Source organism: Nerophis ophidion, linkage group LG21, assembly GCF_033978795.1.
Source record: "Nerophis ophidion isolate RoL-2023_Sa linkage group LG21, RoL_Noph_v1.0, whole genome shotgun sequence".
NCBI lineage: Eukaryota > Metazoa > Chordata > Actinopteri > Syngnathiformes > Syngnathidae > Nerophis > Nerophis ophidion.
The window spans coordinates 5,004,709-5,076,797 of NC_084631.1; the positions used below are offsets into that span (position 1 = coordinate 5,004,709).

General features: G+C 40.5%; 2 protein-coding genes across 3 annotated transcripts in view; both read right to left on the minus strand.

Moving 5' to 3' along the window:
* Nucleotides 1-4,478: 4,478 nt before the first annotated feature.
* On the minus strand, nt 4,479-38,840 carry prpf3 (PRP3 pre-mRNA processing factor 3 homolog (yeast)). Its single transcript, XM_061881653.1, has 17 exons — nt 38,626-38,840; nt 33,153-33,299; nt 27,573-27,703; nt 24,374-24,541; nt 24,214-24,291; nt 23,886-24,136; nt 23,690-23,808; nt 20,446-20,633; nt 20,187-20,353; nt 20,027-20,109; nt 19,772-19,915; nt 17,774-17,873; nt 17,586-17,699; nt 11,777-11,895; nt 8,468-8,545; nt 8,345-8,400; nt 4,479-4,877 (listed from the first exon to the last, which is right to left on the minus strand). The coding sequence occupies exons 2-17, from the start codon at nt 33,289-33,291 to the stop codon at nt 4,728-4,730; spliced, it is 2,085 nt and encodes a 694-aa protein (XP_061737637.1). The 5' UTR covers nt 33,292-33,299; nt 38,626-38,840; the 3' UTR covers nt 4,479-4,727.
* Nucleotides 38,841-64,131: 25,291 nt separating this feature from the next.
* The window catches only part of ciarta (circadian associated repressor of transcription a), a 243,471-nt gene continuing 235,513 nt past the window's right edge, over nt 64,132-72,089 (minus strand). For both annotated transcript variants that reach the window (XM_061881662.1, XM_061881661.1), the window contains 3 exons: nt 69,288-69,366; nt 68,956-69,163; nt 64,132-66,356 (listed from right to left, as the gene is read on the minus strand). In XM_061881662.1, coding sequence (XP_061737646.1) covers nt 65,811-66,356; nt 68,956-69,163; nt 69,288-69,366 — 833 coding nt within the window. In that variant the 3' untranslated portion in view covers nt 64,132-65,810. The remainder of the gene's footprint in view (nt 66,357-68,955; nt 69,164-69,287; nt 69,367-72,089) is intronic.

Here is a 72,089-nt window from a genome sequence, read left to right on the forward strand (position 1 = left end):
GGCTGCAAAGTAAACAAAAACAGAATGCTGGACGACAGCAAAGACTTACAGCGTGCGGAGCAGACGGCGTCCACAAAGTACATCCGTACATGGCATGACAATCAACAATGTCCACACAAAGAAGGAGTGCATCCGCACAAGTTAAATAGTCTTGATTGCGAAAACAAAGCAGGTGCGGGGAATAGCATTCAAGGAGGACATGAAACTGCTACAGGAAAATACCAACAAAAGAGGAAAAAAGCCACCAAAATAGGAGCGCAAGTCACGCAGGAAAATACAGAAAAAACTCAAAATAAGTTACGGCTTGACAGTACACCTACATAGAGACAAGAGCTATTGCGAGAACAATTTTTTTTTGTCAATATCGGCTACTGAGTTTCATTTTTTTTAATGTTTTCTGCAGGTGGTGCGCCTCAGAATTTTTTCAATGAAAAAAATGTGTTTTGGCTCAAAAAAAGGTTGAAAAACACTGACTTATCGTGTTAAGCAATGCCAGCTAAGATGTATCTGAGAGCCAGATGCAGTCATCAAAAGAGCCACATCTGGCTCTAGAGCAGGGGTCGGGAACCTTTTTGGCTGAGAGAGCCATGAAAGCCAAATATTTTACTATGTATTTCCGTAAGAGCCGTAAAACATTTTTCAACACTGAATACAACTAAATGTGTGCATTTTTAAGTATGACCAACATTTGTAGAGTATAATAAGTCTCTTATTCTTTTTAACAATATTGTTATTCTAAAAGTTAACCAATAATAAGTATAATACTTCTTACCATTAATGCGACATCGTGAACAGGTGCGGTAGAAAACGGATGGATGGATTAAAATGCCTGAGAATGTTTTATAATTTGAACGTTATTTTCGAAACTGTGATTACCAGCGGAATTATTAATTACTTATCATGTTAAGCAATGTCAGCTAAGATTTATCTGAGAGCCATAGGTTCCATACCCCTGGTTTAAGCATTAGACCTCTTTTTACCTGCACTCTGCCTCCCGCTGTTTCCCACATCTACAAAGCAATTAGCTACCAACTGCCACCTACTGATATGGAAGAGTATTACACGGTTACTCGGCATAGGTCGGTTAGGAGAGTGGCCGTGCTAGCAACCTGAGGGTTCCAGGTTCGATTCCCGCTTCCGCCATCCTAGTCACTGCCGTTGTGTCCTCGGGCAAGACACTTTACACACCTTCCCCCAGTCCACCCACAATGGTTTAAATGTAACTTAGATATTGGGTGTCACTTTGTAAAGCGCTTTGAGTCACTAGAGAAAACCGCTATATAAATGTAATTATCTGAGAGCCATATGTAGTCATCAAAAGAGCCACATCTGGCTCTAGATCAGGGGTGCCCACACTTTTTCTGCAGGCGAGCTACTTTCAATTGACCAACTCGAGGAGATCTACCTCATTTATATATATCATTTATATTTATTTATTTATGAAAGAGACATTTTTGTAAACAAGTTAAATGTGTTTAATGATAATACAAGCATGTGTAACACATATAGATGTCTTTCTTTCACAAAGACAAGAATATAAGTTGGTGTATTACCTGATTCTGATGACTTGCATTGATTGGAATCAGACAGTAACGATGATAACGCCCACATTTTCAAATGGAGGAGAAAAAAAGTTGTCCTTTCTGTACAATACCACATGAAAGTGGTTGGTTTTTGGCATCTAATTCATCCAGCTTCCATACACTTTACAAGAAAAACATTGGCGGCAAATTCCGTAGCTTGCTTGATTGACATTCACGGCACCCGAGGGTCTTGTGAGATGACGCTGGCTGCTGCCAGTTCATTATTATGAAAAAATGACAGAGAGGAAGGCGAGAAACACTTTTTATTTCAACAGACTTTCGTCAAAACTCTAAAGGCCGACTGCACATTTCCTATCTTCACAATAAAAGCCCTGCTTCATGCTGCCTGCGCTAACAAAATAAGAGTCTCAGAAAGCTGGCGTGCACAAGTGATGTGCACGCCAGCTTTCTGAGGGATCGCTTGTGCACGCCAGTTTTCCGAGACTCTGTATTTAGTTAGCGCAGGCAGCATGAAGCAGGGCTTTTATTGTGAAGATAGGAAATGTGCAGTCGGCCTTTAGAGTTTTGACGGAAGGTACGGCGCGAGAGTCTGTTGAAATAAAAAGTGTTTCTCGCCTTCCTCTCGGTCATATTTTCATAATAATGATCTTGCAGCAGCCAGCGTCATCTCACAAGACCCTCCGGTACCGTGAATGTCATTTAAGTGACGTCTTGGTGAAGATTGATGATCACTCATTTTTAGGTCTATTTTTTTTAAAAGCCTGGCTGGAGATCGACTGACACACCACCCGCGGTCAACTGGTAGCTCGCGATCGACGTAATGGGCACCCCTGCTCTAGAGGAAAATCTAACTTAAAACATTTGTATGCCCGTACAACACTTAAAACTTTTAGCACATCAGTATGTGGAATTAAATGATGGAATGGATTAAGTAAAGAAGTTAAACATTGTACTGATATGAGCCAGTTTAAGAGGATGTTTAAGTTAATAGTGTTTACAAAGTACAAAGAAGTATTATGAGAAACACTTTCAAACTTATTGAAAAGAAGATATTCTTCATCTTAGTATGTTAATAATTACTGAAATATTTAAGTACATGTTAGAAAACTACTGTGTTACTCACTCATAGATGTCATTTTGATATTTTGCTGTAAAGAAGGTCAGTGAACGAATGAATGTATTTGTAAAAGCTCTGAAGTGGGAAAGGGGGAGGATTAAATAAGCTTTGCTTCTTCCTACTCCTTTTCGGACATGATGTATTGTGTATTGCGAAATGATGAAATTAACTGATGTATAATGTTGTATGTATGTCATGTTCCAAATAAACTAAGAAAAGAAAAGAAAAGGTAGCATCTTGAACTGTTACCGGGAGGGCATTCCAGAGTACTGGAGCCCGAACGGAAAACGCTCTATAGCCCGCAGACTTTTTTGGGGCTCTAGGAATCACTAATAAGCCGTAGTTCTTAGAACGTAGATTTCTTGCCGGGACATATGGTACAATACAATCGGCAAGATAGGATGGAGCTAGACTGTGTAGTATTTTATACGTAAGTAGTAAAACCTTAAAGTCACATCTTAAGTGCACAGGAAGCCAGTGCAGATGTCAAAATAACATATTTTGGATTACACTTCATGGTCCGATCTACAAAATATGTATCGATTTAGCAGAATACAAGTGTACTGGAGAGGAGGCTACGCCGGATAGTCGAACCTCGGATTCAGGAGGAACAGTGTGGTTTTCGTCCTGGTCGTGGAACTGTGGACCAGCTCTATACTCTCGGCAGGGTTCTTGAGGGTGCATGGGAGTTTGCCCAACCAGTCTACATGTGCTTTGTAACCGTGTCCCTCGGGAAGTCCTGTGGGGAGTGCTCAGAGAGTATGGGGTATCGGACTGTCTTATTGTGGCGGTCCACTCCCTGTATGATCAGTGTCAGAACTTGGTCCGCATTGCCAGCAGTAAGTCGGACACATTTCCAGTGAGGGTTGGACTCCGCCAAGGCTGTCCTTTGTCACCGATTCTGTTCATAACTTTTATGGACAGAATTTCTAGGCGGAGTCAAGGCGTTGAGGGGTTCCGGTTTGGTGACCGCAGGATTAGGTCTCTGCTTTTTGCAGATGATGTGGTCCTGATGGCTTCATCTGACCGGGATCTTCAGCTCTCACTGGATCGGTTCGCAGCCGAGTGTGAAGCGACCGGAATGAAAATCAGCACCTCCAAGTCCGAGTCCATGGTTCTCGCCCGGAAAAGGGTGGAGTGCCATCACCGGGTTGGGGAGGAGACCCTGCCCCAAGTGGAGGAGTTCAAGTACCTAGGAGTCTTGTTCACGAGTGAGGGAAGAGTGGATCGTGAGATCGACAGGCGGATCGGTGCGGCGTCTTCAGTAATGCGGACGTTGTACCGATCCGTCGTGGTGAAGAAGGAGCTGAGCCGGAAGGCAAAGCTCTCAATTTACCGGTCGATCTACATTCCCATCCTCACCTATGGTCATGAGCTTTGGGTCATGACCGAAAGGATAAGATCACGGGTACAAGCGGCCCAAATGAGTTTGGGTCTCTCCCTTAGAGATAGGGTGAGAAGCTCTGCCATCCGGGAGGAACTCAAACTAAAGCTGCTGCTCCTCCACATGGAGAGGAGCCAGATGAGGTGGTTCGGGCATCTGGTCAGGATGCCACCCGAACGCCTCCCGAGGGAGGCGTTTAGGGCACGTCCAACCGGTAGGAGGCCACGGGGAAGACCCAGGACACGTTGGGAAGACTATGTCTCCCGGCTGGCCTGGGAACGCCTCGGGATCCCCCGGGAAGAGCTAGACGAAGTGGCTGGGGAGAGGGAAGTCTGGGCTTCCCTGCTTAGGCTGTTGCCCCCGCGACCCGACCTCAGATAAGCGGAAGAAGATGGATGGATGGATGGATGGATGGACAAGTCTAGTCACTGGCTGGTTGTGTAGGTGTTTATTGACAGCTTTACTCAGAATACATTTCAGGCATCCTATCATAAAGCAAACTAAGTGATTTCTGTCACAATCTAAAAAGGCAGACTTACACTCACATTCATACCCACAGAAGATCTGTCACCTGTTCTTGCAGGCTTTGTTGATCCCGTTAGTCCAAGTTCAAATGTGACGCCGATCAGTCCTGGTCTGAAGGGGGGGGGGGGGGGGGGGGGGGATCTGTGATGTGAAGGCTTCAATCGTCTGTGCTGTCCAACACGCTCTTACTGAGGGCCAGGTCCCAGTAGTGTTCTGTGCCGTGCTTCTTGAAGTGTTCTCTGGCCATGCTCTCTGTGGGACACTGCTTGAACTTCATGTCCCCGTAGCTGCGGTCTTTGGCTGTGCCCTGGAACACTTATTATTAGCTTCTTTCGACTCCAAAGTCCTAAACTTATACGGTGGAACTTCCATTTACAGACCCAGTCGATTTTTCAAACGTTTCAATTTACGAACTTTGGATACACTATATTGCCCAACTAAATGATCAGAATCAGGTGTCCTAATCCTGCGATGAGGTGGCGACTTGTCCAGGGTGTACCCCGACTTCCGCCCAATTGTAGCAGAGATAGGCACCAGCGCCCCCAAAGGGAATAAGAGGTAGAAAATGTATGGATGGAAGGTGTCCTAATCACTTGGCCCAGACACAGGTGTATACAATCAAGCACTCAGGCATGGAGACTGTTTCTACAAACATTTGTGAAAGAATGGGCCGCTGTCAGTGATTTCCAGCGTGGAACTGTCACAGGATGCCACCTGTTCAACAAATCCAGTCGTGAAATTTCCTCGCTCCTCAATATTTCAAAGTAAACTTTCAGCTTTATTATATGAAATTTGAAGAGTTTGGGAACAACAGCAACTCAGCCACCAAGTGGTAGGCCACATAAACTGACAGAGAGGGGTCAGCGGATGCTGAAGCGCATAGTGCAAAGACTTTCTGTTGCAGAACTCTAACCTTCCAATTAACCCACGTACAGTACGCAGAGAGCTTCATGGAATGGGATTTCATGGCCGATCAGCTGAATCTAAGCCCTAAATCACCAAATCCGATGCAATGCATGGGATGCAGTGGTGTAAAGCACGTCGCCACTGGACTCTAGAGCAGTGGAGAAACATTACCTTGAGTGATGAATCGCGCTTTTCCATCTGGCAATCTGATGCACAAATGTAGGTTTGGAGGTTGCCAGGAGAAATGCATTGTGCAGAGTGTGAAATTTAAGGAGGAGGAGGAGGAATTATGGGATTGTTTTTCAGGAGTCGGGCTTGACCCCTTATTTCCAGTGAAATGAACGTTCAATGCTCCAGGATACCAAAACATTTTGGACAATTCTATGCTCTCAACCTTGTGGGAACAGTTTGGAGCGGGCCCCTTTCTCTTCCAACATGACTGTGCACCAGTGCACAAAGCAAAGTCCATAAAAACATGGATGACAGAGTCTGGTGTGGATGAACTTGACTGGCCTGTGTAGAGTCCTGACCTGAACCTGATAGAATACCTTTGGGATGAATTAGAACAGAGACTGAAAGCCAGGCCTTCTTAGTGTGACCTCACCAATGCGCTTTTGGAAAAATGGCCAAAACCTTGTGGACAGCCTTCCAGAAGAGTTGAAGCTGTAATAGCTGCAAAATGTGGACCCACATCATATTGAACCCTATGGGTTAGGAATGAGATGGCACTTCAAGTTCATATGTGAGTCAAGACAGGTGGCCAAATACTTTTGGCAATATAATGGAGAGCCAAATATGTCTGTGTACGACCACCTCACTTTGTGTCACGCCTGCAGACAAAAAGCAGGTCGCAGGATTGTTGCAAAGGCGCAGCCCGACAGTTTACTTGCTGCCAGTACACTACTTGTCACTTCTCAGCGCTTCAGCGTCTGTGCCTTGTGACAGGTTTTGTCCATTTTGTTAACTCAATATGAGTCCCAAACAGACCAGAATCGTTGAAGGGTTTAAAAATTTAAAAAATACTTTGTGATGGTGTTCACAAGTATGGAAGATCTGAAAAAGCAGGTTTCATACCACAGCAAGTTTTAATTGTGATGTGACCAGATCTTTCTGGAAAAACCTGCTAAAGCAGACTTTCTCGGCGGACAGAAGAGCTATCTCTTGTTGAGTGGCACCTCTTCCATGGCACACACGACCCTTCCACCCACCCCCCGTTATCCCTCTGTCAGTCTTCTGCTTTCTTGTCGATGCAAATTTACAGTAAGTGGATTTTACTTTTAAAATGTTTATTATTGGAGCAATACGGTTCTGTGTTGGCCCAGCGACTTGTCCAGGGTGTACCCCGCCTTCCGCCCGATTGTAGCTGAGATAGGCGCCAGCGCTCCCCGTGACCCCAAAAGGGAATAAGCGGTACAAAATGGATGGATGGATGGATGGGTTCTTCAAGATATTTGTGATTTCTGATTGTTTGTGAGGGCACCTAAGGAACTTCTGTGTGTGTGCATGTGTTGGCAGAGCAGCACATACAGGACAGTTCAGCTTGTCATTAAAGGCCTACTGAAAGCCACTACTAGCGACCACACAGTCTGATAGTTTATATATCAATGATGAAATATTAACATTGCAACACATGCAAATACAGCCTTTTTAGTTTACTAAATTACAATTTCTAATTTCCCGTGGAGTTTCCTGTTGAAAACGTCGCGGAATGATGACGCGTGTTTGTGACGTTATTGTTTGGAGGGGACATATTAGCCAAGTACCACTTGCGGCTAAAAGTCGTCTCTTTTCATCGCATAATTACACAGTATTTTGGACATCTGTGTTGCTGAATCTTTTGCAATTTGTTCAATTAATAATGAAGAAGTCAAAGTAGAAAGATGGAGGTGGGAAGCTTTTAGCCACACAAACACACGGTGTTTCCTTGTTTAAAATTCCCGCAGGTGAAGCTTTACTATGGATCAGAGCGGTCAAGCGAACATGGTTCCCGAGCAGTTGTCAACCGGCAGGTTTCGGTGAGAAAATTGTGGTAAAAAGTCGCCTCTTACCGGAGATCAGCGGAGCTTCTGTTCTGCTGCAGCTTTGTGACTTCCCTCAGAGACTGGCGTCAACACACCCATGGACACACCCCTCCGACTATCAGGTACTATTTAATTCACTAAAACACTAGCAACACAATAGAAAGATAAGGGATTTCCCAGAATTATCCTAGTAAATGTGTCTAAAAACATCTGAATCGCTCCCAATGCAACCGCTCTTTTGTTTTTTTTACTTAGTTTCTAGTCCTTCACTCTAAATTTCCTCATCCACAAATCTTTCACCCTCGCTCAAATTAATGGGGAAATTGTCGCTTTTTCGGTGCGAATAGCCCTTGCTGCTGGAGGCTCACATTATAAACAATGTGAGGATGAGAGGAGCCCTCACACCGGTGACGTCATCGTCTGCTACTTCCGGTAAAGGCAAGGCTTTTTTATTAGCGACCAAAAGTTGCGAACTTTATCGTGGATGTTCTCTACTAAATCCGTTCAGCAAAAATATGGCAATATCGCGAACTGATCAAGTATGACACATAGAATGGACCTGCTATCCCTGTTTAAATAAGAACATCTTATTTCAGTAGGCCTTTAAAGATATAGTCGAATGTTTGTTTGATATACAGTACTGCATATAACTTTATATTGTGTTCAAAGTCTACAAACCTTCACTAAAATATTGACTTTTGTCAAGGCTGCAACCTATCATCCATATTTACATTGTTTCTTATGGAGACATTTTCATTCACTATACAAACTTTTCGATTTACGAACCCTGCCGAAGCACCAATTCAGTTTGTAAATGGAGGTTCCACTGCAGCGGTGACTGACTCACCTCCCAAATTAAATAGCACTTGTTGTTCCTCCTCGTGTCGTCATCGCCGTCCAGATCTACACGGGAGTCACACGTGCCAGCTTTAGATATCTTCACAAACACACATCCAGACTTTGCTTTTACCGTCTCTTTTGGAGTTATGCTCCTCCCACTTGATTCTGTGCATCATGAGCCTCTTGAACTTCTTCTGAGATTTGGGGCCTGAGGAACCAAGAAAAAAAGGGTCAGAAATGAAATTGGACCGAGTCCAAGAACTGCATATAGCAGAGCACAGTGTTCCTTAACCCAGAGGGCCATTGTTAGGCAGCGAGCTCCCACAAGGGGGCCTCCAAAAAATATGTTTCTCCGCTGTGGTCCATATGGGCAACAGCGGTACTCAGTTGTAGTACACTTTTCAACCACTTGTGGCAGTAATGAAAATCTCAAACAAAAAAAATGTCTGCAGCTAAAGTTATAGAAGTGTTTTAATTGCAAAAACTATGACTAATTAGTTTTTTTCAGGACAAAAAAATTGTATATTAAACAAAAAGATCCTTAAGAGCAAAAGGGGTGAAGTTGTATTTTCATTAAAACTTTAATTTTATTGACAGTTTATTCAGGAAACATTTTATCATTATTTGGTATTCATTTAGTTAGAATGTACTTATTTTAGCACTTCAGATTTTTATGTAGATTTATTTTGTATCACTTTCTTCTTTTACAGTATATTTGATAAATAATTTAGTAATCAGCTTAACCTAAGCCTTGATAATACAATTTGATTAACACATGCTTTCATATCTTTTGACAAGGTTTATCCTGTTAAACTGTAAGTAGGTTGGATATAATTATTGAATATAATTAAAATCAAGAGTAAGATTACTAATTCATAATATTTAAGTGCACACTGCTCCACCTCGCTCCAGCACTACTTTTCTGTGCTAATACAGTAGAAACATTGCCTTCTTCGTTGAATTTGGCTGCTGGCTACAGTAAAGGCCTGATTTACTAAGATCAAAATCCCACGCGCTAAACAGCGTGAGAAATGTATAAAATAGCATGTACCATTAGTGGCCGCATGATTTAATGAGACTGTGTGTACACCGAGGATGTCAGGGAATATAGATTATTGTGTTGTGGTTTGTGCAGCCCTTTGAGACACTAGTGATTTAGGGCTATATAAATGAACATTGATTGATTGAATTGTAAAGTGCTGCGTGTACCATACGGGGTACACTGCACATTCATTAAAACATGCAGGAGACATTTACCACTTTTTATAGGCATTTTAGAAGTAGTGGTGCAGTGCATCTACATTGAGACTATTTTTTGTTTGTTTATCGGTGAAGGTGCCTTGAAGAGGTGGCACTTACTCTGCTCAATACGCAAAAAAGCATATTTCACGAAAAAAAATGTTCATAAGAAATATTTTTAATGACAGGTTTTATGTGGCAAAAAAAAACATTAAAGAAATACTAAAGGACACCAAAATACATTAACTGAATTTGTTGTAATCAGCCCTTAAGTCTTCTATCAGCTGCAATATGTTGCTGAATGGACAATATATGAATTGATTACCATGAATTGATTAACGTGGACCCCGACTTAAACAAGTTGAAAAACTTATTGGGGTGTTACCATTTAGTGGTCAATTGTACGGAATATGTACTGTACTGTGCAATCTACTAATAAAAGTATCAATCAATCAATCAATATCTAATATTTTTATTCCTGACCATCCAAAAATTTTGACACACACGTATGACAGAGGATTCTGGTCAGTCCATTGTGTGTCTGTGCAGCGCAAGCACTGATCTGTTGTAAATAATCACGTGCTAAATAATTATATTTGAATCTTCTCCTTCTAGGGTTTTGATAATTAGCATATATTTTGCATACTAATGGAGACAGACACAAAATGGATTGCACGCCTTATTCTGCTCACCTAAGAAAAGCAATCCACTTTGCACATGTTAAGCAGATCAGCTTTGCGTGTGCTATCAAGTTTGCACATGTTTTAGTACACGCAAACCTAAAGTAAATCAGGACCTATGTGTCTGACTCCAACCTGGAGATGAGGATTGCACTTTGTACAACTAAGGTGTCCCGCCTGAAGACTGAGCTCCTGCTGGTAGCTCTTAACCACAATAAGGTAGCAATCTCTCCGGGGGGGAACATATTAAATATGTTAAAGTTTTTGTGGGAACCCAAAACAGAATAATTTAATTTAAATTCATTCCAACGGGGCACACTGATTTGAAATTCTAGTATTTTGCGGTATGAGCTCAGTCATGGATTAAACTACAAAGCCGTAGTATCTCCGTAGTGTTACAGTCTAATTGCTTTGGGGTCAATTGGTACAGTGAGCGACCAAATGGAGCTGGACTGAAACATTGGGTTCCGACCACTTACGCCAGGGGTGTCAAAGTCAAATACAGAGTGGGCCAAAATTTAAAACTGAACGAAGCCGCGGGCCCAGGTTGAACAAATTAACCTTTTAATAGGGACCCACACAAGTTTTGCATTGAATATTGAACAAGCAAGGCTTATATAACTTTATAGTGACATGCAAAATCGAGTTTTAAATAATAATAATTAAAAAATATCAATGGCATATCAAATAAAATAAAAATACAGATTGAATGCCTCTTTTCGGCGGCGGGTTTGAGTTGGGGCAGGGTTTGGTGGCAGCGGGGGTTTATATTGTAGCGTCCCTGAAGAGTTAGTGATGCAAGGGGTTCTGGGTATTTGTTCGGTTGTGTTTATGTTGTGTTTATGTCGTGTTACGGTGCGGATGTTCTTCCGAAATGTGTTTTTCTCTCTTATTTGCTGTGGGTTCACAGTGTGGCGCATATTTGTAACAGTGTTGATTATACAGCCACCCTCAGTGTGACCTGTATGGCTGTTGACCAAGTATACTTTGCATACACTTGTGTGTGTGTCTGAGCCGCATATATTATGTGAGTGGGCCGGCAAGCGGACGTGGCAACATGTAGAGAACACCAAAGGCAGTGCTTTTACGGCCCGGCCCCAATATTATTGTCCGGGTGGAAGTCGGGAGAAATTCGGGAGGGGCACAGAACTTCGGGAGTCTCCCGGGAAAATCAGGAGGGTTGACGAGTATGAGTATTAGTGGTGAATGCGGTGTTCTAATGTTAATTTGATATTGCCTCAAGGGCCAAGTGAAATTACACGGCGAGCCAAATTTGGCCCGCGGGCCAGAGTTTGACACCCATGACTTACGCAGTCGGCTCATACTTCAGCATGTAGATGTGCCATCACTTCATTATAATACTCTCCATTACCTGACTTTATGGTATATTCCAAGACTTCCTGTTTGGAGTACTTAACTGTAATGTTGTGTCCATCATTATAGGCAACACTGTGGAGCTAAACTGGCAAGAATGCTGTGGTGCACCTGAAAATCATGTGACATCATTTGCAACTTCTCACCTCCTTCCACCACGACTAGGTTGACGTCTCTATGGAGAACTACGGTGCCTGTCAGGTACAGCTGATTGGCATTGGCTTCCACTTTAAACTTCTTAGCAGGGTTTTGTAGGTTGCGGATTCTGCATGTCAAGACAAGAAACAGTAACATTTGTTCATAGCTATGTCCAACACCAGCACAGATATTTAAAAAATGCATGAGGTTTTTGTATTTGTCCTTAGAAACAGAGCTTTTGAAAACTCTGGCTATATCATAGGGCTGGGCGATAAAACAATATCTTATTTTTGCACCGTTATTTTAAGGGGTTATAGTTAAAGGCCTACTGAAATTAGATTTTCTTATTTAAAACGGGGATAGCAGGTCCATTCTATGTGTCATACTTGATCATTTCGCGATATTGCCATATTTTTGCTGAAAGGATTTAGTAGAGAATATCAACGATAAAGTTTGCAACTTTTAGTCACTAATAAAAAAGCTCACATCCTCACATTGTTTATAATGAGAGCCTCCAGCAGCAAGAACTATTCGGACCGAAAAAAACGACAATTTCCCCATTAATTTGAGCGAGGATGAAAGATTCGTGGATGAGGAAAGTGAGAGTGAAGGCCTAGAAAAAAAAAAAAAAAAAAATATATATATATATATATATATATATATATATGTATATAAAGTATTAAAAAAAAAAAAGGCAATTGCATTGGGAGCGATTCAGATGTTTTTAGACACATTTACTATGAGAATTCTGGGAAATCCCTTATCCTTCTATTGTGTTACTAGTGTTTTAGTGAGTTAAGTAGTGCCTGATAGTCGGAGGGGTGTGTCCATGGGTGTGTTGACGCCAGTCTCTGAGGGAAGTCACGGCAGTTGCATGGACGGCGCAAGCTCTGCATATCTCCGGTAAGAGGCGACTTTTTACCACAATTTTCTCACCGAAACCTTCCGGTTGACAAGTGGTCGGGAACCGTGTTCGCCTGACCAATCAGATCCATAGTAAAGCTTCACCTCCGTGAATTTTAAACAAGGAAACACCGTGTGTTTGTGTGGCTAAAGGCTAAAAGCTTCCCAACTCCATCTTTCTACTTTGACTTCTCCATTATTAATTGAACAAATTGCAAAAGATTCAGCAACATATATGTCCAAAATACTGTGTAATTGCGCGCTAATATGTCCCCTCCAACCCGAGACGTCACGCGTCATCATTATGCAACGTTTTCAACAAGAAACTCCGCGGGAAATTTTTAATTGTAAACTAAAGCGGCCGTATTGGCATGTGTTGCAATGTTAATATTTCATCATTGATATATAAACTATCAGACTGCGTGGTCGCTAGTAGTGGCTTTCAGTAGGTCTTTAAGTGTTCAATGTGATTTTACAATTGTGTCTACATTGAGTGTTTTACATGCTTGTGTTGACATTTCCTTTCCTTCATGCTTGATAGCTGAAGAGAGTATAACCAGAGGAAGGCTACATTTGAAATAAAAATGTTAACTTTTAATACATTGTCTCGTGGTCCTTATTTTCCATAGCTCATAAAAAATATGAATCATTATCGATAGACCGATACGAGACACTTATATCGTGATGTGGTTTAACGCCACACATCATTTGTGTACGGGCAGTTTCTTGGCCTGTATTATAAGAAATAACTCACATTAGCTCATGCATGTAAGCCTTTTTAGTAGGGATCTAACAGTACTGCCTGTAGAAATGGTTCCGACAGATATTTTGTGGCTTTAAAACTGTATTTTTATGATTTTTTTTTACTTGTCTTAGTCTCCATGCTGTTATAGATGAGCAGTGGTCTTTAGGAAACATCCACATGCAGGTCCAACATTTTCTTTTATGGCTTAATGCTTAATTTGTGAACGCATCCGAATGGCAGCATTAATAACTGAACAATAAGAAAGTCGGTTGTATTTAAATACAGAGTAAATGCACGATGCAAAAAAACGCCTCCAATTTTTTAGATTAGCGCTGTCTTGTGTGCTAAACTCCAATTAAGTATGGGACTAAAGGTTCCAAAATGAAAAATATGAATACATGCACAGCCTTACCCCTTTTATTTAACAACAGCCCATGAAAAAATAAAGGAGAACTTCACTTTTTTGGGAATTGTTCACAATCAATATGAGACAGGCACAAACATCTATTTTTTTCCTTAGGATTTTAAAGATAATAAAACACGCTTGAAAGATGTGTCTAATGGGAGTGATTGTTGTGGCCTTCAAAACCCTCCATCAATGTTTTATATAGACACTGCAAGTTTATACATCACATAGTAACAGACACATTCATAACAATATGTAACATGTTCAATATGTACTGTATTTTGATCATTTTAGTTCTTCAGCGCATAGATTTCTGTTTCAATAGCAGCACACGTCCGACTTCTAGCAAAAACCTTGTGTTCCTACTTCCGGAAACAAACAAGAGTGTGCGTTGTAATCATGGCAGAATTGATAAAAGATAACGAAGAAGAATATTTGTAGACTAATGAGGATTCGCTACCTTATAGTGTTGAAGCTGACTGAGGATGAACTGAACAGCACGAAGGGAGAGCGAGACGTTGGCGCGGACAAAAGCCAAGAGAATGAGGTGAAAGTGACTTTGATGCTATACATATGGAACTTTGAGGCAAGCCATTTCAGTGGGGCAAAAAAGTATTTAGTCAGCTACCGATTGTGCAAGTTCTCCCACTTAAAATGATGACAGAGGTCTGTAATTTTCATCATAGGTACACTTCAACTGTGAGAGACAGAATGTGAAAAAAAAATCCAGGAATTTTAAAGAATTAATTTGTAAAATATGGTGGAAAATAAGTATTTGGTCAACCGTTCAAAGCTCTCACTGATGGAAGGAGGTTTTGGCTCAAAATCTCACGATACATGGCCCCATTCATTCTTTCCTTAACACGGATCAATCGTCCTGTCCCCTTAGCAGAAAAACAGCCCCAAAGCATGATGTTTCCACCCCCATATTTCACAGTAGGTATGGTGTTCTTGGGACGCAACTCAGTATTCTTCTTCCTCCAAACACGACAAGTTGAGTTTATACCAAAAAGTTCTATTTTGGTTTCATCTGACCACATGACATTCTCCCAATCCTCTGCTGTATCATCCATGTATCCATTTTGGTATCAACTCAACTCGTCGTGTTTGGAGGAAGAAGAATACTGAGTTGCATCCCAAGAACACCATACCTACTTGTGTAAAATCTAATTTAATAAATTTTTTTCCACATAAATGCAAAAATCCTCACATTTATTGGTACAATACATCTTTGGACAATTTTGACCAGTATTTAAGGTCAAATCATAATGATTGTGTAAATGTATCAATAAGTGCTTTACGTACATTAAGCTCGTGTAAATAATAAATAAATAAATGGGTTGTACTTGTATAGCGCTTTTCTACCTTCAAGGTACTCAAAGCGCTTTGAGACCACTTCCACATTTACCCATTCACACACACATTCACACACTGATGGAGGGAGCTGCCATGCAAGGCGCTAACCAGCACCCGTCAGGAGCAAGGGTGAAGTGTCTTGCTCAGGACACAACGGACGTGACGAGGTTGGTACTAGGTGGGATTTGAACCAGGGACCCTCGGGTTGCGCACGGCCACTCTCCCACTGCGCCACGCCGTCCCGTAAGGTACTTTTTTGACCAGATATGGCGCACCCATTATTGTGAAGGGGGGAAAGTGTGCTGTGCTGTCCACAGCTTGAAAAGTAGAGGTGAGGCTGTTTTAAAAGAAAAAAAAAAGGACGCGCCTCTCTATTTGCGGCAACTGTTTGTACGTTGATGTTACATTGATGATGTCGTTCACCACAACACAAGCAGATGAGATGAGTTGTGGGTGTCTGGATTACTCTTGTTAGCTTTAGCTTCATGGTTCAGTCACTGTTTCAATCGGCTGTCTCGACATTGTCTAGTTCAGGAAGGGGCGGCTGAGTGTGTCGGGGATTAATGAGCACTACTGGAAACATTATTTTCCCAAACAAATGATTATTCTACTCACAATGACAACATTTCACTTGTATTTATGTCAATTTCTTTAATATTACCTATTACTTACTTATGTGACACTGTCCGCGGTTACATGAACGCAGGAATAACATGCCTTATTTTTTTGTTGAATCTGGTGATTAGGCATACTAGCGTTGTGTCAAATAAAAAGTAGCAACCGTGATGACCTCCTAAACTTCCAGTCAACGGTCTTTTTTCCACTTAAACCCCGGAATTTGCATGCACATTGCGCAATCCATTGTTTTTTTATGATTACTACATTTCAATAATCCGTGAGGAGAAGCCATAATCGAAATCAAAAGTAAAATTGTATTATTTGTCCAGGCTAGAACGTTGCTTCATATGCGACTGCAATATATCGATGTTTGAGTGTGTACCGCATAGGGCTGGGCGACATTGGCTTTTATTAATATCGCAATATTTTTATGCCATATTGCGATATACAATATATATTACGATATTTTGCTTTGGCCTTGAATGAACACTTGATGCATATAATCACAGCAGTATGATGATTCTATGTGTCTACATTAAAACATTCTTCTTCATACTGCATTAATATATGCTCATTTTAAACTTTCATGCAGAGAGGGAAATCACAACTAAGTCAATTGACCAAAAGTGCATTTATTAAATACTCTTCATTCTCTCGCGGGTGACTTTTTAAATGAAAGAACAAACTAGTAGTGCTGCTAGCTTTTTGTAGTAACACTTCTGCTGCATACTTTGCATATTGCTATTGTCTGCTGAATATCTTCCCACTTGAGGCCAAACCACCACCAGATGATGGACCCCCTGCTCTTTATTTTGGGCATTTATTTGTGATCAGTTTCACACCATCTCTCTCTTGTATTGTCCCAAGCTCCGCTCCGCTAGACCTGCCTCAGCTAACGTTAGCCATGCTTCTACCTCTCTGGTCAGCGAGAGTGTATGACGCTACACTCGCGAGACTATGTGACGTATGTAAGAAGGCAGGCTTGTTTTACGTCTCTGTGAGAAGGAGACGAGAAGGAGTGAGAAACACCAGTAATGTTATGCACGCAGCTAAAAGCAACTCGACCTCCGTTAGCCATGCTAACGTTAGCTCTCGGCGAGAGCGTATGAGGCTACATGCGCAACAGTATGTGACGTATGTTAGAAGGCGGGCTTGTTTTATGTCTCCGTGAGAAGGAGACAAGAAGAAGTGAGAAACACCAGTAATGTAATGCACGCAGCCAAAAGCAACTGTGGGAGAACATATAATCGAATATTACGATATAGTCATTTTCTATATCGCACAGAGACAAACCTGCGATATATCGTTTATATCGATATATCGCCCAGCCCTAGCACCGCCATATGTAAAGGAGATCACCATATTCAGTAATGATAACTCGGTAGACTTTGGGATACGCCATCAAATTTTGTAAGCCTGAAAGAAATCAGTATAAATATGTACTACATTTGGGAAGCCACTCTTTGGGGGGCCAGATTTGGGCCCCCCTGATTTAATATATCACTATATTGAGCAAAAAAGTGTTTTAATGAGCAACTGTGGCTAAGTTTTCAAGTTTTTGATTGGCCAAAATGAGCATGAAAGCCGGTGAATGTTTTTTTAGTAACCAGAGAATATTTTAAACTCTTTTCGCATTAATGAAGAGTTTCTAACACGGGAATGGGAATCATGTTTTTTTTTAGTGGACAGAGAATAGTATAATAACACCGGGATGGGGAACATGTGTTTTTGAAAATGTATGTTTATGCGCATATGGCCTGAGAGTATGCACTCCCTGTTAAAAACAAACCTGTAGACCGCAATGTGAACGCCATTGGTGAGATCTTCCTTCAACTTCTTCACCTTCTTTTCTTTCCTTTGCTCGCTCGTGAGCTTTCGCGCTGCGTTGGCTTCCTCGTGAGCCCTGCAAAAAGAAGCATGAGAGAGTCGTACAGAGTGTGACAACAATGGAGACGAGCGAAGAAGCATCTGACTAACTTCTGCCTCTTGGCCATCTGCGCTCGAACGTGGGCTTCCACCTTGGTGGGGTCCTGAACTGCCTCCGTCCCCAACACCCGCATCAGGTTGGAGATGCGAACTGACAAGATGACAGCATATGTTAGTTATGTTTCATTGCACAAACTTTTCGCATGGTTTGATTTTGGGCAAACATCTTAAAATACTGTTTTTTCATTACATGTAACAAACTAGTCAGTTTGTCCATGCATCATTCTGTAGGATCAAGTGCCCAAGCAAAGAATCACCAAATTGGCGACTTAGTCCATGTGCTTTTTTTTTTTTTTTACTGGGTACAGTTGCAAGTAGCCCAATTAAGTTGTGAGTGTCAGCACTTGGCTCAAGAAGGTGATTTATTCTAAAAAGTTATTGGCTATTAAGTGTTGGCCATAGGGAAAAAAAACGTACACATTAACCTGATTTTTTTTTTTAAGGTCTTACTTTGTATCTTATTTTCACAGTGCGATATTTCAGTATATTGATTGATTCTATCGTGTATTAAAGGCCTACTGAAATGAGATTTTGTTATTCAAACGGGGATAGCAGGTCCATTCTATGTATTATACTTGATAATTTTACGATATTGCCATATTTTTGCTGAAAGGATTTAGTAGAGAACATCCACGATAAAGTTCCCAACTTTTGATCGCTAATAAAAAAGCCTTGCCTTTACCGGAAGTAGCAGACGATATGCGCGTGACGTCACTGGTTGTGGAGCACCTCACATCTGAACATTGTTTACAATCATGGCCACCGAGAAAGCGACGATTTCCCTATTAATTTGAGCGAGGATGAAAGATTCGTGGATGAGGAAAGTGAGAGTGAAGGACTAGAAAAAAAATAAATAAAATAATATTAATAATAAAAAACAAAGGACAAGGGGACAGCAAGGGAGCGATTCAGATAGGGAAGATGCTGTGAAAGGCGCCGTGGCAGCCGTGAGGGTGGCAGGACCACTCGGCCAGGCCCAACAGCAACAAGGGATAGAGCCATACCGCTTTGAACCCGACGCTGACGGTCAGGAGGACACATATTGATGCTGAACAAGCACACGACAGAGATCGCCTTCAGAATACAACTCTGATCTCAACTCTGGGGCTTCACGGTGGCAACGGGGTTAGTGCGTCTGCCTCACAATACGAAGCTCCTGCAGTCCTAGGTTCAAATCCAGGTTCGGGATTTTTCCGTGTGGAGTTTGAATGTTCTCCCCGTGAATGCGTGGGTTCCCTCCGGGTACTCCGGCTTCCTCCCACTTCCAAAGACATGCACCTGGGGATAGGTTGATTGGCAACACTAAATTGGCCCTAGTGTGTGAATGTGAGTGTGAATGTTGTCTGTCTATCTGTGTTGGCCCTGCGATGAGGTGGCGACTTGTCCAGGGTGTACCCCGCCTTCCGCACGATTGTAGCTGAGATAGGCGCCAGCGCCCCCCGCGACCCCAAAAGGGAATAAGCGGTAGAAAATGGATGGATGGATGGATTTTGTGAAACGAGTTTGACCCGGCGTTAATCCTGAGCTGGCGGTAATGCTAAGCATGCGCTAATTATTTTGCGAAACGAGTTTGACCCGGCAGTAATTCTAGGCAGGCGCATACTATATACCCAGTGGCAATACAAGGAAATACGGTAATCGTGATTTAAATACTAATAGACATTCATATTTTTATTTTTGGCTGTAATAATGCAGCCCCTAATGTTAAATGATTATTTAACCACTTCAAACATTATTTGCATGCACTTTGCATTGTTTTCTGCAATTAAAACAGTAGTTATTTGCCATTAAATGGGTTTTGTGTTAACACATGTTGGTGTCCAGAACCAGTTTACATTGGTTTTACATTATTTCTTATGGGCGAAATTGCTGCAGTTTTCATATGAATCAGTCTTCATCTGGCCTTTTGGAACGGATTACTAATGAAAACAGAGGTACCACTGTTGCTTGGACTGACTAGTTATTGTTGTTATAAGAATGCACATGTACCTTTGGGCTCCGGCGGAGGCATCAGTCCCAGTCGGACCTTTTCCTGCACTTCTTTAAGGCCCTCCCTGCGCGTCTGCCGTCTCAGTTTCTTCTGTTCTTTCTTTGTCAGGTATAAGCCCAGCGCGATTGGCTTGTCGGTGTCAACTGAGGGGACAGAAACACAAACCCTGTAACCCGTTTAGTCTATTATGAATATGACTGTGGTGCAGCAATAGCATAGGAGAGTGGTGTCAGACTTGTACGCTTCACACTTACTTGGAGGGCTAATTTGTGCAGGATGTTCCACTAAGTTTGTCACGCCAAAAAGCACCACCTCATCCAATTTGGTTTTTGGAGTTCTTCATGGGAAAAGAGCATATTTGAGATGACTAACCAAGGGCCGCAGTAAGAGCATTCATGTGAGGTAATTGCTTACATCTCCATGTTGGTGGGCAAAATGAAGGAGTCCCACCATTCGATGTTGGGGACTTCGCTGTCTCCAATGTCCTTTCTGGGGGCGATCAGAGCCAGCTTGGTGGACGCGTGGATTCCAGTCTTCTTAGCCGCCTGGGATATCTCATTCTGCAACCTCTCTAACTGAGCCTGTCACAGCAAAAAAGTGCAAAATGTTTCTTTTCCAAATATTTAATTGGAGCATTCTAAAAACAATCGGACAATGTTGAGTTCAAACAAACCTTAGTTCGGATTCTTTGGGCGATCTTCTCAAAGCGCCCCGGCTCGTGGAATTTGAAGCTCTTGCGAGCCCTCTGTGCCGCTAAGAGGTTTACGCGATTGTCAAAGTAGGACGTGGACTCCAACTCTTCCCCGGGCTTTTCTTTCAGCTGCTGACGGAACTGCTCCCTCTTGACCGCTCGAATGTTGGCTGGGAACAAAAAAGGAAATTGTGAGTGAGGGTAACCAAAAAAAAACCCCAAAAACTATGAATCAATGAATTATTGAAAGCAAAGTAGTGAAGTGAAGTGAAGTGTATTATATTTATATAGCGCTTTTCTCTAGTGACTCAAAGCGCTTTACATAGTGAAACCCAATATCTAAGTTAGACAGGTTTTAGTTCCTACAGGGTCTGGTGTGAGCCAGACCTGTTAAAAATGCCATATCTGAAATTTCAAATTATTTTTAGCTGAAATTTGAATTGAGTTGGCTCCATCCCACAGAATATTAAACTGGAATTAGAGGAAGTTGAATTAAATTCATTGCAATTCAGATAAATTGCTTGTAACAGAGTAACAAGAAACATTTGTCACTTTTAACAAAGGTTTTGTCTACAAAAACAAAAATTAAACACTTATCAGAGAGTTCAGTTAATTTATCGATTTTTTTTTCCGTTGACGGCCATAGTAAAAAGTTCTCCCAAAAACAAAAATAGTCCTTCCTTTTACTGGTAATCCTTTCAACAGGAAGTAGAGTGAAGTTCAGTCAACTGTTTGACGATGTAATATTAATACAAACTACGCACTAAATTATTTTTAAATCCTGACCCCTAAAGGGACAAGTGGTAGAAAAAGAATGGATGCTTGGTTTACAAGTCAAAAACATTGTCTAAACTGTTGTATTTGGACATTTAATTCTTACATCATTAAATAAAGTATGAGTAATGATGTTGTAGGATGTAATCTGATTGAATGAGATGTCTTTAAGTCATGTGATCCACAACTATTTGTTGTCTACTGACAAACGAAACACACACATTATGTTTTCCTCTGTATTAAATTCCATTGTGTGTATAAAAAAGTTTTAATATGTGTTATGAGGTTGCTGTCCACTTACAAACAGCCAGGATTTGCTGGCATCATGTCACATAATTAAAGAGTCTTCATAAGAAACATTCTTACAATTATCAAACAAGTAGTTTTCTATTTTATCATATACTTTAAAAATACTGAATTTGTTTTAGCTTTAGTATCTGTACTTTGTGCTTGTTTGACGTGGTCCCATTAATGGTTTATTTAAATATAACCATATATATATATATATATATATATATATAGTTATATTTTAATACAGGCACCTTCTTAGTTGGTTGTTTATGCGTCATATAACGTACACTTGTTCAGCCTGTTGTTCACTATTCTTTATTTTGGTGTTAGGTTTTATCATATAAATTTCCCCCAAAAATGTGACTTATATGTTTTTTTCCTTCTTTATTATGCATTTTCAGCAGGTGCGACTTATACTCCGGAGCGACTTATACTCTGAAAAATACGGTATATATAATTTTTATTCATTAATCACAATGAATGTACTTATTCCAGCATTGTGTAACTGTATGTAAATATATTTATCAGTTTTTATGAGTCCTTTCTACTGCAGTTTGATATGTTTTTATTTTTGTAATCAGCCTTACCGAAGCCTAGATACTAAACTTTGTGATGAACACATGCAGGTGCGGCTCTTACTGAATACTATGGAAGGGGAACATTATCACCAGACCTATGTAAGCGTCAATATATACCTTGATGGTGCAGAAAAAAGACCATATATTTTTTTAACCGATTTCCGAACTCTAAATGGGTGAATTTTGGCGAATTAAACGCCTTTCTGTTTATCGCGCTGGAGGCGATGACGTCAGAATGTGACGTCGCCGAGGTAACACACCCGCCATTTTCATTTTCTACACATTACAAACACCGGGTCTCAGCACTGTTATTTTCCGTTTTTTTGACTATTTTTTGGAACCTTGGAGACATCATGCCTCGACGGTGTGTTGTCGGAGGGTGTAACAACACTAACAGGGAGGGATTCAAGTTGCACCACTGGCCCGAAGATGCCAAAGTGTCTGCCGCCAGACCCCCATTGAATGTGCCGGAGAGTCTCCACATTTGACCGGCGATGCTAAGACAGACATGGCATAGAGATGTATGGATAACCTGCAGATGCATTTGCAACGATAAAGTCAACGAAATCACAAAGGTGAGTTTTGTTGATTTTGACTGCCAGCTAATCGATGCTAACATGTTACGTTAATCAATGCTAACATGCTATTTACCGGCGATGCTAAGGCAACCATGGCACAGAGATGTATGGATAACCTGTAGATGCATTTGCAACAATAGTCAACGAAATCACAAAGGTGAGTTTTGTTGATGTTGACTGCCAGCTAATCGATGCTAACATGCTACGCTAATCGATGCTAACATGCTATTTACCGGCGGTGCTAAAGCAGACATGGCACAGAGATGTATAGATAACCTGCAGATGCATTTGCAACTATATTACGTTTCCTCCCACCCACATTTAATGGGAAAAAAACACTTACCAATCGACGGATTTAAGTTGCTCCAGTGTCAAAAGATGCGAAAGTCCTGATCGTTTGGTCCGCACATTTTACCGGCGATGCTAACGCAGCTATTCGGCCATGCTATGGCTATGAATAGCGTCAAAAGCTATTTGCTCAATAGCTTCAGTTTCTTATTCAATACTTCCATACTCCAACCATCTGTTTCAATACATGCGTAATCTGTTGAATCGCTTAAATTGCTGAAATCCGAGTTTGAATCCGAGCTAATGTCACTATATCTTCCAGTGGTATTCCCATTGTTTGTTTACATTGGCAGCACTGTGTGACGTCACAGGGAAATGGATAGTGGTTTCAAAGATAGTGAAAATAAGGCACTTTAAAGCTTTATTTAGGGATATTCCGAGACCGGTAAAATTTTGAAAAAAAATTCAAAAAATATAACAAGCCACTGGGAACTGATTTTTATTGTTTTTAACCCTTTTGAAATTGTGATAATGTTCCCCTTTAAAATCAGGAATAAGATTACTAATCCAGTGTTATTATTTGTGTGCGACCAGGATCCCCCTGTAGTGGAAGTTGGGCCCAGAGGTCCAAAAGGTTAAGAACCACTGTTCTACTTAATTTTTCCGATTTCCGACTAATAATGAACGTTTAATTTTCTATTGTGACAGCATACATACCTTTCAGGGTGGGCATGCGATGTGTGAGCTCGATCTCTTTACCGGTGGCATCCACTGTCCTACCCTTGTCATCCAGAATGAGTGGGGTTGGCTTATTCAATTCTTTCAGTTCTACTTTTCTACAATAGCACAAGGGTTGAACATTCTCAATCAACAAAATTGTTGGTCTGTATTGATACTTTGTGGTAATACTCACGGCGGGGCGATTCCCATGGCGTGAAGGTTAGCCAGAGCGACAAAGTTGTGAGCGATGGTGTTTCCCAAACCTCCGAGAACATTAGGTTGAATGGTTAACTGGGACTGGATGCGCGCCTTTTGCTCAGCGGCCTTGCGAGCCTTCTCGATGGCGTCGTTCATGAAGCTGGCGGCCTGCGAGGGTACGATGGAGCCGCCACTGGCGGCAGCGTTGCCAAGAAGTCGGGACATTGCAGAAGGTTCCATGCGTGCCTGTAAAAAGGAAGCCATTGTTTTCTTTCCCCTATGACCATCCAAGTGATGTGCAGAACACAGAAAGAAGCAATTACTGCAGTAGGAGCTGGTATGTTCAGTTGTTTCCTTCGCTGTTCTATCTGTTTTGTGGCTTCCTCCATCATTTGTTTGATCTGGAAAAAAAAGTCAGAAAAAAATCAAAAATAACTGCACTTATGTGACCCTGCAGCAGATGTGTTCGTGGTGATGTTCTACCTGCATTTTGCTGAGCATTACAGGGCTCTCGGCGGGCGGAGCTGCAGTGACCTCAGGCTCTTCCACCTCCTGAAAACGAGGGACCCGCTTACGTTTGGGAACTGTACCTTCTGCAGACTCCACTACGGCTTGCTTGCTTCCTTTTTTAGTCTCTTCACTGAAGACTTCCTAGGAACACAAGTAGAAGAAAGACAGCTCATAATGTCGAATTTTTAAAAAGAACCATCAACTGAAGAGTATTAGTTGATACATGCAATACAGGGTTTTCCCTTAATGTAAATGAATGTGGTGGACCACCACAGCATTTTTATTACCGCCACACCTTGAAAATAGGGTTGTTTTTTTTCTACTTAAATAGGAAATGAAGTAAAATAATATAGTGTAAGCCCCAGAAGAAATCACACAACGTCCGTCGCAATTTTTAACATTTATTACAAATCTTATGATAAACAAAGGCACAAGTCAAACAGGTTTTACCTCCCAGGTACACACTGTCATCTCTGTGAGTCTGCGCTTCCCCGTCAGGCGCACACAACACTTCCTCATTTTCCGCCAATTATTTTTCAGGCACGGACGGTGCGTTTGTAAGCATGGGACAAACTGACATTCAATCCAAACCACACAAATATTAAACATTACCACCAACAGGTTGTTACATTTTAAATGGATATAGAATAGAATATAAAGTACTTTATTGATCCCTGGGGGAAATTCAGCACCACAGTTCGCTCACAATAAGCAATAATAATAATAAATAATATATGACATATATATAATATAAATATAGTCTACATATATTCTACATTTAACTGCACTCAAGAAGAAACCTATGCATTATACAGTCTGATGGCTGTTGGTATGAAATACCTCCTGTGTCGTTCCGTGTTACATTTTGGGAGTCTGAGCGTTCCACTGAACGTGATCATTCTCTCCGCAAGGTCCGAGTGTAGTGGGTGGGAAGTCTTGTCCATAATGGCTAGAAGTTTTGCTAGACTTCTTCTCTCTGACACCATCGCCAGAGAGTCCAGCTCCACTCCCACCACGTTACTGGCCTTCTCTACCAGCTTGTCCAGTCTGTTAGCATCCCTCGCTCTCAGCCCGCTGCCCCAGCAGAATATATAGCCTATTGACAAGTGATTTGCCAAAAACTCGACCACCGGAAAAAAGCCTTTGATTACCGAAAACAGTGCTGCCAAACCTGGATTTAAACAAGACGCACGACACTGTCTGGAACACTATCGGCATTTCTACGATGTAGACGTTACCAGATGTGCCCGTGGACAGTGATCTTCAAAGTGTGCAAATATTAAGAGGACAGTGGCAGCTTTTAAGAAGAGAAAGTTCAACTGGAGCAGCCGGAACCAAGTGTGACGTCACGCTCGCTGTGGCTCACCTCTTCGTCAAGGACATCAAGGGCCGGAAGTTAAGAGTTTGTAAACACGACTGTATTTTGGAATAACACCAGAAGAACACATCTTAAAGTACATTGCACAATAAGCAACTACCATTGAAAATATGGTAAAAATATATAAAAATATAACTAAGATTGGTAGGGTGTGAGTTAAAACCCCGGCGGAATCATACCGAAGACCCATTACCTCCCTCCTTTGCACATAGCATTTAGGGTTGGAATTGGGGGTTAAATCACCATAACGATTCCCAAACGCAGCCACCGCTGCTGCTCACTGGTCCCCTCACCTCCCAGGGGGTGGAACAAGGGGATGGGTCAAATGCAGAGAGTAATTTCACCTAGTGTGTGTGTGTGTGTGTGTGTGTGTGACTATTAGGGTTGGGTATCGTTTGTATTTGAACGATTCTGATTCTTTGTTTCGATTCCGATTCCTGACGATTCTCGATTCTGATTCTTTCTTTTAAAAAAAAAAAAAAAAAAAAAGGCATGGTCAAAAAAAAGGTTGGGATATTTTAAATGAGCTAGCTAACCTAAAGTCTTTCTGAATGAAATAGTCTGACATTCTCCATCAATTTTAATTCTATTAACTTTTTATGAACTTTACTATAAATTCCTCACAGGGCTGTTTTCAACTAGAATATAAATATGAAATCTATGAACTTAAATATAAATATCATAAATTATGAATACATTTTCACAGAGGTACACTTTCATCGAGACCTTCATTTTTGAAAACACATTTACACATAAGTGTATGATGCTGCAGGAAACCTCATGAAAACACATTTACACACACAAGTGTATGATGCTGCAGGAAACCTCATGAAAACACATTTACACACACAAGTGTATGATGCTTTAGGTACTCCCACTGATGGGCTAACCTGGTGCAGAAAAGCAAATAAACAATAAGAAACATCTTGCAAAACCTAGTCCAGATTAGCCGCAGGTAGAGTATAAAATCAGAGACAGTTCTTGTTTAGGAAAATGACCATATCCGCCTTCTCAGGCAGAATGCGTGAGCGTTCTGGACAGATAGTGTCTCCTGTCCAAGACGGTACACGCATTTATTTGTACTCCATGAACTCGGAGGTGCTTCATCACGTTCGATGTGCACCCTCTTAAGCACGAAACAGTCCTGTCACACTTCGCCGATATTTCTTTTTTTTTTAGTAAAATAAAGCCACACTTTCGACCGTCGACGCCCGCTATCCATGCTTGACTGACTCGCTCGGCTACATAGGCTCGGCTATGCTAACACTTCCGGCGGTGGGCGCTTCTTCGTTGGTGTTCAGCGGCTTCTTTTTCCGGGTCGACAGACTTATTATTTTTTTCCGGTCGGCGGACTCTGTTTCGAAACTAGGAATCAAAATTTAAACTTTTGAACGATTCCGGGAGAACCGGAAAGTTAGTCCCGATTCCAATCGATACTCAACCCTAGTGACTATTAGTGGTACTTTAACTTTAATTAATAATAATAGATTTGTTTTTATATGTGTGTACACATTTTTTAGCCTTTTCATCACATCCACTCAACTATTTACATAGCATATTTAAAAAAACAAAAAGTTTCCCAAAGTCCTGCACAGGAGTTAAAACATTTAGAAGGAATAAAACTAAGGAGAATCTATTGGAAACAAAACACCAGTGCAAAAATATTTCTTAATAAAATCATATCATCATAGCAGATTACGCAAATGACTTGATGATGTCATTGTAGTCACGCCCACCGCTACAAGTCTCTTAGCAGTCTAGGGGTGACCCTGCAACTGGAGGATAGCGCTTTACCTTCAGGTCTCTCTTGCGGTTCTTGTCTCCAGATCCTTTGCTGCTACGGGTGCTGCGGCTCTCCTCCCATGCCTCAAAAAGACGCTCGACAAAACTTCCAGCGGATTCGTTCAGGAAAGGGTGCAGTTGGTCTAAAAACATGAGCGTGGGAATTAGGGGATGGAACAGTTTATGAAAACATCTGAAGCGTTCGGTTGACCTGACAAGGTTCAGAGCGTGTGTTGCTTGGCTCACCTGCTTTGTATTTTTGTTATAATCAGTTTGGAGCGTGTACGTGTAGTGAGGCAAAGTAGTGCCCTAGGATTTCCGCCATAACGGACCGGCGAGGGAATCACGGAATGGGCCAATAAAACTAGAATCTACTGTTGAAGAAGGAACATTAAAACTGACTTTAAAGTGGCTGAAATGCTGTCATCGTGAGGAGAGGGAATGTTTGTCTGGGGAAATGATGTGTCTGGGACCACTCATCGTCCCTGAAACAATCAACCGCCCCCTTCCGTACTAAACAATGGTAATAGAGCCACTTGAAACACCGACTAAGTCTGCGAAAAAACTTATCGATCCTTTAAGTAATTGAGTAATCCTAAAAATAAAGCCTAAATGCGTCTTTTAGGGAAAAAAATAGTTTAAATAAGTATTCAGATTACCTTTATTAGTCTTTCTTCACATAACATTGAAATTGACACACGGTTGGACTTTTGGTATTTATCAGTTTTCTTTCTGCCACCGTTCCCCGTTTTGTGCTTTTATTTATAGGTTAGCTTCTTGTTTTGGTCACGTTTCATGCTGTACTTTTAAAAGGGGGATCTAAACTAACTTTTTTTTCAACCTATTGGGACCTTGTGTTGTGTATTTGGGATCCCCATCAGTCCCGAAAATACAAAATCAGTGCATGGTGGAGAAAATTAGTTAAGTCAACGGATATATTTTCATTTATGGTAGAGATTTACTCGAAGAGCTTTCCGCAAATCCACCATTGTAGTTGGACACTGTTGTCAATAAGTTCCTTATTTTTCTCTATCTTCTTGTTGTGGGGCAGACTCCGATGTTGCCATTTCTAATACACAGTAGCGTTTAAGTCAGTAGACTCACAATGAAAGCGCTAAAATTTACAACAAAGATGACCGAAAGAAGACACAGTTGAAGTGGAATGTTTGTCTTAATAACTCTTTAACAAATACAGTTTTGGTAAATTGACTTAGTTGTGATTTCCTTCTCTGCATGAAAGTTTAAAATGAGCATATAGTAATGCAGTATGAACCAGAATGTTTTAATGTAGACACATTGAATCATCATACTGCTGTGATTATATGTATGTAAGGGTGTAACGGTACACAAAAATTTCGGTTCGGTACGTACCTCGGTTTAGAGGTCACGGTTCGGTTCATTTTCGGTATAGTAAGAAAACAACAAAATATACATTTTTGGGTTATTTATTTACCAAATTTGTAAACAATGGCTTTATCCTTTTAACATTGGGAACACTATAATAATTCTGCCCACGTTAATCCACATTAAACTCCCTCAAGTTGTTGCTTTGATTAAATAAAATGACAAAACTTTTCTTCTACATATAAAAAGTGCAACATTAAACAGTTTCATGTCAACTCATCATGCTTAATTTATTACAGCATTTGGGAAGCCTGTAGTTGACTTTTATTATGTAAATGTTGTATTTTTATCAACATGTGATAGCAGGGAACCTGGTATTCAAAACTAGGCTGCTACATTACTAATGATTAATGTAACTATTGCTGAAAAATAGTACAATTGCAATAGGAGAGACTATTCATCCCTAAACACAATAGAATTCAATGAAATAACAGACGGACAGGGCTTTGCTGCCCCTAACACACACACACAAGCACAAGCACACGCGCACACACACACACGCACAGCAAAATGAGCTAACGTTACGCTAAAAGCTAATTAGCCTTCATCTCAAGCCTATACTATGAGCGAGCTGAGCTGCAGTTTAATTTCTGGAAGGTCAACGGGCTCATAGTGATGTTTGTAATAGTTGTGACTGGGAAGTGTTTCGTATAATTTGGCTAAACGAATATTTCTGCTCGATGCTGAAGGATTGACTACATCGCTCTGAAGTCTGAATACGCACTGCTGATTGGCTGTTACACCGCTCTGAATACGCACTGCTGATTGGTTTTGTATATAACCAATCAGATGGTTGTGTGGGCGGGACAATGAGGCAGAGACAGAGGCAGAAAGCAGAGCAGCTTTTGAAGACTTCTGCTTCCGAACTCGTTCGATACGCCCGCGTGCCGAACGGAAACCCCCGTACCGAAACGGTTCGATACAAATACACGTACCGTTACACCCCTATATGTATCAAATGTTAATTCAAGGCTAAGGCAAAATATCAAGATATATATATATCATGTATCGTGACATGGCCTAAAAATAGAGATATTAATCAAAGGCCATATCGCCCAGCCCTAATGTCAAGTATACGGCAAAAACGTTGCTATTAAAGTAGCAGCACTACTAATTTTTAGTATAATTTGAAAAGTCACCCGCTAGAGAATGAGGAGTGCTTGAAACTCTGCATGTCAATCAACATCTCCGGCCGGTGCCACACCCAACAAAACGCTCAAACAACCAGCACTGACCCAATTGAGCCTGGCGTCTTCCATTTCCACATCAACACAGAACGAAAAAAATAGTCAACAGTAGGAGATAACGTCTGCAGTAACCTACCACATCGTGAAGGATGAACACTATTTGATTTCCTATAATGCAGCTCATTTTTATTTGACAGTTATTCAAATATCTTGTGTGACATCATGCACACAAGTGCACTGTGTTTTAAAATATTGTAGTTGGGTTCTGTACAAAAAGTGCACTTTAATTTAGTGTTGTTTTAAAATGTCATCTTAGTGACATCGTGCAGAAAAGTGCATTAATAGCTTGTTTTAAAATATCTCTGATATTCTTGATCTTTCTGTTTTGAAATTACATGAATGTTTGTTTAATAAATACAGTTTTGGTCAACTGACTTAGTTGTGATTTCCTTCTCTGCATGAAAGTTTAAAATGAGCATATATTAACGCAGTATGAACAAGAATGTTTTAATGTAGACACATAGAATCCTCATACTGCTGTGATTATATGCATCAAGTGCATACTTGCCAACCCTGCCGATTTTCCTGGTAGAGTTTGAAATTTCCGTGCCCCTCCGGGTCCACCGTTCTCACAAATTTCTCCCAATTTCCACAACAAATATTGCTAAACCACCCTTCACTGGGCGCCGTTTCCGGCCGGACAATAATAACGGTTACACCTTGAAGTCAAGCGCAGCAATCAGCAAAGAAGATGAAGCAGAAGAAGAGACATGGTGATGACGAGTAAGAAGAAGAAGTGTAAGTATGATTAAGTGTTAATTAAAGGCTAAGGCAAAATATGGAGATATATATCGTATATCGTGACCATACATGCAAACCTTGAGACCTCTGAATTGGGGAGGTGGAGAGGGTGTGGTTGGGGGGTGTGGGGTTGAGGTGCAGGCAGCATTCCCCCCTCCCCTTCGAGCTGTCCTGGATAAAATAAAATTATTTTTTCCAATCATTTTGGGACGTGTAAGCGTATTTCATCTTCTTACTCGTCGTCGCCATGTCTCTTCTTCGTCTCCTTGTTGTGTGTGCAGTTGTGCACTGAGCTCCAAAAGCCGTAGATGTTATTGTAGCATCCCGAAAGAATTAGTGCTCGAAGGGGCTCTGGGTATTTGTTTTGTTGTGTTTATGTTATGTTGCGGATGTTCTCCCGAAATGTGTTTGTCATTCTTGTTTGGTGCGGGTTCACAGTGTGGCGCATATTAGTAACAGTGTTAAAGTTGTTTATAAGGCCACCCTCAGTGTGACATGTATGCAGGGCTGGGCGATATATCGATATGCACGATATATCACGGGTTTGTCTCTGTGCGATATAGAAAATGACTATATCATGATATTGGAGTTCTCATGCAGTTGCTTTTAGCTGCTGGCATTACATTACAGGCTCTTCTCGCTCTTTCCTGTCTCTCCTTCTCACAGACAAGCGCACCTTCTTACACACGTCACATACTGTCACGTCATACGTCACATACATATATGCCCTCGCGGAGCAGAGAGGTAGCAGCACGGGAAACGTTAGCTGTGATGCTAGCAGAGCCGTGCGAGTGGTGAAACGAGAGAGAGAAGGTGGGAATGAAGGAAGAATTAATTCACAAGAAAAACAGAAGCGGGTTCATCCTCTGGCGGTGGTTTGGCTTCAAGTGGGAATATGTCGAACAGACAACCGTAATTTGTCAAGTGTTGGCCAAAACGGCGTTGCTACAAAAACATAGCATTACTGCTAATATGTAGCATCATTTGAAAAGTCACCTGCTAGAGAATGGATAGTGCTTACTACGCATGTCAACATCTCCGTTCGGTGCCACACGACCACACCATCAAAATGCCGGAGGCAAACATTTCCAGATCAACACCATATGAAAAAAATAAATGATAAATAATGATAAATGGGTTGTACTTGTATAGCGCTTTTCTACCTTCAAGGTACTCAAAGCGCTTTGACACTACTTCCACATTTACCCATTCACACACATATTCACACACTGATGGAGGGAGCTGCCATGCAAGGCGCCAACCAGCACCCATCAGGAGCAAGGGTGAAGTGTCTTGCTCAGGACACAACGGACGTGACGTGGATGGTACTAGGTGGGATTTGAACCAGGGACCCTCAGGTTGCGCACGGCAACTCTCCCACTGCGCCACGCCGTCCCGTGGCGCAGTGGGAGCAAAATAGTCAACAAAATTTAATAACGTCCGTAGTAACCTACAACATAGCAAAGGACAAACACTATTTGATTTCCTATTATGCAGCTCATTTTTATTTGACACTTAAAATGTCTCTGACAATCTTGCACTTTCTGTTTTGGAAATGACTTGAACGTTTGTGCCATTGCTTAATAACTGTTTAACAAATACACTTTTGGTCAATTGACTTAGTTGTGATTTCCCTCTCTGCATGAAAGTTTAAAAGTAGCATTTATTAATGCAGCATGAAGAAGAATGTTTTAATGTAGACACATAGAATCATCATACTGCTGTGATTATATGCATCAAGTGTTCATTCAAGGCCAAGGCAAAATATCGTAATATATATCGTATATAGCGATAAGGCCTAAAAATATTGCGATATTAAAAAAAGACAATATCGCCCAGCCCTAACTCGAATATTACGATATCGTAATTTTCTATATTGCACAGAGGCAAACCCGCGATATATCGTTTATATCAATATATCGCCCAGCCCTAGGAATAAGCGGTAGTAAATGGATGGATGTTAGACCCACTCGACATCCATTGCTTTCGGTCTCTCCTAGAGGGGGAGGGGGTTTCCCACATATGCAGTCCCCTCCAAGGTTTCTCCTAGTCATTCACATCAACGTCCCACTGGGGTTAGTTTTTCCTTGCCCGTACGTGGGCTCTGTACCGCGGATGACGTTGTGGCTCGTGCAGCCCTGTGAGACACTTGTGATTTAGAACTATATAAATAAACATTGATTGATGGATGGATGGTTACCTGTGGTTTTCCTCTTGTCCATCCCCTTCCCCACGCACTGCAGCGCCACAGTGACCACGGTGGGCTCCGAGAAGCCGAGCACCTTCTTCACCGTGCGCTCCACCCACGGCCTCAACTCCTCTGCATCCCGCTTGGACATCCTCTCTTCTGCAAAGCAAACACAAGTTGGCAAAAGAGTTAACCAAAAAAAAGTTTCAAGAGCTCCTACCTCGGCTAGTGCATTAGCTGCACCGCACGGGCAATTATGCAAACACATCCCAGCTCGACACAGGTCAAAAGTACAGGACGGCTTCAAATAAATCAGTGGTTCTTAACCTTGTTGGAGGTTCCGAACACCACCAGTTTCATATGCGCATTCACCAAAACCTTCTTTTGTGAAAAATAAAATGATTTTTATTCAAATTCAAGACAAAAATGTTTTTTTTTCATGGTGTACGAAATGAACCGTGTATGAACATCACCTTGTTCAAAAACAAAACCAACAGTGCATGAACTCACAACAAATTATCCATCCACCCATCCATTTTCTACCGCTCCCTTTGGGATCGCGGGGGGCGCTGGTGTTTATCTCACCTACAATCGAGCGGAAGGCGTCGTACACTCTGGACAAGTTGCTAACTCATCGCGGGGCCACAACAAATTACACACTTGCAAATCAGTGTGACTTTTGCTGTTGCCGTATCCATGATACGCCGATATGGAGAAGTTTTTATTTACACGATGAGTCCCGAATTTCAGTGTCCCTCCTGAAAATCTCCCGGGGCAACCATTCCCCCGAATTTCTCCCGATTTCCACCCAGACAGCGATATTGGGGGCATGCCTTGAAGGCACTGCCTTTAGCATCCTCTACAACCTGTCGTCACGTCCGCTTTTCCTCTATACCAGGGGTCTCAAACTCAATTTACCTGGGGGCCACTGGATGCAGAAACTGGATGAGGCTGGGCCGCAAGAAGAGATTTCCTATAAAATCTAACATGCACTTTTTATTGAATTCACCTTCTTTGAATGGATTTCCCGCCCTAGTGCAACATACTTGCCAACTCTCGCGATCTTTCCGGGTAACACCCGAATATCAGTGCTCCTCCAGACAATCTCCCGGGGTATTCATTTTCCCGGTTATCACCCGGACAACATTGTTATGGGCATGCCATAGTGACACTGCCTTTTGCGTCCGCTTTTCTACCATATGAAAAATGCGCCGGCCCAGTCATATATTGTATGAGGTTTCTGCAGACCCACGGAAGTGACTGCAAGGCATACTTGGTCAACAGCCATACAGGTCACACTGAGGGTGGCCGCATAAACAACTTTATCACTGTTAAAAATATGCGCCACACTGTGAACCCACACCAAACACGATTGACAAACACATTTTGGGACAACATCAACACCGTAACACAACAGAACAAATACCCAGAATCCAATGCAGCCCTAAGTCTTCCGGGCTACAATAGGGGGTGGGGTTCGGGGGGGGAGGGGTGTATATTGTAGCCTGGAAGAGTTAGAGCTGCATGGGATTCTGGGTATTTGTTCTGCTGTGTTTATGTTGTGTTACAGTGAGGATGTTCTTCCAAAATGTGTTTGTCATTCTTGTTTGGTGTGCGTTCACAGTGTGGCACATATTTGTAACAGTGTTAAAGTTGCCTATACGACCACCCTCAGTGTGACCTGTGTGGCTGTTGATCAACTATGTCTTGCAGTCGCTTACTGCCTCTACAGTAGCCCACTTAATATTATTTGTAACTGTTGCGACTAATAATTATAATTTGTTTTATTTCTCTAAAAACAGAATAAGTTAAGTTCATAAAAGGGAATTTAAATCAAAATGTGTAAAAGTTCATAAGAAGGCTTTATTTAAGTTACTATGGTTAAAAATGTAATTTCATGCCTTTTTGTTGGGTTTGTGGGCATGCGTTTGTTTTGAAGTGTCTTGATTGGTCTGTGAACGGATATAAGGACGCTACTTCCGGGTATGAGTGAACATCTCTTTGATGCAATAAGAAGGGATAAAGAGAGCAACTGATCGTAACAAGGACTAAAAAGTGTCACAAGGACTTTCAGCGTTTGGGCTATAAGAGCCAGAAGATCACAATTTCCTTCTAAAAGAAGCATGCAGGCCAACGAGGTATTTGTCATTTCTGTTTGTATTTTACTTCGGTAAAATGCTTGAGCCACATGCTGTGCATGTTATTTTTACGTTTGTAACTTGCTTTATTTTATTAACAGTTTTCACTGTGAATTGAAGGGAAAGGAAGCCTTCAATAAATCAGTCAAAGAAAGCCATTGTGTCAGTGCTATGTGGAGGGAGTTACATTATTCTTTGGGTGATATTCGAGAGAATGATTACCTCCAGAGAGGCACTGAAAATTGTGAGTCGCCCAGAAAAATCGAGGGTATACAACAGGGGTGCCCACACTTTTTCTGCAGGCGAGCTACTTTTCAATTGACCAACTCGAGGGGATCTACCTCATTTATATATATCATTTATATTTATTTATTTATGAAAGAGACATTTTTGTAAACAAGTTAAATGTGTTTAATGATAATACAAGCATGTGTAACACATATAGATGTCTTTCTTTCACAAAGACAAGAATATAAGTTGGTGTATTACCTGATTCTGATGACTTGCATTGATTGGAATCAGACAGTAATGATGATAACGCCCACATTTTCAAATGGAGGAGAAAAAAAGTTGTCCTTTCTGTACAATACCACATGAAAGTGGTTGGTTTTTGGCATCTAATTCATCCAGCTTCCATACACTTTACAAGAAAAACATTGGCGGCAAATTCCGTAGCTTGCTTGATTGACATTCACGGCACCCGAGGGTCTTGTGAGATGACGCTGGCTGCTGCCAGTTCATTATTATGAAAAAATTACAGAGAGGAAGGCGAGAAACACTTTTTATTTCAACAGACTTTCGCGCCGTCCCTTCCGTCAAAACTCTAAAGGCCGACTGCACATTTCCTATCTTCACAATAAAAGCTCTGCTTCATGCTGCCTGCGCTAACAAAATAAGAGTCTCGGAAAGCTTTCTGAGGGATCGCTTGTGCACGCCAGTTTTCCGAGACTCTGTATTTAGTTAGCGCAGGCAGCATGAAGCAGGGCTTTTATTGTGAAGATAGGAAATGTGCAGTCGGCCTTTAGAGTTTTGACGGAAGGTTCGGCGCGAGAGTCTGTTGAAATAAAAAGTGTTTCTCGCCTTCCTCTTGGTCATATTTTCATAATAATGATCTTGCAGCAGCCAGCGTCATCTCACAAGACCCTCCGGTACCGTGAATGTCATTTAAGTGACGTCTTGGTGAAGATTGATGATCACTAATTTTTAGGTCTATTTTTTTTAATAGCCTGGCTGGAGATCGACTGACACCCCCCCCGCGGTCGACTGGTAGCTCGTGATCGACGTAATGGGCACCCCTGGTATACAAGTATGATGCTGCAAAGTGCCATTCATATAAAACTGGCAGGCCGCACCAACATTACATTTTCATACTAAGGTGCGGGCCACAAAATGTCTCGCGGGCCGCGTGTTTGAGACCCCTGCTCTATACTAAGGCGTGCTGGCGCATTCACATCATTTATGTGGCTTTTACACACACATAAGTGAATGCAAGGCATACTTGACCAACACCTTTACAGGTCACACTGAGGGTAGCCCTACACACCGTTACAAATCAGGGTATCTGCAGGTTTCAGCAAGTCAAATTTAAGACTTTTTAAGACCTTTTTAATGCCACCTTGAATGAAATGTAAGACCGAAAAAAATAATAAAAAATCTATAAATATAAGCAATGTTTGGGGATCCCACTCTACTACAACCTCAATGACAATCAGTCAAGTCTACTTTTTGTATGTTTATTAATAAACTGATAAGCACCACTCTGCCAAACAGCTTATCAAAAATCTTGAGAGATCCAAAAACTTTGACATCCAAAACAAACAAAGCAACGCCAGTAAAAACATAATAACCGAGGTGAGTGTAAAAAATAAATTACATTTGGTCAATAATAGTGCAAAACAGTATTATAACAACAACAAAACACTGAACACACACTCAAATGATCCTCATTCACAAGTTCTGCCTCTATTTATTTCAGCTCACTCATTTTTTCTTTGTATCTCTTGAAGAGATACAAAGAAAAAATGAGTGAGCTGAAATCACTCACTTTTACTCAAAGACGTGCCCCGAAAAAAAAAACAAAAAAAACTGACCCGACAATTTAAGACCATTGAGTACTGAGTTTAAGACCATTTTAGGAATTTCTAATAAATTTAATACTTTTTAAGGCCTTAATTTTAGATACATGAATTTAAGACTTTTTAAGGATCCGCGGATACTCACGGTGGCAGAGGGGTTAGTGAGTCTGCCTCACAATACGAAGTTCCTGCAGTCCTGGGTTCAAATCCAGGCTCAGGATCTTTCTGTGTGGAGTTTGCATGTTCTCCCCGTGACTGCGTGGGTTCCCTCCAGGTACTCCGGCTTCCTCCCACTTCCAAAGACATGCACCTGGGGATAAGTTGATTGGCAACACTAAATTGGCCCTAGTGTGTGAATGTGAGTGTGAATGTTATCTGTCTATCTGTGTTGGCCCTGCGATGAGGTGGCGACTTGTCCAGGGTGTACCCCGCCTTCCGCCCGATTGTAGCTGAGATAGATAGGCGCCAGCGCCCCCCGCTACCCCAAAAGGGAATAAGCTGTAGGAAATGGATGGACGGATACCCTGCAAATACGCCCCACACTGTGAACCCACACCAAACAAGAATCCATCCATCCATCCATTTCCTACCACTTATTCCCTTTGGGGTCGCCGGTGCCTATCTCAGCTACAATCGGGCGGAAGGCAGTGTACACCCTGGACAAGTCGCCACCTCATCGCAGGGCCAACACAGGTAGACAGACAACATTCACATTCACACACTAGGGCCAATTTAGTGTTGCCAATCAACCTATCCCCAGGTGCATGTCTTTGGAAGCGGGAGGGAGCCGGAGTACCCGCAGGGAACCCACGCAGTCACGGGGAGGACATGCAAACTCCACACAAAGATCCCGAGCCCGGGATTGCACCCAGGACTACTCAGGACCTTTGTATTGTGAGGCAGACGCACTACCCCTCTTCCACCGTGAGGCCCCCAAACAAGAATGACAAACACATTTCGGGAGAACATCCTGACCGTAACAAAACAGAACAAATATCCAGAACCCCTTGCAGCACTAACTCTTCCGGGATCTACAATATATACTCCCGCCCACCTGAACCAGCCCCCACCCCGAAATTCGCAGGTCTTAATGTTAACAAGTATGGAAGAAACCCAGGTTAAGAACCACTGAAATAAAAGCCTGTGTTATGATAGCGAACTTTAAGTTAGACGGCGTGTCACATTAAAAAATGCTGTCAAAAAGTAACATGGCTACATGCTAATGCTAACCCTGTTAGCACACTTGTATATAATTGACGCGCATTTACTTACAAGTCCTTGGTCTTCACCTTAACTGCTATTAAGGCGCCCGGTTTGTAAAAGTCCCACCAGTTGAGTCCGTTTAGGAAGGTTTGTGGGACAATGAAGGCCAAGTTTTCAGGGCAACTTAATAGTCGGGCGCGCGGGTTCGTTCTCACGACGTTGTTGAGCGAGGAGGCAACCCGGAAGTGGAAGTTGTTTCATTTCCGGGTCCTCGTTCTACATCCTCGTCGTGTATTTTTCACGCTTTCTGTTGGTCGCCATCTAGCGTCTCAAAAGGAAACTACTGCCACTATTTATATATAATACAGTGGTTCTCAACCTTTTTTCAGTGATGTACCCCCTGTGAACATTTTTTTTTATTTCAAGTACCCCCTAATAAGAGCATTTTTGGTTGAAAAAAAGAGATAAAGAAGTAAAATACAGCACTATGTCATCAGTTTCTGATTTATTCAATTGTGCAAAATATTGCTCATTTGTAGTGGTCTTTCTTCAACTATTTGGAAAAAAAAAAGACATCATTGCAGTTTTTTTTAAGAAAGTCGAAAAATAATCTAAACTAGCATGTACACATTTTTAATATGCATATTGTATACAAACCCCGTTTCCATATGAGTTGTAAAATTGTGTTAGATGTAAATATAAACAGAATACAATGATTTGCAAATCATTTTCAACCCATATTCAGTTGAATATGCTACAAAGACAACATATTTGATGTTCAAACTGATAAACGTTTTTTTTTTTGTAAATAACTTTAGAATTTGATGCCAGAAACACACGACAAAGAAGTTGGGAAAGGTGGCAATAAATACTGATAAAGTTGAGGAATGCTCATCAAACACTTATTTGGAACCTCCCACAGGTGTGCAGGCTGATTGGGTATAAAAACAGCTTCCCAAAAAATGCTCAGTCTTTCACAAGAAAGGATGGGGCGAGGTACACCCCTTTGTCCACAACTGCGTGAGCAAATAGTCAAACAGTTTAAGAACAACGTTTTTCAAAGCGCAATTGCAAGAAAGTTAGAGATTTCAACATCTACGGTCCATAATATCATCAAAAGGTTCAGAGAATCTGGAAAAATCACTCAACGTAAGCAGCATGGCCGGAAACCAACATTGACTGACCGTGACTTTCGATCCCTCAGACGGCATTGTATAAAAAAAACGACATTAATCTCTAAAGGATATCACCATATGAGCTCAGGAACACTTCAGAAAACCACTGTCACTAAATACAGTTTGTCACTACATCTGTAAGTGCAAGTTAAAGCTCTACTATGCAAAGCGAAAGCCATTTATCAACAACATCCAGAAACGCCGCCGACTACTCTGGGCCCGAGCTCAGCTAAAATGGACTGATGCAAACTTGAAAAGTGTTCTGTGGTCCGACGAGTCCACATTTCAAATTGTTTTTGGAACAATTCGACATCCCAAAGGGGAAGCGAACCATCCAGACTGTTATTGACGCAAAATTCAAAAGCCAGCATCTGTGATGGTATGGGGGTGCATTAGTGCCCAAGGCATGGGTAACTTACACATCTGTGAAGGCACCATTAATGCTGAAAGGTACATACAGGTTTTGGAGCAACATATGCTGCCATCTAAGCGGTGTATTATTCATGGACGCCCCTGCTTATTTCAGCAAGACAATGCCAAGCCACATTAAGCAAGTGTTACAACAGCGTGGCTTCGTAAAAAAAAAAGAGTGAGGGTCCTTTCCAGGTCCCATGGAAAATGTGTGGCGCATTATGAAGCGTAAAATATGACAGCGGAGACCCCGGACTGTTGAACGACTGAAGCTCTACATAAAACAAGAATGGGAAAGAATTCCACTTTCAGAGCTTCAACAATTAGTTTCCTCAGTTCCCAAACGTTTATTGAGTGTTGTTAAAAGAAAAGGTGATGTAACACAGTGGTGAACATGCCCTTTCCCAACTACTTTGGCCATGAAATTCCATGTTTATGAGTTTGAACATCAAACATCTTGTCTTTGTAGCATATTCAACTGAATATGGGTTGAAAAGGATTTGCAAATCATTGTATTCTGTTTATATTTACATCTAACACAATTTCCCAACTCATATGGAAACGGGGATTGTAATTTTACTGAATAAAAAAAAAAGAACAAAAAATGCACCCTGCCTCATGAACATAAAAGTGCAAAAACAAGGAGGGAGTTTTCCTCCCCCATCAGAACACATCACAGCTGCAACTTGGGTTATTCATTGATCGCTTTTGTGCGAGTGCGGAGTAAAATGGAGTTTCTCCACCATCGACTCGCTCCCCACTGAGCAGCCACCATACCATGTGATGATCAGGTGGTAGCCATTCCTTCCGCTGGAGTCCAACCCCCCGGTTTCGCCATCTCTGCAGGATGTGGGTCAACTGAGTGCTGTCATACTGGCCCCAGCACCAAAGCAGTAGTAAGCCTGCGGGTGAGGGGGGGTGACGATTCATCCGCCCAAAACACCCCCCCTACTCCCTCCCTCCCACTGCAACGCTTAGCACCAACATTGAAACACCCAAATTTCTAGCAGTCTAGAACAGTTTTTCAACCACTGTGCCGCGGCACACTGAGATACGATCTCTTGTGCCGTGGGAGATGATCTAATTTCACCTATTTTGGGCAAAACATGTTTTTTGCAAACCAGTACTTGTAGTCTGCAAATGTTGTGTTGTTGTTGAGTAACCGTGTAATACTCTCCCATATCAGTAGGTGGCAGCCGGTAGCTAATTGCTTTGTAGATGTTGGAAACAGCGGGAGGCAGTGTGAAGGTAAAAAAAAAAGGTATTTAATGCTTAAACTAAAAAAAATAAACAAAAGGTGAGTGGCCTTGAAGCTTAGGGAAGGCTATGCGGAACAAAATTAAAACTGAACTACAAAGTAAATAAACCAGAATGCTGGACGACAGCAAAGACTTACTGCGGAGCAAAGATGGCGTCCACAAAGTACATCCGTACATGACAATCAAAAATGTCCCCAGAAAGAAGGATAATCCATCCATTTTCTACCGGTTATTCCCTTCGGGGTCACGGGGGGCGCTGGAGGGTATCTTAGCTACAAGCGGGCGGAAGGCTGGGTACACCCTGGACAAGTCGCCACCACATCACAGGGTAAAAAAAACTGAAATATTCTTGATTGCTAAAACAAAGTAGATGCGGGAAATATTGTTCAAAGGAAGATATGAAACTGTCACAGGAAAATGCAGAAAAAAAATAGGAGAGCAAGACAAGAACAAACACTACACACAGGAAAAGAAAAAAGTCCAAATTCCGTATTGCCACCGGGGCGCTAACTCTCACTCCGGCACTTACCAAAGGCATGTGGTAAAAGTAAGCATGCGCTAATTATTTTAAAACCTCTTCTCACTCATGCACTTACCAAAGGCCTGCAGTAAAAGTAAGCATGCGCTAATTATTTTAAAACCTCTTCTCACTCATGCACTTACCAAAGGCATGCAGTAAAAGTAAGCATGTGCTACTTTTTTTAAAACCTCTTTTCACTCCGGCACTTACCAAAGGCATGCAGTAAAAGTAAGCATGCGCTAATTATTTTAAAACCTCTTCTCACTCCTGCGCTTACCAAAGGCATGCGGTAAAAGTAAGCATGCGCTAACTATTTTAAAACCTCTTCTCACTCCGGCACTTACCAAAGGAATGCAGTAAAAGTAAACATGTGCTAATTATTTTAAAACCTCTTCTCACTCCGGCACTTACCAAAGGCATGCGCTAAAAGTAAGCATGCGCTAATTATTTTAAAACCTCTTCTCACTCCGGCACTTACCAAAGGCATGCGGTAAAAGTAAGCATGTGCTAATTATTTTAAAACCTCTTCTCACTCATGCACTTACCAAAGGCCTGCAGTAAAAGTAAGCATGCGCTAATTATTTTAAAACCTCTTCTCACTCATGCACTTACCAAAGGCATGCAGTAAAAGTAAGCATGTGCTACTTTTTTTAAAACCTCTTTTCACTCCGGCACTTACCAAAGGCATGCAGTAAAAGTAAGCATGCGCTAATTATTTTAAAACCTCTTCTCACTCCTGCGCTTACCAAAGGCATGCGGTAAAAGTAAGCATGCGCTAACTATTTTAAAACCTCTTCTCACTCCGGCACTTACCAAAGGAATGCAGTAAAAGTAAACATGTGCTAATTATTTTAAAACCTCTTCTCACTCCGGCACTTACCAAAGGCATGCGCTAAAAGTAAGCATGCGCTAATTATTTTAAAACCTCTTCTCACTCCGGCACTTACCAAAGGCATGTGGTAAAAGTAAGCATGCGCTAATTATTTTAAAACCTCTTCTCACTCATGCACTTACCAAAGGCCTGCAGTAAAAGTAAGCATGCGCTAATTATTTTAAAACCTCTTCTCACTCATGCACTTACCAAAGGCATGCAGTAAAAGTAAGCATGTGCTACTTTTTTTAAAACCTCTTTTCACTCCGGCACTTACCAAAGGCATGCAGTAAAAGTAAGCATGCGCTAATTATTTTAAAACCTCTTCTCACTCCTGCGCTTACCAAAGGCATGCGGTAAAAGTAAGCATGCGCTAACTATTTTAAAACCTCTTCTCACTCCGGCACTTACCAAAGGAATGCAGTAAAAGTAAACATGTGCTAATTATTTTAAAACCTCTTCTCACTCCGGCACTTACCAAAGGCATGCGCTAAAAGTAAGCATGCGCTAATTATTTTAAAACCTCTTCTCACTCCGGCACTTACCAAAGGCATGCGGTAAAAGTAAGCATGTGCTAATTATTTTAAAACCTCTTCTCACTCATGCACTTACCAAAGGCCTGCAGTAAAAGTAAGCATGCGCTAATTATTTTAAAACCTCTTCTCACTCATGCACTTACCAAAGGCATGCAGTAAAAGTAAGCATGTGCTACTTTTTTTAAAACCTCTTTTCACTCCGGCACTTACCAAAGGCATGCAGTAAAAGTAAGCATGCGCTAATTATTTTAAAACCTCTTCTCACTCCTGCGCTTACCAAAGGCATGCGGTAAAAGTAAGCATGCGCTAACTATTTTAAAACCTCTTCTCACTCCGGCACTTACCAAAGGAATGCAGTAAAAGTAAACATGTGCTAATTATTTTAAAACCTCTTCTCACTCCGGCACTTACCAAAGGCATGCGCTAAAAGTAAGCATGCGCTAATTATTTTAAAACCTCTTCTCACTCCGGCACTTACCAAAGGCATGCGGTAAAAGTAAGCATGTGCTAATTATTTTAAAACCTCTTCTCACTCCGGCACTTACCAAAGGCATGCGGTAAAAGTAAGCATGCGCTAATTATTTTAAAACCTCTTCTCACTCCGGCACTTACCAAAGGCATGCAGTAAAAGTAAGCATGCGTTAATTATTTTAAAACCTCTTCTCACTCCGGCACTTACCAAAGGCATGTGGTAAACGTAAGCATGCGCAATTATTTTAAAACCTCTTCTCACTCCGGCACTTACCAAAGGCATGCGCTAAAAGTAAGCATGCGCTAATTATTTTAAAACCTCTTCTCACTCCTGCACTTACCAAAGGCATGCAGTAAAAGTAAGCATGCGCTAATTATTTTAAAACCTCTTCTCACTCCGGCACTTACCAAAGGCATGCGCTAAAACTAAGTAAGCGCTAATTAATTTAAAACCTCTTCTCACTCCTGCGCTTACCAAAGGCATGCGGTAAAAGTAAGCATGCGCTAATTATTTTAAAACCTCTTCTCACTCCGGCACTTACCAAAGGCATGCAGTAAAAGTAAGCATGCGCTAATTATTTTAAAACCTCTTCTCACTCCGGCACTTACCAAAGGCATGCGGTAAAAGTAAGCATGCGCTAATTAATTTAAAACCTCTTCTCACTCCGGCACTTACCAAAGGCATGCGCTAAAAGTAAGCATGCGCTAATTATTTTAAAACCTCTTCTCACTCCTGCACTTACCAAAGGCATGCGGTAAAAGTAAGCATGCGCTAATTATTTTAAAACCTCTTCTCACTCCGGCACTTACCAAAGGCATGCAGTAAAAGTAAGCATGCGCTAATTATTTTAAAACCTCTTCTCACTCCTGCGCTTACCAAAGGCATGCAGTAAAAGTAAGCATGCGCTAATTATTTTAAAACCTCTTCTCACTCCGGCACTTACCAAAGGCATGCAGTAAAAGTAAGCATGCGCTAATTATTTTAAAACCTCTTCTCACTACGGCACTTACCAAAGGCATGCGGTAAAAGTAAGCATGCGCTAATTATTTTAAAACCTCTTCTCACTCCGGCACTTACCAAAGGCATGTGGTAAACGTAAGCATGCGCAATTATTTTAAAACCTCTTCTCACTCCGGCACTTACCAAAGGCATGCAGTAAAAGTAAGCATGCGCTAATTATTTTAAAACCTCTTCTCACTCCGGCACTTACCAAAGGCATGCGCTAAAAGTAAGCATGCGCAATTATTTTAAAACCTCTTCTCACTCCGGCACTTACCAAAGGCATGTGGTAAACGTAAGCATGCGCAATTATTTTAAAACCTCTTCTCACTCCGGCACTTACCAAAGGCATGCGCTAAAAGTAAGCATGGGCTAATTATTTTAAAACCTCTTCTCACTCCTGCACTTACCAAAGGAATGCAGTAAAAGTAAGCATGCGCTAATTATACTGGGGATAGGTTGATTGGCAACACTAAATTGGCCCTAGAGCAAACTAAGGCCCAGGGGCCACATGCGGCCCGTTAAGCTTTTTAATTGGCTGTGTGTTTATGTATGTATGTACAGTATATATAAGTATGTACGTTTGTATCCCATTGGGTTGAGTTTTTCCTTGCCGTGATGTGGGATCTGAGCTGAGGATGTCGTTGTGGCTTGTGCAGCCCTTTGAGACACTTGTGATTTAGGGCTATATAAGTAAACATTGATTGTTTGATTGATATATGTGTATGTTTATATGTGTGTATATATATGTGTGTATATATATGTGTGTATGTATATATGTGTGTATGTGTATAAATATGTATATTTCGCATCATTGTGTGAAAGTGCACTCGGTTAGAAGCAATAACTGCATAAGAGGCACAAGGAAATAGACGACTGGTCTACTTTACTGGCTCTGATGTGACTATTATGCAGGATCTCTGTGTGGAAGCGGCTAATCAGTCCCTCCAGGATTTAAAAGTGTGCTGATTATGATAACTGTTGTCCAGTTGTGATATCTTGTTTTATTATCACCACATTATCATTTGCAAGTAGGATACCAAGTTGCAGTTACAGTTGCAAGTCCAAAACGTTAGATGGCAGCAGTGTATAGTTTATGGTGTTGTTTTTTAGTTTTGTTGCCCCCTATAAAGTGTTACTACTGTAAGTATTGTGCCTATTTCGCACCAGCTGTTTGATTGTAACATGCATCTTACTTGTAGTGAGTCGGTACCGTGTTAGTTCCAATGTGAACGGTACCCCTCCTTACTGCCATCCCCCACCTGCTCGAGTCGCTCTATTACATCACGTCACTAATTTCTATACAAGCAGGCTACACACACACACACACTCTTGTATTTCTTACCTTCTTCAGACCGAAAAATGCCTACCTCTTCAGGTCCACCCTTTCTAGACATCCTAGGAGAAAATGAAGGACATTCCTGAAATTGGAAAAAAATAAATAAATAAGTATTTAAGACACACAAGCAAAAAAAAAAGTATATATATATATATATATATATATATATATATATATACGAGTGACACTTCCCCTGTCATAATTTTCAAAATGGAGGAGGCGGATTTCAATACCGGTAATTTCAAATTGCATAAAGGGAAGAAGATTAAGAGCTATTCAGTAGGATTTAAGGTCCAAGCTTACATCACACTCACATTTTTACCGCATACCTTTGGTAAGTGCCGGAGTGAGAAGGGGTTTTAAAATAATTAGCGCATGCTTACTTTTACCGCATGTCTTTGGTAAGCGCAGGAGTGAGAAGAGGTTTTAAATTAATTAGCGCCCCGACGGCAATTTAAAGCAATACGATATATATTTGTATGTATATATGTATATGTGTGTGTATATATATATATATATACATATATTTTTATATGTATATATATAAATACATACATATGCATATACATACATATGCATATATATATATATATATATATATATATATATATATATATATATATATATATATATACACACACACATATTCCAAAACCAACACACAGTCAATTTGAAAAATCCCTCCTTTTTGGGACCACCCTAATTTTGACAGATTTCACCACCAGGGGTGCAAATGAGACATTCTCTATTAGATGCAATGGTTTTCTGTATTGGGACCATGATTTATGTCCTGACTTGTTCACCGCTCCTCATATGGAAGCTACTTTTCCTTGTTGATGTCTCAAGAAGGGTCGCAATCCGAGAACACACACACACAAATTCTTGTCATTATGACATTCTTGAAACCTCTGAAAATTATTTTAAAAAGTTTGTTGTGAAAAATGAGTTGGAATTTTCCAAGAAAAAGGGAACAATTTCACAAAACTTTGAATTTTGGCTGTACTGTAATAAAAGTCGTCATTTTACTCAACGCGAGTCGAAATTTTACAAGAAAAACCGAACATTTGTGCCATGTGATGACAAAAGTTGGAATTTTACACAATGACAGTCGCAATTTTACAAAAAAAGCTTAACATTTTGGCAATTTTATGAAAAGAGTCGTAATTTTACTCGACAAAAGTAAAAATTTTATGAGAAAACTTTAACATTGTGGGAATATTATAATAATCATAATTTTACTTGGCAAAATTAGGACAAAACTCAAAAATGTTACTATTTCACAAGAACAACAAAAAAATGGCAATATTGGGATAAATGTCAGAATTTTATATGACAAATGTTACCGTTTTGCATTTAAAAGTAATAATTTCACATAAAAAAAAAAGTAATAATTTTACGAGAAAATATCGCAATATTACAGAAACAGAAAGAAGATAAGAAATTGTTTTCAGCTTTATAAGAAAAAAAACGACACATCGTGAGAAAAAAACTGCTTTTAGTAAATTTATTTTTGGGGGAATTTTATTGGGGGGGGGGACGTTTTTAATCTTCATTATTTACTTCAAGTACATAATACACATTTTTTTGTTTGTTTTTAATACATTTTGGCCAAGGAGGCGAATTTCAATTTCTTACACAGACTTATTATTACATATGTTGGCCAGCGGGGGCGCACTTCAAATTTTTACACACACTTGTTATTTCATATGTTGACCAGAGCGCTTCCAAAACCAACACACAGTCAATTTGAAAAATCCCTCCTTTTTGGGACCACCCTAATTTTGACAGATTTCACCACCAGGGGTGCGAATGAGACATTCTCTATTAGATGCAATGGTTTTCTGTATTGGGACCATGATTTATGTCCTGACTTGTTCACCGCTCCTCATATGGAAGCTACTTTTCCTTGTTGATGTCTCAAGAAGGGTCGCAATACGAGAACACACACACACACACACACACAAACACACATTCTTGTCATTATTACATTCTTGAAACCTCTGAAAATTATTTTAAAAAGTTTGTTGTGAAAAATGAGTTGGAATTTTCCAAGAAAAAGGGCACAATTTCACAAAACTTTGAATTTTGGCTGTACTGTAATAAAAGTCGTCATTTTACTCAACGCGAGTCGAAATTTTACAAGACAAACAGAACATTTGTGCCATATGATGACAAAAGTTGGAATTTTACACGACAGTCGCAATTTTACAAAAAAAGCTTAACATTTTGGCAATTTTATGAAAAGAGTCGTAATTTTACTCGACAAAAGTAAAAATTTTATGAGAAAACTTTAACATCGTGGGAATATTATAATAATCATAATTCTACTTGGCAAAATTAGGACAAAACTCAAAAATGTTACTATTCCACAAGAACAACAAAAAAATGGCAAAAATTGTGATAAAAGTCTGAATTTTATATGACAAATGTCACCGTTTTGCATTTAAAAGTAATAATTTCACATAAAAAAAAAAAGTAATAATTTTACGAGAAAATATCGCAATATTACAGAAACAGAAAGAAGATAAGAAATTGTTTTCAGCTTTATAAGAAAAAAAACGACACATCGTGAGAAAAAAACTGCTTTTAGTAAATTTATTTTTGGGGGAATTTTATTGGGGGGGGGGAACGTTTTTAATCTTCATTATTTACTTCAAGTACATAATACACATTTTTTTGTTTGTTTTTAATACATTTTGGCCAAAGGAGGCGAATTTCAATTTCTTACACAGACTTATTATTACATATGTTGGCCAGCGGGGGCGCACTTCAAATTTTTACACACACTTGTTATTTCATATGTTGACCAGAGCGCTTCCAAAACCAACACACAGTCAATTTGAAAATTCCCTCCTTTTTCGGGACCACCCTAATTTTGACAGATTTCACCACCAGGGGTGCAAATGAGACATTTTCTATTAGATGCAATGGTTTTCTGTATTGGGACCATGATTTATGTCCTGACTTGTTCACCGCTCCTCATATGGAAGGTACTTTTCCTTGTTGATGTCTCAAGAAGGGTCGCGATACGAGAACACACACACACACACACACACACACACACACACACACACACACACACACACACACACACACACGCACAAATTCTTGTCATTATTACATTCTTGAAACCTCTGAAAATTATTTTAAAAAGTTTGTTGTGAAAAATGAGTTGGAATTTTCCAAGAAAAAGGGCACAATTTCACAAAACTTTAAATTTTGGCTGTACTGTAATAAAAGTCGTCATTTTACTCAACGCGAGTCGAAATTTTACAAGAAAAACCGAACATTTGTGCCATGTGATGACAAAAGTTGGAATTTTACACAATGACAGTCGCAATTTTACAAAAAAAGCTTAACATTTTGGCAAATTTTATGAAAAGAGTCGTAATTTTACTCGACAAAAGTAATAATTTTATGAGAAAACTTTAACATTGTGGGAATATTATAATAATCATAATTTTACTTGGCAAAATTAGGACAAAACTCAAAAATGTTACTATTTCACAAGAACAACAAAAAAATGGCAATATTGGGATAAATTTCAGAATTTTATATGACAAATGTCACCGTTTTGCATTTAAAAGTAATAATTTCACATTAAAAAAAAAGTCATAATTTTACGAGAAAATATCGCAATATTACAGAAACAGAAAGAAGATAAGAAATTTTTTTTAGCTTTATAAGAAAAAAAAAATGCTTTTAGTAAATTTATTTTTGGGGGAATTTTATTGGGGGGGAACGTTTTTAATCTTCATTATTTACTTCAAGTACATAATACACATTTTTTTGTTTGTTTTTAATACATTTTGGCAAAAGGAGGCGGATTTCAATTTCTTACACAGACTTATTAGTACATATGTTGGCCAGCGGGGGCGCACTTCAAATTTTTACACACACTTGTTATTTCATATGTTGACCAAAGGGGGGAGCGCTTCCAAAACCGACAAGCAGGCAATTTGAAAAATCCCTCCTTTTTGGGACCACCCTAATTTTGACAGATTTCACCACCAGGGGTGCAAATGAGACATTCTCTATTAGATGCAATGGTTTTCTGTATTGGGACCATGATTTATGTCCTGACTTGTTCACCGCTCCTCATATGGAAGGTACTTTTCCTTGTTGATGTCTCAAGAAGGGTCGCAATACGAGAACACACACACACACACACACACACACACACACACACACACAGACGGGGGTGGGTGGTGGTCTCACATGGACACACACATGCTGAATGCTTCCTCCGCTTTGAATGCCAAATATTTCAAGGGTGCATGGTTTGGACCTCCATTGGCGGCATCCTTCGCCAGTCAGTCAGCGTGAACGTGATGTTGTATTGATTACATAAGGCCGTGACATGTTGGCTCGTTAAAGCTGCGTCTGATCACGCCGACCCACTTTGATATCAATGCAGGGACAAAGGCAATATCTCATCCTCTCTCTGAGGACTTTGCTTGTCTTCTCTTTTGTTGTTGTTGTTTGGTCTGTAAATTCACAAGAAGACATGTGCAGCTGCAGGAGACGTCCCCGAGCAGCTTCTTTTTTTTACTACGGTAGCCTTTCGCCTCTCGCACGTGAATAATTGATCAGCTGTGGAAGATGGCGTCATCTACAACACAGAGAGAAGATGCTGTGTAGCCCCGCCCCCTCCCAAGCTTCACTTCGCCCCAGTTATCACTTTCTCAATGTGGCGCCACGAGCACGTGCGTCCTTGAAAATATGGCGTCTTCGGGCGGCGAGGCCCGTGACCCCTGCGGATGCCGACCACGGTGCATTATTAATCAGTGTGCAGCCTGCTTTTTAGGACTAGACGAGACATAAACTAACCCCCCCCCAAAACCCCCCCGAGGATTTGTGGTGACTAAGACGTCCACGTGTGTGTGTGTGTGTGTGTGTGTGTGTGTGTGTGTGTGCCCCCGCCATGTCGGTGTTCTATGCAAATGAGAAGACGACATGCGGCACATCGCTACCCTCGAGTACCTGTTTGTGTTTGGGAGTTTGCAACCTTTGATGGAAACCAGAAGGCTAATAAAAAGGTTTACTCTCAGTTGTGATTTTTTTTTTTTTTTTTCCAAACAAGAGGTGTCCAAATCCAAGCGACCATTTTTATATTTTTCATTTTCAAAACCAATACAATATATGGATTTAAAAAAAAAATTTTTTTTCAACATTTACAGGCTACACTCAAGTTTGGTGCCGGAGACCCAGAACGGTCTCATTCATAAAAATGTAAAACAAATGAGGTCATATCTTAACTTTATTATTTCTTTATTCCACACTTAAATCTTTAGAACAGGGGTGTCCCAACTTTTTCACTTGGGGACTGCATTGGGGCCCCCCCCAAAATAATAATTTATATATATATATATATATATATATATATATATATATATATATATATATATATGTGTGTATATACTATGTGTATATGTGTATATATATGTGTGTGTATATGTATATATATATATGTAAACATATATATACATACGTACACACATTCAGTAGTGTGTGTAAGTGTTTAAGTAGTGTGTATAAGAGTGTTGCAGTAGTGTTTATACTAGTGTATCAGTAGTGTGTGTGAGAGAAAAACATTTCAGTTGTTTATGTGAGAGCATTTTAGTAGTGTATATGAGAGTGTTCCAGTAGTGTGTACAAGAGTGTTTCAGTAGCGTGTATGAGAGAAAAACATTTCAGTTGTTTATGTGAGAGCATTTCAGTAGTGTATATATGAGAGTGTTTCAGTAGTGTGTGAGAGTGTTTCAGTAGTGTGTATGAGACTGTTTCAGTAGTGTGTGAGAGTGTTTCAGTAGTGTGTGTGAGAGAAAAAAAAAATTTCAGTTGTTTATGTGAGACTATTTCAGTAGTGTATATGAGAGTGTTTCAGTAGTGTGTACAAGAGTGTTTCAGTAGCGTGTATGAGAGAAAAACATTTCAGTTGTTTATGTGAGAGTATTTCAGTAGTGTGTATGAGAGTGTTTCAGTGGTGTGTGTGAGAGAAAAACATTTCAGTTGTTTATGTGAGAGTATTTCAGTAGTGTATATGAGAGTGTTTCAGTAGTGTGTATGAGAGTGTTACAGTAGTGTGTGTGAGAGAAAAACATTTCAGTTGTTTATGTGAGAGTATTTCAGTAGTGTATATGAGAGTGTTTCAGTAGTGTGTATGAGAGTGTTTCAGTAGTGTGTGTGTGAGAGTGTTTCAGTAGTGTGTGAGAGGAAAAAAAAATTTCAGTTGTTTATGTGAGACTATTTCAGTAGTGTATATGAGAGTGTTTCAGTAGTGTGTACAAGAGTGTTTCAGTAGCGTGTATGAGAGAAAAACATTTCAGTTGTTTATGTGAGAGTATTTCAGTAGTGTATATGAGAGTGTTACAGTAGTGTGTGTGAGAGAAAAACATTTCAGTTTTTTACGTGAGAGTATTTCAGTAGTGTATATGAGAGTGTTTCAGTAGTGTGTGTGAGAGTGTTTCAGTAGTGTATATGAGTGTTTCAGTAGTGTGTATGAGAGTGTTTCAGTAGTGTGTATGAGAGTGTTTCAGTAGTGTGTGTGAGAGAAAAACATTTCAGTTGTTTATGTGAGAGCATTTCAGTAGTGTATATGAGAGGTAATTGTAAATAATGTCCCTAACGGCCCCTCATACAAATGTGTGTGTCCTCCCGCCTGCGGCTGGTCCTCACTTAAATGATTAACGAGTTAATTCCAATGAAGGGGGAGGAGGAAAGACAATTCAAACATACACAGGAGGGGATAAGTTAATTACGGGGTTGGTGCACATGCCGAATAAATCCGTTGTGACGACAACTGGAGTGGAACTGTGCTTTCACGGTGCTTTGAAATGTTAAAGAGAAGGAGCCGTGTCCTCCATCGTGTTTTCCCCAAAAAGTGAAGTGAAGCCTCCTTGCATCCTCCGACCCCTCCTCCCCCTCCCTTCCAGCCTCCAGACGAGGAAGGGAAGGGGGCAGCAACAGCAAGGGGAGGGAGGGGGGTGAAGGGGAAAGGGCTTCTCTGCTAAAAACTGCATGGATACAAGGGGGGAGGTGAGGGGGGGTGGGAGGGGCGGTCCTCTCTCTTGGAGCAGACAGTCTGTCAGTGAGTGGCCCATCACTAATATACTGTCAGATACTTCTCTATGGGCGGAATAATGTGTGTGTGTGTGTGTGTGTGTGTGTGTGTGTGTGTGTGTGTGTGTGTGTGTGTGTGTGTGTGTGTGTGTATGGGTGGTTTCATGCAGCGTGACATCCAACCACACCCTCCTCAAAACGTGCCACTCCTGTCCCAATTTGCAGGCACGTCATGCGGAATTTGGAGCGAGGAGAAAGCCGTGGCGTTGCTTTCCTCATCCCCGGCCGAACACGAGAGAAATCACAACACGGTCGCCTTTGGGGGGTTTCCTCACCAACTTATTCTGTCGCGTGAACTGTGACGCCGCGTTATGAGGGGCCGTTAGGGACATTATTCAGAATGACCTCTTACATACACTACTGAAATGCTCTCACATAAACAACTGAAATGTTTTTCTCTCACACACACCACTGAAACACTCTTATACACACTACTGAAACACTCTTATACACACTACTGAAATGCTCTCACATAAACAACTGAAATGTTTTTCTCTCACACACAATACTGAAACACTCTTATTCACACTACTGAAATGCTCTTACATACACTACTGAAATGCTCTCACATACACTACTGAAATGCTCTCACATACACTACTGAAATGCTTTTCTCTCACACACACCACTGAAACACTCTTATACACACTACTGAAACACTCTTATACACGCTACTGAAATGCTCTCACATAAACAACTGAAATGTTTTTCTCTCACACACAATACTGAAACACTCTTATTCACACTACTGAAATGCTCTTACATACACTACTGAAATGCTCTCACATACACTACTGAAATGCTTTCACATAAAAAACTGAAATGTTTTTCTCTCACACACACACACCACTGAAACACTCTTATACACACTACTGAAACACTCTTATACACACTACTGAAATGCTCTCACATAAACAACTGAAATGTTTTTCTCTCACACACAATACTGAAACACTCTTATACACACTACTGAAATGCTCTCACATAAACAACTGAAATGTTTTTCTCTCACACACAATATTGAAACACTCTTCACACTACTGAAATGCTCTTACATACACTACTGAAATGCTTTCACATAAAAAACTGAAATGTTTTCCTCTCACACACACCACTGAAACACTCTTATACACACTACTGAAACACTCTCATATACACTACTGAAATGCTCTCACATAAACAACTGAAATGTTTTTCTCTCACACACACCACTGAAACACTCTTATACACACTACTGAAACACTCTTATTCACACTACTGAAATGCTCTCACATACACGACTGAAATGCTTTCACATAAAAAACTGAAATGTTTTTCTCTCACACACACCACTGAAACACTCTTATACACACTACTGAAACACTCTTATTCACACTACTGAAATGCTCTTACATACACGACTGAAATGCTCTCACATACACTACTGAAATGCTTTCACATAAAAAACTGAAATGTTTTTCTCTCACACACGCCACTGAAACACTCTTATACACACTACTGAAACACTCTTACACACACTACTGAAATGCTCTCACATAAACAACTGAAATGTTTTTCTCTCACACACAATACTGAAACACTCTTATTCAGACTACTGATATGCTCTTACATACACTACTGAAATGCTGTTACATAAACAACTAAAATGCTCTCACATAAACAACTAAAATGCTCTCACATAAACAAGTAAAATGCGCATTTCAGTAGTGTATGTAAGAGGTAATTCTGAATAATGTCCCTAACGGCCAAAGGTGGGTAGAGTAGCCAGAAATTGTACTCAGGTAAGAGTACTGTTACTTTAGAGATTTATTACTCAAGTAAAAGTAAGGAGTAGTCACCCAAATATTTACTTGAGAAAAAGTATGTTGTGAAAAAACTACTCAAGTACTGAGTAACTGATGAGTAACCTGTTTGTTTAATGATTCCAGCAACAACTAATACACAAAAACATAAAAATAGCAATGAGGAAATTCAGAGCCAGGAATATCTCTTAAGCAACTAAAACAATAATATATATTAAATAATAATACATTAAAATAAATAAAAATTAAGGCAAATTAAGCCACAATAACTTAACAGCACCATAGGCTCAGTAGGCATTCATTGATTGATTGATTGATTAAAACTTGTATTAGTAGATTGCACAGTACAGTACATATTCCGTACAATTGACCACTAAATGGTAACACCCCAATAAGTTTTTCAAAGTTTATCAATTACTTAATAAATGACCAAGTCGAGGTGATCTACCTCATATATACATACACACACATATCATATATATATATATATATATATATATATATATATATATAAATATATATATATATATACATTTATATATACAGTATATAATTTATATTTATTTATTTTGCCGTTTTTGTTGACATGTTAAAGGTGTTTTAATGAATATACATGCATGTTTAACACATAGATTCCTATCTTTCATGAAGAGAAGACTATAAGTTGGTGTATTACCTGATTCTGATGACTTGCATTGATTGGAATCAGACAGTATAGTGCTGACAACGTCCCGGTTTTCAAATGGAGGAGAAAAAAAGTTCCTCTTTTCTGTCTAATACCACATGAAACTCGTTGGTTTTTGGCATCTTATTTGTCCAGCTTCCATATTGGTTTTTATACACTTTACAAGAAATACATTGGCGGCAAACTCCGTAGTTTGCTAGCTTGTTTGCGCTGGCTTTCGGAGACTCTTATTTTGTTAGCGCAGGCGCAATGGAGCGGCACTTTTATTGTGAAGACAGGAACTGTGCTATCAGTCTTTAGGCTTTTGACGGGAAGTACGGTTGAAATAAAAAGTGGCTTTTTTCCTTTACACTTTTGATTGATTGGTTGATTGATTAAAACTTGTATTAGTAGATTGCACAGTACAGTACATATTCCGTACAATTGACCACTAAATGGTAACACCCCAATAAGTTTTTCAACATGTCGGGTTCTACGTGTGACGGTCATGTGACTGCCTGGCTCTGTTTGATTGGTCCAACCTCACCAGTGACTGCATTTGATTGGTGAAACGCAGGCATGCATAGATCCTAATTTGAATGCGTGTCTGACAAAATCAAAACAAACAAAGTGTGCATTAACAGATCGATTAAAAAAAAAAGTAGCGAGTAGCGACCTGATTGCAGATAAATGGAGCGGAGTAAAAGTAGCGTTTCTTCTCTATAAATATACTCATGTAAGAGTAAAAACTACTCTTAGAAGTACAATTTATCCCAAAAGTTACTCAAGTAGATGTAACGGAGTAAATGTAGCGCGTTACTACCCACCTCTGATAACGGCCCCTCATACTGCGTGGGCCCGGCTGATGAAAACAACCACGCAGCGTTCATACTGTGTGTACCTGCAGCATTTCAACACAACAGAACAAACACCCAGGATCCCTTGCAGCACTAACTCTTCCGGGACGCTACAATAAACACCCCCGCTACCAACAAAACTCCATTTTGCATGTGACTATAAAGTTATATAAGCCTTGCTTGTTCAATATTCAATGCAAAACGTGTTTGGGTCCCTATTAAAAGGTTAATTTGTTCAACTTTGGCCCGCGGCTTTGTTCCGTTTAGAATTTTGGCCCACTCTGTATTTGAGTTTGACACCCCTGGTTTATTGTGTGCTGTTCAAAGAAAATGTGATGTAACACAGTGGTGAACATGCCCTTTCCCAACTACTTTGGCCCACTCTGTATTTGAGTTTGACACCCCTGGTTTATTGTGTGCTCTTCAAAGAAAATGTGATGTAACACAGTGGTGAACATGCCCTTTCCCAACTACTTTGGCCCACTCTGTATTTGAGTTTGACACCCCTGGTTTATTGTGTGCTGTTCAAAGAAAAGGTGATGTAACACAGTGGTGAACATGCCCTTTCCCAACTACTTTGGCCCACTCTGTATTTGAGTTTGACACCCCTGGTTTATTGTGTGCTGTTCAAAGAAAATGTGATGTAACACAGTGGTGAACATGCCCTTTCCCAACTACTTTGGCCCACTCTGTATTTGAGTTTGACACCCCTGGTTTATTGTGTGCTCTTCAAATAAAAGGTGATGTAACACAGTGGTGAACATGCCCTTTCCCAACTAGTTTGGCCCACTCTGTATTTGAGTTTGACACCCCTGGTTTATTTTGTGCTGTTCAAAGAAAAGGTGATGTAACACAGTGGTGAACATGCCCTTTCCCAACTACTTTGGCCCACTCTGTATTTGAGTTTGACACCCCTGGTTTATTGTGTGCTCTTCAAATAAAAGGTGATGTAACACAGTGGTGAACATGCCCTTTCCCAACTACTTTGGCCCACTCTGTATTTGAGTTTGACACCCCTGGTTTATTGTGTGCTCTTCAAATAAAAGGTGATGTAACACAGTGGTGAACATGCCCTTTCCCAACTACTTTGGCCCACTCTGTATTTGAGTTTGACACCCCTGGTTTATTGTGTGCTCTTCAAAGAAAATGTGATGTAAGACAGTGGTGAACATGCCCTTTCCCAACTACTTTGGCCCACTCTGTATTTGAGTTTGACACCCCTGGTTTATTGTGTGCTGTTCAAAGAAAAGGTGATGTAACACAGTGGTGAACATGCCCTTTCCCAACTACTTTGGCCCACTCTGTATTTGAGTTTGACACCCCTGGTTTATTGTGTGCTCTTCAAATAAAAGGTGATGTAACACAGTGGTGAACATGCCCTTTCCCAACTACTTTGGCCCACTCTGTATTTGAGTTTGACACCCCTGGTTTATTGTGTGCTGTTCAAAGAAAAGGTGATGTAACACAGTGGTGAACATGCCCTTTCCCAACTACTTTGGCCCACTCTGTATTTGAGTTTGACACCCCTGGTTTATTGTGTGCTGTTCAAAGAAAATGTGATGTAAGACAGTGGTGAACATGCCCTTTCCCAACTACTTTGGCCCACTCTGTATTTGAGTTTGACACCCCTGGTTTATTGTGTGCTCTTCAAATAAAAGGTGATGTAACACAGTGGTGAACATGCCCTTTCCCAACTACTTTGGCCCACTCTGTATTTGAGTTTGACACCCCTGGTTTATTGTGTGCTGTTCAAAGAAAATGTGATGTAAGACAGTGGTGAACATGCCCTTTCCCAACTACTTTGGCCCACTCTGTATTTGAGTTTGACACCCCTGGTTTATTGTGTGCTCTTCAAATAAAAGGTGATGTAACACAGTGGTGAACATGCCCTTTCCCAACTACTTTGGCCCACTCTGTATTTGAGTTTGACACCCCTGGTTTATTGTGTGCTGTTCAAAGAAAATGTGATGTAAGACAGTGGTGAACATGCCCTTTCCCAACTACTTTGGCCCACTCTGTATTTGAGTTTGACACCCCTGGTTTATTGTGTGCTCTTCAAATAAAAGGTGATGTAACACAGTGGTGAACATGCCCTTTCCCAACTAGTTTGGCCCACTCTGTATTTGAGTTTGACACCCCTGGTTTATTTTGTGCTGTTCAAAGAAAAGGTGATGTAACACAGTGGTGAACATGCCCTTTCCCAACTACTTTGGCACATGTTGCAGCCATGAAATTCAAAGTTAATTATTATTTGGCAAAAAAAATAAAGTTTGTGAGTTTGAACATCAAATATGTTGTCTTTGTAGCATATTCAACTGAATATGGGTTGAAAATTATTTGCAAATCATTGTATTCTGTTTATATTTACATCTAACACAGGGGTCGGGAACCTTTTTGGCTGAGAGAGCCATGAAAGCTAAATATTTTAAAATGTATATTAGTAAGAGCCATATAATATTTCCATCCATCCATCCATTTCCTACCGCTTATTCCCTTAGGGCGCCTATCTCAGCTACAATTTTTTAATGCCTAATACAACAAAAGTGAGAGCAACATTTCTAAAGTATAATAAGTCTCTTATTCTTTTTAATAAGATTATTATTCTGAGGTTAACCAATAATAATTAAAATACTTCCTACCATTAATGCAACTTCATGAACAGGTATGGTAGAAAATGATGCATATACTGTATCATCACACAACTTTTATCCTTAAGGGCTGTTGCTATAATTAACCGGCATAGCTCGGTTGGTAGAGCGGCCGTGCCAGCAACTTGAGGGTTGCAGGTTCGATTCCCGCTTCCGTCATCCTAGTCACTGCCGTTGTGTCCTTGGGCAAGACACTTTACCCACCTGCTCCCAGTGCCACCCACACTGCTTTAAATGTAACTTAGATATTGGGTTTCACTATGTAAAAGCGCTTTGAGTCACTAGAGAAAAGCGCTATATAAATATAATTCACTTCACAATTGGGCTGAAGTGGTATTTTTCTTTGTCCGTGCAAAACTGGCAATCCAAAAGATTGCAAGATAGTTTGGTATCAGTATCCAGGAACAGCCTGCTGACTGCCGTGACGCAGACAGAGCAGAGAGACAAGGCGATATCACCGGCGTCAACACATTTGCATTTTTGTATAGTCATATATTGTGTAGAACTGGAGTTGTCGAGATTACCCCCCTTCCCTCAGTGATGTAAACAGGGACCTCCCAAATAAATAGAGGAAGCACACAGGCTGCACGATTAGAACGTAGTTTGGATCTGTAACTAGACTACTGTTGCGATCTGCTGCTCGGATCTTCACATGTTTGTTTTTTCATTCTCAGTCTGACCCGTTTATTTCCTGTTTTTGTCCATCACTATGGTTACACATGAATTGATTAACGTGGACCCCGACTTAAACAAGTTGAAAAACTTATTGGGGTGTTACCATTTAGTGGTCAATTGTACGGAATATGTACTGTACTGTGCTATCTACTAATAAAAGTATCAATCAATCAATCAATCAATCAATCAGTCCACCTGTTAGTCTCGCCCCGCACACCTGCTACTAATTTTCGCCCTCCTATTTAAGCTCACCTTTTCTGTTTACTCATTCTCGGAATCCTAATTGGCCCACGCGCAACAGTGACGACTCTCATCATTCCATGTATGTATTTTCTCGCTAGCTCTCATGCTAAGCCACTTTATTTTCCAGCTTTCATGCTGAATGTTTTTGTTCACTCTTTTGTGTCCTCGTACCAGGTTTTAGTTTTCCTTGTGTTTTATCCTAGCTTTCACGCTAGCGTCTTTTGTTTACCTTTTCTCTTTACATCAGTGTTTTTTGTTCATAGAAGCATTTAAGTCTCACCTTAAAACTCATCTGTATACTCTAGCCTTTAAATAGACCTCCTTTTTAGACCAGTTGATCTGCCGCTTCTTTTCTTTCTCCTATGTCCCCCCCTCCCTTGTGGAGGGGGTCCGGTCCGATGACCATGGATGAAGTACTGGCTGTCCAGAGTCGAGACCCAGGATGGACCGCTCGTCGGGACCCAGGATGGACCGCTCGCCTGTATCGGTTGGGGACGTCTCTACGCTGCTGATCCGCTTGAGATGGTTTCCTGTGGACGGGACTCTCGCTGCTGTCTTGGATCCGCTTGAACTGAACTCTCGCGGCTGTGTTGGAGCCACTATGGATTGAACTTTCACAGTATCATGTTAGACCCGCTCGGCATCCATTGCTTTCGGTCCCCTAGAGGGGGGGGGGGGGTTGCCCACATCTGAGGTCCTCTCCAAGGTTTCTCATAGTCAGCATTGTCACTGGCGTCCCACTGGATGTGAATTCTCCCTGCCCACCGGGTGTGAGTTTTCCTTGCCCTTTTGTGGGTTTTTCCAAGGATGTTGTAGTCGTAATGATTTGTGCAGTCCTTTGAGACATTTGTGATTTGGGGCTATATAAATAAACATTGATTGATTGATTGATAGCCTTTCGTTATTGAATAAATACCCTTTATCTTACCTATGCTGTGTTCTGCTTCGACGCATCCACGGGAAAACCACACCGAAGAAGAGTCCTCACAAATACAGCCCAAAACACGTTTCCTTATTGAGCCAAATTGAACTCTGTCTCTGCATGACTCCTTGCTTCTTGTCTGTTTAATAAATTTCATCAGTGTTTCAACCTGACGGATTACCAGCGGATATAATGTAGAAATGTCAGCTCAGATTTATCTGAGAGCCAGATGCAGTCATCTGGCTCTAGAGCCATAGGTTCCCCACCCCTGATCTAACACAACTCATATGGAAACGGGGTTTGTAAATCATTCTTCACTTTAACTGACTTACTAACTAACAAAACAGATCATGATCACCTTTGTGAACACTTTTTGACACTGACCCAGCGGACTTGTCATACCTTTTTGTTAAAATGCGAGTAAATCATTCTTTACCAGGGCTCACTTTAACCAACTAACAAACTTACTAAAAAAGGGCATGTTAAACTTTGTGAACACTTTTTGACGGATGGACTCACTGACCTGGCGGACTTGTCATACCTTTTGAAAGAATTCTTCTCTTTGGCAGAAGCCCTCTTGATGGCAGGTGAGACGGAGGCTGTAAGATGGGCCTGTGGAATGGAAAACAAGTGGTTAGAGGAAATGTTGGTGGATGACAGCCAGGACATTCAATGTTTCAACACAGAAAAGGAGGACTAATAAAAAGATCAAACCTCACATTGCAAGGTAGGTCGTCCCAGCAGCTGGTGGAGGGATCAAACACACCACCCCCTTCTTGCACCATCAGATTAGCGAGGTTGCATTCTCGCACCCCCCCCCCCCGACCGCCACATGCACGCACGCACACGCCAAAATGTACATCCTCTAAATCTGAACCCCCCCCCGTCGAGTCCCACATGTTTGGGGAGAAAACATCCTTTCCTGCAACCGTCACTAAAATAGAGGATGGGACGTTCGTGAACGACTCGGGGGGTTTGAACGGCTCTTTTACGTGAACCCATTCCCAGTTGTGGGCCGTTAGTTTAGAAATAAAAAATTTTTTTCACATGCATATACAGTATATATATATATATATATATATATATATATATATATATATATATATATATATATATATATATATATATATATATATAAATAAAAGTGAGTTAAATTGTTACTCTGGCCGCATTTTTGAATGGAACAGTCCGAGGCCCCGGTCTGTCTTCAGGGTTTAAGATTAGCTTTGGTCCAAAGGAAGGAGCCCCAAACATTATTTGTTCTTCTTATTCTCCATTTATCTGGTCCAGATAAACACGTTCATGGTCGAAGGAGTCCTCATGAAGGTGCGGGCGACTCCCGGGAATTATCGTCGAAAAAGCTAAAAAGTAAAAAGTAAAAAAAAAAATCAGCACTGTTTTATTAAACAAAAAAGTGAATAATTAACAAAAAATATTTTACTATATATATATATATATATATATATATCTTGATTGGATTATCCAGAGAATAGTGCTCGATACCGTGGTAGAGCGCAATATATATGTGTGGGAAAAATCACAAGACTACTTCATCTCTACAGAACTGTTTCATGAGGGGTTCCCTCAATCATCAGGAGATTTTAATGGAAGCATTCACATACAATGGTTTATATAGGGCACAGAGTGGGTGGGTACAGGCAGGCACACATGAGCCAATCACCACGGCCTGCCTGTACCTACCCACTCTGTGCCCTATATAAACCATTGTATGTGAATGCTTCCATTAAAATCTCCTGATGATTGAGGGAACCCCTCATGAAACAGTTCTGTAGAGATGAAGTAGTCTTGTGATTTTTCTCACACATACATACATACATATATATATAATATATATATATATATAAGTTAAAAACATGTTAGCGCTGTTTTAATAGTGAATAATTTAAACAGAAAGAAACAAATATGGATATATATATGTATATATACATATATATCCATATATAAAGTCAAAAACTTATAAGCACTTTTTTTGGTAAAAAAGTGAATAGTTAACATTATTTTTTAAATATACATATATATTTTAAAATATATATAAATATTATTTTTTAGAATTATTTTATATGAATATATATATCCGGCTTCCTCCCACTTCCAAAGACATGCACCTGGGGATAGGTTGATTGGCAACACTAAATGGTCTCTAGTGTGTGAATGTTGTCTATCTGTGTTGGCCCTGCGATGAGGTGACAACTTGTCCAGGGTGTACGCCGCCTTCCGCCCGATTGTAGCTGAGATAGGCACCAGCGCCCCCCGCCACCCCCAAAGGGGAATAAGCGGTATAAAATGGATGGATATATATATATATATATATATATATATATATATATATATATATATATATATATATATATATTCATATATAAATATTTTATATAGGTTAGGTCAGGAAAAATCACAGAGGCTATATCATCCTTACAGGCCTGTTTCGCAGGTTTCCCTGCTCTTCAGGGGATTTTCTGCTCTAACCCAGTATTGAGCAGTGTAATGGATAAACCACAGAAAACTTGACTCTATAAATATTTTATAAATACATTTTTTATATTTTTATATTTTATACATAAAAATGTATACATTTTTCTTTGTTTGATTCTATTCATCTTTTATTTTATCTATTTACTTTTATTCACTATTCTGGTAGGTGCTGATAGGTGCAACAAGGCACTACCATTCTTACCATCTCATAATTGTTACCCTAATTGTACTTCCACTTTTTGTATCTATTAATGCATTTTATTCTTTCATATTTTTTTTCTGTCTGGTTAAACCGCTTTTGTGCCTTTAAGTATTTTAAGTGAAGGAATAATTCTGGAAAAACTGGCAAAGCCTTATTGACTTGTTTACTATGAAAACACAACAATAACATATTTCAGAATAATTCCCACTTATATAGTTTAATTTGTGTAAAGGTATATTTTTTCATTCTTATTTTATAACTAATACTAGCAATTATTTCCTTAATAATAAAAAAAAAGACATTTAAACAGCTCTTTAAAAAGGAATTAAATAACCATACATGCCAAAACAACCCCAATGCAACAGTTCATCTTTGAAAAAACATGTTTATTACTTATTTAAAAAAAAAAAACCTTCTTCGTTTCTATGGTTACTGAAAAAAGTAGCCAGAAGAGTAACAAGTGAAGAGTTTAGTGTAAGAAAACTAAGAAGATTGAAGGAGCTGAAAGGGGGGGGGAGGGTCAAAGACCAGTGGGGGAAGGGTGCAGTTGAACAGTAGGAGAAGAGGAAGGCTACAGCAAAATTCCCAAATCCTTCCAACCACAGTCCATAAAGTAGAAAACGTACATGGAAAACAACAAAAAGTATGTGCAATCGGTCACACCTTGGCCGTAAAAAAACATGGGCGTGGTGGAAGCGGACCCCACCACACTCCCACCCTCACACATACACACACACACACACACTCTCTATTGACGAGTCAGCATATTCTGCATCCAATCGCCTTGTTTGGACATGGGTTTGACTCCGGAGTCATGAAAGGCTTAGCTAAAATTAAATACGAGTAAAATAAAATAACACTTTTTAAAATCGACATAAGAGTTTAAAATGACATAAAAAATTATTGAGGAAAAAAATTAAAAAAATACATGAAAAAAGTGGTCGCATGGAGGCTTTTTTACCTCGTGTATGAAGAAGCACGCATACCCATCGAAAAAGAGTTTTGTCAAAATGATTAACGACACGTTTTGCATCAGGTTGTCGTTATTTGCCGTCTTGTTGGCCGCACTACACTTTCAAACGTCAAAAATGAACCTCCTATCATTTAGGCCGGCGTTACAAATGCAGAATAGCAGCAGCGAGAGGGTGGTGGTGCAAGTCAACATTTCCCCTCACCCGAATTGTTGGCGTTTCAAGTTTTCACAGCGCACCCGCCTTGAGTGCAGCTCCTCGTTGCCGTCCCTGGATACGGGTCGGAAACCGAGAGGAGAAATTTTAAAAAGAAACAAAACAAAACAAAAAAAAAGGCTAGCAGGACAGCCCGGGCGTGAGAGCCGGCTAGCGTGCTGCTAACTCGATGCTAGGTAGAAATGTTCAAAGCGAGCAAACAATCAGAATGCAGCAAGAATGTACTGAAAGCACCAATTGTTTCTTAAAAAACAAAACAAAATAAAACAACACATCCTATTTGGTAAAAAGGCACAGTAGTCCAACAGTTCAGTGAAAACATTTCCTTTACATTTTTTGTCCCAAGAATGATAGGAATAAAAGTTGTCAACAATGTGGATAATAATATGAATCATTCAAAAAAAAAAAAGGTTGATGGCCTCGCTGTTTGTGTTTTGCGCACAGCGGGCGATACTCAGCTGCCTGATAAATAAATACAAAGAATAAATAAATGCAGTGTCGGATCAACGTAGGAATAAATTAACTGCGGGGGTCTTTAGGATTCCTCACCGCCGCCCCAACTCTTCTTGGATTACATTCGTCAGTTGATGACATCATTTTTTCTTCCCACCTGACACCTACTGTACACCAATGTTCACTTCTTTTTTGTCCCCACTTGCTCCATCGTCATCATGCTCAGTTACTTCCTCTCCAGACAGGAAGTGGTGTGTGCTGATTGCTTTGACAATTGAGCTACAGGAGTTTGCTTGCTTCGTTTTTTTTTTTACAGAATTGTGATTATCCACTCTTTCTTCAGCGCCTCTGGTCTCCTCCCGTCTTTGCTCACAGGAAGTGCGTAGAAATGCAGCTGCGTGTGCTCATACGTGCGAGTGCCGGGTCAGAGGCTTGACCGCGACTTGGCTGGACGGGCTTCGACCCGGACAAGTCTGTGTCTCGCTAGGGGGCTCGGCAGGCTGGCTTTGGCACCGGGCGACTTTCTTGAGACTCTTGGTGTGCTTGGAGGGCGTGGTGGAGGAGACGGCGCTGTCCTGCGTGGCCGGGCCGCCCCTGCTGCCGGCCGGGACCGGCTGGTCATCGCCACGAGCCGCCGCCGCCGCCGTGCCCTCGTGGGAGGGACAGGTCTTGCGCGGGGACAGGATGGGAGCGACGTGCATCCACGTGAGGCTGGGCTCCGACCCCCGGCACGCTTTGAACTTGCCGTCGCTTTTGTTCCTCTTGGCGTTGCTACTCATGTCTGGTGAAGACAGTAACGGCGGAGCGGGAGAAGGGCGGCGGCCGACGTCTTCTTCACCCCCGTCTTGCTTTTCGGTCGTCGTCTTCTCTTCGGGACTGAGACGAGGGCACTTGGGCAGCCCTGGAGACGTCGTTGGAGAGTCTGTCCCCGTCCAGCTGAGTCTGCGTTTCTGCAATGTGAAGTCAGTTTGGTTCACATTTGATTGTGTTTCCATTGCAAAAGGACAACAAATATCCCACTTTTTAGCACCCCGTTTGTTGAAGGGGTCTTTAGGAAAGTTAATTCATTTGTTTGAGGGCCAAACTGTCACCATAACTGTGCACAAACAGTACAGGACGGCACTTCTATTAGAATTAATTCCATCCATCTTCTTCCGCTTATCCGAGGTCGGGTCACGGGGGCAGCAGCCTAAGCAAAGAAGCCCAAACTTCCCTCTCCCCAGCCACTTGGTTCAGCTCCTCCTGGGGGATCCCGAGGCGTTCCCAGGCCAGCCAGGAGACATAGTCCTCCCAACGTGTCCTGACTCTTCCCCGTGGCCTCCTGCCGGTCGGACGTGCCCTAAACACCTCCCCAAGGAGGCGTCCGGGTGGCGTCCTGACCAGATGACCGAACCACCTCATCTGGCTCCCTTTAATGTGGAGGAGCAGCGGCTTTACTTTGAGCTCCTGCCAAATGACAGAGCTTCACACCCTATCTCTAAGGGAGAGCGTAAGAAACTCAATTCAGCCGCTTGTACCCGTGATCTTGTTCTTTCGGTCATAATCCGAAGATCATGACCATAGGTGAGGGCATGAACATTGATTGTCCAGTAAATCGAGAGCTTTGCCTTCCGACTCAGCTCCTTATTCACAAAGACAGACCTATACAGGGTCCGCATCACTGCAGACTCCACACGGGTCTGCCTGTTGATCTTATCATCCACTCTTCCCTCACTGGTCAACAAGACCCAGAGTTACATGAAGTCCTCTACTTGGGGCAGGATCTCCTCCTCTACCCGGAGATGGCACACCACCATTACCCCGGCAAGAACCATGGACTTGGACTTGGAGGTGCTGATTCTCATCCCAGCCGTTGGCTTCCACCCAGCTCACATTGCACCCTCCTATGAGTGGTGAGGCCATTGGAGGGGTATAATTAATGATCTATTATTATTATTAATAAATTAATTCACTTTGTTGCTTGTGCACGCTAAGAAAGGGGTTTGTGATGCAATAAAGACTGTAAATGGAGTGCTGTCCTGTCACTTTTGTACACAATTTTTGTTTTGTCTTTTTAGGATTCAGAACTTGTTCATATTTCTGAGGGTTGATTGAGTGTTTTTTTGCACTTCTGAACAAAAACAAAAACCTATTTAACTGTACTGGCCGATAAAAAACGATAATATATATTGCAATCAAAAATGTATTTGTCTTTCTTCTTTGTCGGGAGAAAACGGAAGTTGCGAAGCGAGGTTGGTTGCGTGAACAAAGACACTCGCTCTCTAGTAACCTAGCAACCCAAGAAGTGATGACTGATGGGAGCGACGCGCTAACAGCCAATCAGGTAGAAGTATCAACTATCAAGTTTGGTTGCACCGTCTTGTTGTCTCGCAGTTGATTCTTTGCATGGAGTGGGAAAAGTACAATAAACTTCAAAACTGCTTGTCCTCTAAGGATGTCTGGCAGAGACATAATAGAGCGGGAACAGGAAGGTGACGATACTTTATTAGAAATAATAAAGCCTTGTTATAATTAACTTATTGTACTGAGCAACCAGGACAGAGATGCATGGTCTCCTTTTCTAAAGTTCCATTTCTTGTTGTAAAGCAGTGGTACTCAGCAGTCAGGAAGCCATTTTTCTCCCAAAGTTTGTTTATTGTTGGCCCAAACATAATAATTAAATCAATTATTAATAAGACATTCTATTTGATCTTGCACTATCCAATTTGCTTTGTCCCCTTTAAAACAAAGATTTTTTGGGGCTGGACATTTCAGCATATATTCACAAGGGGTGTGAATCTTTGGACACCTAAAGATTCTCGATTCAAACCGATGTAACATTTGGGATATTAATTATAATACAACTTTTTCAAAACAAGCTACATGTTAGAAAAGCACATTCTGGTTGCATCATTGAGATGGCCCCAAATTGTCTATTTAAAAATTGGTTGTCATAAAAAAAAAAAAAAAAAATATATATATATATATATATATATATATGTGTTTTATCTAAACATATATACACATACCTGTATGTGTTACATATATATACATATATACATACATACTATACATATACACACACATACATATGTTTTATATATATATACATACATATATGTTTATATATATATACACACACACACACATACATATATGTTTTATATATATGTGATAAATATATATATCATATATAAATATATGTGTGTGTGTATATATATATATATATATATATATATATATATATATATATATATATATACACACATATATATACATACACACACATCACATATACATATATATAACATACATATATATTATCTTTTTTGTTGATTTGCTAAAACTAATTTTTGAAATCATGAATTGATTTAGAATCGGGATGAATAAGTATCGCAATTTGTTTTTTTGTGCGCCCCTAATATTCACATATATTGGATTGGTTTCAGCATCTTTAAATGTACAAAATGCATCAAAAGTTTGAACACTCTGTTTTTTGGTTGTTGCCACGCTTTTTCTCTGTGAACTGTAACAATAACTGCTAACTTGATGTTCCGAGTGCCCCCTCACCTTCACTGGAATATGCGACTGATCCCTGTGCTTGTGCGGCGGCGTGGTGACGGGCGTGGTGACGGGCGTGGTGACCGGCGCGTCTTGGAGAGAGCGGGCGGGGGAGGACGCCAGGCTGGAGGCGGACGACGCAGGCGGACTTGTGATTTGAGGAAACCAAAGCTTCAGCATCATCTCCACCTGCAGCAGAGTTTTGAGGTACTTCTCTCTGTAAGAAGACATCCAGAACTAAAGTCAGTGAGGACGTCCTTCATATGTTAATTATGGCGTTTAGATGTTTTTCATCCAAGTCAAGAAGTGAGTTGGCAGGGTGGGGGTGGGGAAAGTCTTACCCGCTGTTTGGTCTCTGTAAAACACCCACGATTCTCTGGATTCGATCCATGGCAACACTCTGCTGGAAGCTACTCAGACCTGCCAATCATAAACATGATACTCCAGTTAGCGATAGCACAGACCCAAAGTCGACAACAGTAAAGCCATACTTCTGATTGGCTGGAAAAACCAACGGTTACATACTTTTATGTCAAACTTGCTTTTATTGAGAGCCACACCGCAATTATGGCTGCCGTAACAGTGAATATGTACAAATATAAATGTGTAATACCCTCGTTACACAATTTGCTTAGGAAACTTATTTCTATTATTATATTTTGTATGAGAGGATTAATGGATAACTTTGCTCTGAAATCGTAAGTCAAAGTGACAAGATATCTGTGTATTCATTTTTGCTGGCCCAAAAAAATAATACATGGAACATCTTGTTGAATGATCAGATTCATTTTAAAGTGAATGTACACGAAAATGTGACGGGCCGCTCTGACTTATGGGCTGCACCACATGAATTAAAACGATGAGCTACATTGTTGATGTGCCAAGCCACATAAATCATGTGCTGTACCACACTGAATTATGTGCCGGGCCACAATATTTGATGTACTGTACCACATTAAATTTATGATTTATGTGCAAGCCCACTTTAAATTAAGTGCCGGGCCAAATTAAATGATGCAGTGAGCTACATAAATGATGTGACAGATCACATTAAACGATGTGCCAGACCACATTAAATGATGTACTAGAAAACATTAAAGGTGAACATTATCACAATTTCAAAAAGGTTAAAAACAATAAAAATCAGTTCCCAGTGACTTCTTGTATTTTTTTTTATTTTACCGGTCCCGGAATATCCCAAAATAAAGCTTTAAAGTGCTTTATTTTTGCTATCCTCGAAACCACTATCCATTTTCCTGTGACGTCATACAGTGCTGCCAATGTAAACAAAGACCACATTAAAAGATGTACTAGACCACATTAAAGGATGTACTACACCACATTAAAGGATGTACTAGACCACATTAAAGGATGTACTAGATCACATTAAAGGATGTACTAGACCACATTAAACAATGGGCCATACCATGTTGAATTTTTTGGTGGGCCACTTTGATCGATTTGCTGGGCAATTTTTTAAATATGTGACCGCCCAGATTTGGTCTCCCTGACGCATGTACTTTAGGACAGTGGTTCTCAAATGGGGGTACGCATACCCCTGGGGGTACTTGAAGGTATGCAAAGGGGTACGTGAGATTTTTTTTTTTTTAAATATTCTTAAAAATAGCAATAATGCAAAAATCCTTTACAAATACATTTATTGAATAATACTTCAACAAAATTTGAATGTAAGTTCATAAACTGTGAAAAGAAATGCAACAATGCAATATTCAGTGTTAACAGCTAGATTTTTTTGTGGACATATTTCATAAATATTGAGGTTAAAGATTTCTTTTTTTGTGAAGAAATGTTTAGAATGAAGTTGATGAATCCAGATGGATCTCTATTACAATCCCCAAAGAGGGCACTTTAAGTTGATGATTACTTCTATGTGTAGAAATCTTTATTTATAATTGAATCACTTGTTTATTTTTCACCAAGTTTTTAGTCATTTTTATATCTTTTTTTTCCAAATAGTTCAAAAAAGACCACTACAAATGAGCAATATTTTGCACTGTTATACAATTTAATAAATCAGAAACTGATGACATAGTGCTGTATTTTACTTCTTTATCTCTTTTTTTCAACCAAAAATGCTTTGCTCTGATTAGGGGGTACTTGAATTAAAAAAATGTTCACAGGAGGTACATCACTGAAAAAAGGTTGAGAACCACTGCTTTAGGAGATAGACAAGAATGTGTGTAAAATGTGAGCAAAAAACATTCAAGTAAAATGGAGCTGAGCGAGTAATTGCCCATAAGTCATCGACTACTTCTTTAATGATTATACAGTGGAACTCGGCCTGGGACGATTTTTGATAAGTTAATAAGCCAAAGGATAAATGGAGATGGAGTCGTTATGTTTTCCAGCATCGATAACCGCCATTTGCATGCTTTATCATGTTTCAGCAGCTTTGGGCGTTTGTACTACATGCACATAAACAGTATTAATGATAACTGCACTAAAAAGAATTCAAATTAAATGACTGAAAAAACCGTGATTGATAACTGCACTTTGATAAACCGAAGGAACAACGAGCATTAGCTTGCTAGCGAGCTTAAATGCTAACATGAAAACAAGCGACAATTAAGTATTTTCCTATTAGGAAACGTCACACCCCAATCCAAACTTGTACAAACACATTTCGGTCTAAACAACTAAGATTTATTTGCATTGAACATAAAGGCGGTGCTGTCTTGCACAAAGTGATCGATATAAATGCCACGGTGTCGAGTTGAAACAGACGTCCGTTCGACAGGAAGATACCCGGAAGTGAAAAGAACTGATCACCCAATTTGAATTAATCGAAGAAAAATCAAACATTTTAAAACATTTACAAATTAAAATGGAAGAATATACACATATTTAAACACACAAACCAAAACAATATTGCTTTTATAAAGTCGGAAGAATATTCTTATTTTTCCTCTGGCAAGAAAGTATATTGTGTGGCTATTTATTTTAGTTATTAAAAAAATACAACTTGGTTAAAAGTACTTTTTGAGCACATTCCACAATAATATTGATAACAATGATAATTTTGGTCACAATAACTTTATTTAGCTATTGTATTTATTGCTTTATTAACAGAGACATAATCTATTTTAATTGCTTTTGGTTGTGATTTTTATTCTGGGCCAAAA

Bases quoted from the DNA above. Each gene is read 5' to 3' on its own strand.
- prpf3 (XM_061881653.1), bottom strand. From the start codon at position 33,291: ATGTCCAAGCGGGATGCAGAGGAGTTGAGGCCGTGGGTGGAGCGCACG. The intron at 24,292-24,373 runs GTAGAACATCAC...TTTTTTTTCCAG, and splicing joins TAATGCTCAGCAAAATGCAG to ATCAAACAAATGATGGAGGA. The intron at 8,546-11,776 runs GTGAGAAGTTGC...TTGGTTCCTCAG, and splicing joins CCTAGTCGTGGTGGAAGGAG to GCCCCAAATCTCAGAAGAAG.